At 42.2% G+C, this 72,089-nt stretch overlaps 1 protein-coding gene across 1 annotated transcript; it reads left to right on the plus strand.

The window, feature by feature from the left end:
- The first annotated feature begins 19,414 nt into the window (after positions 1 to 19,414).
- On the plus strand, positions 19,415 to 50,517 carry LOC120434242 (protein NLRC3-like). Its single transcript, XM_039601946.1, has 7 exons — positions 19,415 to 19,442; positions 19,495 to 19,564; positions 19,616 to 19,720; positions 46,364 to 46,505; positions 46,640 to 48,411; positions 50,262 to 50,414; positions 50,511 to 50,517. The coding sequence occupies exons 1-7, from the start codon at positions 19,415 to 19,417 to the stop codon at positions 50,515 to 50,517; spliced, it is 2,277 nt and encodes a 758-aa protein (XP_039457880.1).
- The last annotated feature ends 21,572 nt before the right edge of the window (positions 50,518 to 72,089 follow it).

Raw genomic sequence — 72,089 nt, forward strand, 5'->3', positions numbered from 1 at the left:
AGACGGTCGAGAGTTTACTCCAGTGTCCTGTTATAATTTAGACAGCAAGGAGCAGACGGCTGAGTTTATTGAACTCCACCGAGACAGCGGTGACGTTAATCTGAAGGCTAGACCGTCACAGCCGTTTACTTCTGGCCTACCCGACCTTCTGAGGACCCGGCCCACGTGGACCGCGAAGGCCGGGTCCTCAGGAGGATGCAGCCCATGAATTTGGACACAACTACAGTCAGTAGAGTGATGGAGTGAGTGGGTGGTGCTGTCAGCAGTATTGTACTAAACACAGTCAGCATGAAACAAAGATCCAGTGTTTCCTGTAAAGCTGCAGCTTCTCAGTGAAGCTGTGAGAGGAGAATGGTGACAGGCTTCAGGATTGGACACAAACACTTCCTGTTTCTCACCTTTATGGTCACCATGGTAACGGCTGACACGCTCTGATCAAACGCTGTCAACAGCCAATCAGCTCTCTGAACAAAGCAGCACGCAGACCAATGACTGCATTCATTTCCAAGTTTAAAGCAGTGAAGAACACAGTCTGTAGGTGAGGAAGACTTTAGTGAGAGCAGATGTTTGGATGGAACAGCTGGAACCGTCCATCTGGATTGTTGGGCTTGTTGTTGGGGTTCCTACAGAGCTCAGAGTGGACACACCAAGGTTCTTCTAATGAATGAAAGTCCAAACTCAAACTAGGAGGGAAAAACATTTTCATCAACTTCAATAAAAATCCAAAGATTAGAAAAAGTGAAGCAACAATGAGTCCTAGTACAGTCCCAGCACTGAAGTCCCTGCTGCTCTTTATACTGGATGTGCATCATCACTGACTGACAGCTGATGAAGAGTCTCTGGAAACACTCGTTTATCTCCTCTGCTCTTCCTCCTTCTCTCTGCAGGTGGGAACCATGGCATTAAACAGGACGGTGTGTGTGCTGAGAGAGGAGCAGCTGTGTCCTGATGATCCAGAGAGGTTGAAGCAGCAGCAGCTTGTGTGTAGAGATGCTCTGACTGGGCCATGTTACTGGGAGGTGGAGAGGAGAGCTTCATCCAGCAGTGACTGACAGAGGAATGAAGTGCAGATGACTGTCAGTGCTGCAGAGTGAACTGAACACATGCTCTCTGAATCATGTGATAACCCCTTGGCTTCCGTACTTGCGCTTCGCTGTTCCACTTGAACGATGTATTGTTGTTCTAGTTAGCAATAACCCTATAGCGTTCAGCATCGCCTCACTCCAAAAGATGCGATGGGTGCTTCGACTTATGAAAATGTTCTACTTACGAAAGACCCTCGGGAACGGATTAATTTTGTAAGTTGGGGTTTCACTGTATTATATTCAAACATGTGATCTTCTCTTTATTTCTGAATCTTTACCAAATAAAGAAAAACCAAACTGTTGGAGTCAAATTGTTAAATGTTGTCCTTGTGTTTCTTAAATTTGTAAAGTCTTAGTTCAAGCATTCAAGACATTCCTTTGTCTCTGACCACCAATTCACCAATCCAGCCAATTTGGTGCTGGGGGAAGGTGACAAGTTTTTATTGTAGATACATCCTATCTGAAAGATCTGTTTCTTGTGTTGTAAACTTCCTGCGTTTATGGTCCTTTTGGTGAGCAGGAGATCACACAAACATACACACACGTTCTTGCACATGCATACACATAGTGCCTTGTCTTTTAAAACCATTGGGGGGTTTACGAGGGGAGGTGCTTGTGTAAACTATTGTGTTGTGTTGTGTAAACTGTAACTGTCATGGGAATAAAAGGCAACGAGCGGAGGCCTAAGTCGGGGGCATTTGATGGTAGGATTCGAAGTGCGTTCCTGAGATACCGACGGGGTCTCCCTTCTGCAAGTAAAATCGATCGATCGCTGACTGTCTTGTTTTCTTCATGAGGAATAAGTTTCTGAACTAGCAGGGCTTGTGGAAACACAGACTCAACACAAACTAACAAACAGAACCTGTCGTGTCCTTTTTCTCCACATCTATGAATCTTTTCTGTGTTTTCCTCTTTTCCTCCTTCCTGCAGCTCCATCTTCATCATTCTGTGTCCAGTATATGTGAACATGTCCAAAGCATCTGAGCCTCATGTTACCTGTTTGTGTGAGTTACGCCTGTCGTTGTGTTGTGGTGTAGAAATCAGGGGCAGGAGACGGCGCTGGATCTCTGAGTTCTGTCAATTTCTGCAACATCTAGAAATGCAAACCTGTGAGCTGTGTGTGTCGTGCATCTGCTCGGCCACCTCTCCTCCGGCCGTGCTGGAAGCAGCTGCGTTTGACAGTTTTATCGGCTCTACAATAATCCAACAAATGAAATGTTCAAAAATATCAACTTAAGCACTTCAGTCAACAAAAAGCTTAAAACAATTAAATAATATTTCACTGAAAAAACAACAGCTCATGAGAACGATGCACAAAATAATACAGAAACAAACAAATACAACTTATTAACCAGGATCCATGTTTTTGTCACAAACACTGAATCAGCTGATTCACTCTTTATGTTTGTTTGTTTTGTGATCATAGTTCTGGTTTCTGTGTCTTCACTGTGTCCCACGTCTCCTTACTTTGGACTCTGTGTTATATTTCCTGTTTTACTTTGACAGTCCCGTGTTACTGTTTCCTGTCTGGTGTGTGTGATTGGTCCCGGCCGTGTTTCCCTCCTGTCTCCCGTTCCCTGATTACTAAACTGCGTCCACGCCTCCACAGCTGGATTCCAGGATTTCAGAGCATCCAGCTGTGGTGAGTGATGGAGACACTTTCTCTGCTCCCTCAGTAATCAGGACAGTTTATTGAAAATCAGAACATAAAGGACTGTTTTTCACCTGCCCGTTCTGAACCTGGACATTAAAGACTGCTCAGTTCAAGGACATTAAGCCCAGTGTCAGCCAGCCAATAACAGCCTGTGTTTTTCAGCTCTTTAGGAGTCAGAAATGAGAAAGACACAGACTGCTAACCTCTCCCTGCAGGAAATAAGCTCCGCCTCTTCCTTTCCTGGATATGAGTGATTTGATTCTGACACGAGACACAATGAGTTTTCTGTTTATTGTGACTTAAAGCGAGCAGGCAAAGACACTAAACTGTGTGTTTCCAGCTGAAGCTGCTTTTTGTGTTCCTCCCACAATACTGTCTAAAAGAGTCAGTGAGGAAAACTCAATTTATGCTTCCAAGCTCATTGTGAGAGGGCATATTGTGTTCCTGCAAGTGCTGATTTTGTCTGCATCCCTGAGTTTAGTGAGCTGCCTCCAAGGACTTGTGAAACCCAGTGTGTTAAGGCTGCATCTCCCAGATGTTTCCACCTTTCCAGCACAGACAATAAATGTTCCCACAAAGGCTCAGCCAAAGACTGTTTTATTTTCTGAGTGTTCGCCTCAAGAAATTGCTCAGTGAGCACCTGAGTGTTTGTTTCTGGGACATCGGACACTAACTGGAACTTCAAGTCTGGTTCTGAAGCTGCACATACAAAGACTGTTTCTGGTTGTGGAGACCTGGCTGTTCGAGGGATTGTAATCTCCCCAGGGCCTACCCAGAGGCTGAGCTGCTGACCTCAGCTGACTCTGGAGCCTTGAAGGTAACTAAGTTTGCACCACTCGGGTGAGTCAGCTGCAACAGCCTCCACAGAGAGCTCACGCAAGCTTACCCAGCCTGCTGAGGATTTTATGCTGCTGCTGCCCAAAAGGCATCCTGAGCTGGCTGACAGCCACCCAAAGCTTCAGCTGCCTCAGCCAGGGGTCTCCACACCTGCTGGCCCTGCATCTGCTCCAACTGCGGGCTCCGGAGAGCCGCGCCAGCCACCCATCTCTGCTGGGGCTCCTGTTTGAGAATGTAGGAGTGTAACCTTCAAATATCTGCTCGGCTTGTCAAGATATCACATGAGTCATTCCATGAAAATGGCACAATTTGAGTCCCTCTCACCTCTTATGGTGTATTTCATCTATTGGGTCACCAAACTTTCAATTTAAACAGCTTTACATATATTAAATATTACACTGTATTAAAGTACCCTTTAATACAGTGTAAAAAAAACCGAACTAATTTTTATCTTTTTATGGGAAATAATACAGTTTTTTCATCTGACACCACCTATTTTGTCATGTCCCTCATGACGTTGATGAAAGTTTACTTTGAAAATACCAAATAAAACTCTTTAAAAGGTCAATAAATTTTGATATCAACCTAAACATCTATTTGTGCTCTTTTGTGGTTAATCTTTCTTTTTTTTTCAAATGTTATTGTTAATTATTCATTAAAATCACAATTATTCCTGTACCTGACTAACCCTTCAACCCTGTTACATGAATGATCCCACCCCCATAAATACAATGGTGTGATCCAGAATTCCGTATACATCAGGAAGTGACATCACTGAAGTCTTTTGGACAACAAGACCACAGAGACAGGCAAGTTGCTCCATTCTTTTTTATTTTAGTCATTTATCTTGTGATATCGTCAACCTCAATGACTCAACACCGTAACATGAAAAAAAGAGAAAACTGTTACTTATGAAAAATTGTTTTGTTAGTTCATGAATATCTGGTGATTTTGAATTTCATACATGCCATGTGCTCTCTGTCTGGTATTCACTACATTGAGCTGTGGCCAGTTTGTGCAAAAATCTCAACCCTGAGAAAAACAGTCTTCATGTCTTTCTGTATCAAACCGTCTGCAGCTGTTTGAGTCCTTCATGATTGTGAGGAACAGAAAACAGTGAAGACATCGTCACACATCATTCACAGAGAGGCTGTAGTCACAAATCACAGCTGAGACAAAGGCCTGTCTGTAACTTAAGAAAAAGAAGGAGGAATTAAAGCGACTGTTTAAAAACTAAAGATTTCTTTTCTTTTCTCAGTTTCAGACTTTTAAAAATGTTTAAAAAGATCAAAGAGACAAACAGGTTTCATCAGGACAGAGATCACAGCTCAGTCTGAGATGTTTCAGCTCTGATTTATCAGCAGGATTTCTCTGATCGATGTTTTTTATTAGTTTGTATTTTCTGTGATGGTGAATTTGTCAGTTTGTGCTGATGAGTCGGGCGTTTCACCTCCACCAGCTTCTCTTTTAATGGTTTTTTATTATTTCTTCTTTTGCATCGGGTCTGATGACAAACCATTTTCTTGTTACTGGATCAGATATGGTGGATACAGGATTCTCCAGCTCAGCCTGAATGTGCATTTATTTGATCTCTACATGTCAGTAATGAGGCTGCTGTCTGTTCCTGCTGTGTCAGCAGCTTTGTGTCTCACACTGAAGCTCGTATCAGTCACCGGACAAACCGTCTCTCATCCTCCGTCTTCCTTTTCTCCCGGCCCCACAGACCAGGATGCTGGAGCACATTCCCAGTCTGATGAACGGCATCAAGATGATCCATGTGGTGTCCCAGTACTACAACACCTCAGAGAGGATGCTCACTGCTGCTCAAGGTCACCAACCAGATGATCAGCACCTGCAGGAGCTACCTGCTGCAGGGTGTGAGGCGTGTCTGGGAGCACAGCAGGTACCGCAGCACACCTGAAACTTACATTAGACTTAAACTTCTGTTCAGATCGTCATAGAGTTTAGACTCAGACTAACAAATGGACTCAGCAACGTGTGTGTGTGTGTGTGTGTGTGTGTGTGTGTGTGTGTGTGTGTGTGTGTGTGTGTGTGTGTCAGGCCGGTGCTGCTGCAGCGAATCTCTGACTGCTGTAATCTGAATGCGGCGTATCAGCGAAGCTTCCACAGCGTCAGAGACAAACTGAGAGGAAACCCTGAGAACAGACAGTTTGACTTCAGGTGATCAGTAACTGACTCTGAGTCAGAGCGTGTCAGCAGCGTCACGCTAACCTTTACAAACGTGTGTGCGTGTTTTCAGTGAGAACTACATCTTTGGGAAGTTTGACTCTTTCTGCCGCCGTCTGGAGAAGATGGCCGACATGGCGTCCACGCTGGAGAGCCTGGCTGCTCTGCAGAGCATGAAGGTGGATGATTGTCAGATTAGAAACAAGGGACTCCATCAAATATTCATCAATGCACAATAATAATTAGAATAAGACATTTATAATATAAAAATGGTCGAATTAAAGTAAATGCAAAGCTACAGTGATGAATGGACATTTGTAATGATTTTGTATAAATGTATTTGCTCCTTTTATTATTTATTAATTGTGTCAAAAGTCTATTTTCCAGTTCTTCCATTTCAGTGTGACAGAAATGAGACGGATTCAAACTGAGCTCAGGTGTGTTTCAGGTGGAGGGCGTGGAGAAGATCTGTGTTCGCTACCAGACCATCGTCTCCACAACTGAATCCAAGACCTGTGACGTCCTGGATCACCGCAAACTGGAGGTGATTTCAAGGGGAAACAATAGAATAAGATAAAGAGAATAACATACGATACAAAATAGAAAAATACTATATCTGTCATTTATGACAATAATCATTTAATTATACTTTGAATCTCAGTGTTTACGTGAATCCTAGTTTGGTCTTCACAGTATTGGCCAACAATGACAATGATTGATTGGATAATCATTACTCACATTTCTTTTTAAAATCAGCTGAGAAAAGATCTAATTTCAGTTTTTCATCAGAGGTGAAGGTCACCGACTGCCAGACAGTCACAGGACTTACAAAGATACAGGAGACTTGCTTTTCAGTCTCATGTGCATCCCTGTGCTCTGCTGCCAAAACTGAATCTTGATTGATTTGAAATGATTCTGATCATTCTCCACTTTTATCATCATGATCTGTGTTTTTGATTGAGCCTGAATTTCTTCCAGATATCCTTCCTGACAGAAATCTTCTTCTTTTCTTAATCCTGTGTTTGTGGAGCAGCTTTGTGCTTTCAGTGTCTGTAAAAGTGTGTTAAGAAAACAAAAAGGCTCTACAGTGTGTTTGTGCTTTGGTGTTTTAATGGTTTCTTCTTCTTTGTATTAATAGAAAAGCTGGTGCTCAGAGGAAGAGGGCGGCTTTACTTGGTGTCAGTGACAGAAATAAAAAGAAGCTGAAATGAGTGAGAAGGACGATGAAGGAAACATCTGTGCTGTGTCTGCTCTGTAAGTAGAATCTCTGTGTTTGTTTGAATTCTTGTACTTTGACTGTCTGCTCTCCTGATAACTGATGATGGAGGAGAAGACATGAAAAACAAAACAGCTGAATAGAAACTACTGACTCTGCAGGACCTGCTGTCCTCAGTCACCATGTTGACCTCAAAAGGTCTCAATCACATCATTCTTCTCCCCTGATGGAAAAACATGTGGTGTTACAGACGTCACCAATTACAAGCCAAATGTTGTGTATTACAAATGTGTTATTATCATGTAATTGTAAGTGTGTATGCTGTCTTATCATCACATCCTAAAATAAGAGCTCTTTAACACCTCAGCAGAGATCAGGTGCTGTTGTTCTTTTGAACACTTCAGCTTTTAAAACACTGAAAATGATAAGAAATGAGAGGCAGAGTGAAGAGACGGGGCTCGACACACATCCTTGGGGAGCCTATGTTCAGTGTTCTTGTGCTGGACGTGTTGCTGCCGACCTGTCTGCTGTCTTCCTCTCAGGACATCCAGCAGCCAGTTACACAGCGAGGTGCTGATGCCCAGCAGATCCAGTTTGTGAATGAGTCGCTCGGGAAAGATGGTGTTGAACACTGAAGTCTGTGAACATCATTCTAACGTATGAGTGTCCAGATGTGTGAGGGCTGAATAAGAGGCCAGTTGAAATGGCATCATCGGTCGAGCGGTTTGACCGGTATGTGACTGACATGGATCCAGGTTGGAGGGAAGTTTTGATTTGATGCATGACTAACTGTTCACAGCTCTTCATAATGATGGAGGTGAGTGGGAGCGGACAGTAGTCCTTCATGCAGGAGGGACACGACTACTTCAGTACAGGAATGATGGTGGAGAGTTTGAGGCTTGTGAGAACAACAGCCTGACTCAGTGAAGGATTAAAGATGTCTGGGAAGTATGATTGGACTACAACAACCAACATTCATCAGTCCTATAAATGAGATGGTGAGATTCACACAGGTCACTTTTTGATGGGCGGAGCAATGTAATCACGCACTGACTGATTTGCACGTTTAGAATTTACACGTTTGGTTTTTAAATGCTTTTCTTGTTTGTTTCACTACTAAAAAGCTACTTTTGGATTATTTCTGTATTTATTTATGTGAGATGTTCTTTTTTTATTTTGTATTTGTTATCTGGTGGAGTGTGTGAGACAGATAAAGACTGGAACGGCCTGTAAACACAGTTATAGTGGAAAAAAGAAGCCAGTTTCTCTGTTTGCCTCCCCACTGTGGTGTTTTTGTTCTACATTTGAATCAAATGTTTGGGTTTTTGTGAACACAGACTGCTGCCTGTGCACTTGTGCCTTCATTAAAAACAAATATTTGATGGAAGTTGAGTCTCTGAAGGCACACAGGTGTTTGTGCCAAGCAGCAGCTCTCTTTAAAACACTTGTTGGTAAAAATGAATCCATTCAGTGTGACTGGACCTTCATGTTCTCTACCTGATCTCCCCTGATGTTACACTACAGTGCTATTGATCCGTATCCATCCCTCCCTGCTCAGCATGACCTCCATGACTGTTAGTAATAAAGTGTGCGTTCCTGTGGGTCACTGTGGCTCGATAAACCTTTTGGAGAGTGTGCGCACGGGAGCATCATCATCATCACAGTGGAGCTTCATCACAGCTTAAGCTGTAGGAGTTGTGCGGGACTGTGGGTGTTCAGAGAAAGTGAAATGGCACTGCCTCTATAATCTGAGCTTTGTCTTGGACTAGAAGAGCTAATCTGCCTATGAGGCCTCTTAAAGCAACACAACAGTCTATTCATCCAAGGCTGCTGCTAAACCAGATGCACAGATGTGGCCACACATCATTCTCCACATGTGATCCTCTCGGGCACCTGCTTTAGGCACTTGTAGCATCAAATTAATCCCCCCTTTACGTAGTGTAAAGGCAAATAAGGGCACAAGAGAATGAGTGTAAACTATCAAAGGTGGACAGGAGGGCAAATGATGATGAATATCCACCGCGTCACCGCTTGGGAATCTAGTCAGTCGGCTTTCCACTTCTCCTTTCTTCTGTTGTGTGTGTGCGCGTGTGTGCGTGCAGTTGTGTACCAGAGAGAGAGAGAGAGAGACCTGCTCCACAAGAAGGAGGGAGAGAGGTGCGAGAGAGAGAGGAAGGCTGCGTGTAGTTACATGCAAACTGCATCTGCATCTCTCTGAGACTGAGCTCAGTGCTGCTGCTGTTAGAACACATGTTTTCAGAGCCATTGCAGGGGGGATATGAACTTACAAACAAAAACATGCTTGCACACTGCTAGCATCATGGACAGGTTTTTAAATCCCACACAGTTGCAAAGCAGAAGATGAAGCATTGCCAAATATGTTTCCAAACCAACTTCCTTCCAAGCCAAAGAAGAAAATATGATGTCAAGCAGCATCCCACAGCTGTTGATGTTTTTAAACCGATTTTGCACAGAGAAGCATTTTTTGAAAACTGTATTGATTAGGGCTGTTCGATATAACGATATGTATCGGATGATGATATAAAAACATCTATCGTTTCATTTTACGCTGTCGTTTGTTTCGTGGTGTCGCAAAATAAACTGTTTACGTCAATATTGTTCATGGTTTCATGGTTTTTCAAGCTTTTCCTGCCCGAGTGGGAACAGTTCTTGTTTTTCTTTCTTGGTGTTGGTCGGCGCTGGTTCTGATGAACGTTGCAGCTGTGAACGCCCATGTTTTCTAACAGACACCTTCTACAAGCTCCAGCAACTCAGCAAGAGCCTTTGACACAGATGGATGTTAAAAATGTTCAACTTTAGTAGACTTAAAAAAAAGGACCTTACCTTAAAATAAATAACCTAAAAAAAAGAGAATAAGTGCAAAGATAAAAAAAATGTTTTGGGTTTTTTTTGTTTTGTTTTTTTTTTTTTGAAAATGTGAAGAAATGTTTTTCTATAAAGATGCTCTATGAAAAAAAATATATATTTTTCATGGTTTGATGGTCACTGTAGTTATTATTAATGTCTTAAAGTTCTCTCTTTCTCTTATATTTAATATAACCACACAACAGACAACCTGTTTTTATGCGTTGTCGTTAGCAACAACGACAGTGAAACCATCGCGTGTCCGCTTGTTTATTTTCCACATAAACCTTTCACAGTAAAGCTCAAGATCCTGTTGAGACTTTTCAAAATAAACTGAATTACGTGAAATAGTCTGCAGAGTGTTTACGGATGAGAAGCAAAACATAAAGCTTAGACTGAAACGTTAGAACAGGCTCTTCCCCGCAGCACGCCGTGGAATAAATACTCACAAAGAAAACGGCAACAACTTCTGTCTAAAAATGTATCGTTTCAATGAAAACACTCGACTCCACGTCCACGACGCCCAGCTGGAAACACTTCACGCAAGTCGAGCTGCCCGAGATTCACAGAATTTACAGAAAATGTTACATTTTTGTGATTTATATCGTTATCGGGACCATAGATGTCTTATGATATGAGATTTTGGTCATATCGCACAGCCCTAGTATTGATAGTAGTGTTGAATAATCTTACAGAGTAAAAAAAGAACTACATGTAAAATAATTACAGCATAAAGATGGTTTGTTTTCCTGTTATTTCAAAGAGGTAGAAGTTTATTTTATTGCAACCTGTAATTTATTGGAGTTTACCTTTATTTGTTGAATTGTTTACAAAAGGTTTGAGGGTGAAATAAACTGCAATGGAGTCTGAAAACAAAATGTGTGTGTGTGTGGTTGGAGGAGGTGTTTGTGCTGGGAGGGTGGGGGCAAAGATTTTATTGTAAAAACAAAGGGGGGCTAGCAAAAGTTTGGGACCCACTGGCTTAAATCAACATTATTAACAAACTGACTCATGGACAAATAAATAGATCAATAAATGACTCTTCTAAAAGCCATCAGTGAAACGCTTTGCCTGTAGTTGTTGCTCGATACATTTGTCCAGTTGCCCAACTTTACTGTGAAGACATCTGTGAGTTCTGCAGCAAAGTCCCTTAGATGTTAATGGGGCCTGGGGCTCAGTGGGGATTGATCCTGGCAGAGGATCTCCACCCACTGTCTGGGGATAGTGTCACCACCCGGTCGGCAATCACATTCTCTCAGTAATGAGTCATGCCTCCTCACTGTGCCACACCTCAGATTGTGCATTATGAACAGCGCTCGTTATCCAGTGCTGCCCAAACTTTTCAGAATGAGTAGCAGCTCATCAAATATATGGCTCCTAAAGTACCAACCTTATTATACAGTAGCACAGGCCTATTTAACACCATGTACAGTTTACACCAGACAATTTGATTTCTCAGTTTTTATTACCACTAATCATTTTAAAGCTCAGTGTTTAAACCCTGATGATGTAACTCCAGCCCATGCAGCAGTATATGAATGACTAACCTGCTATTGTGGATGGATGATCTCAGTTGTTCTCCTGACTGACGTTTGGTCCGTTTACAGCATCCTGCCATGCGACTGCATTTGTCTGTTACCTTCAGGAATCCTTACGTAAACTTTTATCCAGTGGAAAAAAGTTAGCGTTCATCCTCCAGCTTCACTGTGTTTCTGTTACGCTAACATACGAAGCACATCATTATATACCAGCTAGTCCAACTTCAGTAACGCGACAAACGTCACTGCTGTTTAGTTTCCTGTCTGAAGTGATAGCAGAGCTGTACGTTTGAATCTTTCAGAAATCCCTCAGTCACAACATGCTATATTATTTCATCTTAAAACTTTGGAGACTTCCACATACCACTAGAGGGAGCTCACAAACCACCAGTAGTACGCGCACCACAGTTTGAGAAACACTGTTACATTTTACACAGAAAATAAAACTTCAAATGAACAGATGGTAAACATGTTACTAAAAGATGTTCACGTGTTATTAAATATGACAAAATAACAGGTGAAAAACTGATAAAGTTGAACGCAGCATTATGAATGACACACACTGTTAGAAAGTTCATGACAAACTTAAACTCTGTATATAAAGAGAACAGAGAGGCTCTGCTTTGTGCTGATATTCTCCTCCTGTGTGTTTGTGTGTGCAGAGTTTCTACCAGAGCCAAATGTCATCGACTCCTCACTGAAGTCGTCCACCAGTCCAACCACTGGTCCACACAGCAGCTCAGACCTGAGCACATTTACTGTAAACACACTGGTTTATATTCTGTTTGTTCTCCTCATGAAGGAAACCTCAGCAGATGTGAGATGTGAGCGTGTCTGCCCCTCACTGGTTGTTTCTGTCTGATGGAAACATGAGTTCTTGTGGCTAACAAACACACCTGTCTGAGATAACAAAGAACAAACATGAGTCGACTTCAGCCACAAACTAAAAGCTGCAGGAACCTTTGGTCAGTTTTTCTCTCAGGAGTCATAAAGAGAACATCTGTAACATCTGTCCTCATTCAGCCTGAGACATCCTGGAGACTCGGACGATCAATGTCAGAAAGGAAATCAGTCAAATAAGTCAATAACTGTGATGTCTGCAGTTCCAGCCACACAGTGGTAATATCCACTAAATTTGAGTGTAAAGGCTTACACAACACTAAACTCACATTTGTCTTTCTTTAAAGGTCCGACATCAGTGTTTCTCAAACGTTTGGAGCCACGGAAAGTTGAATGTTTCCACTTTGTGAATGTGCAGCAGCTGTTTCCTGTCTAATATGGAGGAAACTTCACGCTAACACATGTAAACTTTACAAAATGTCTTCTGTAAAGACTTTTTACAGGTTTGTTCACAGCTGCTGTTCACAGCTGCTCTCACATCACACAACAGTGACATCGCACAGGATCAGGACTGTTCAGCTCTTTACAATCAAAGCTCGTCACACATGTTTTTACTAATGCTGAACATCACATAATAGAAAAACAAATGTGTTCACAGTTTTTATTCAATTTCAGTAACATACACTCACTGGCCACTTTATTAGGTACACGTCAGAGCTGCTTTAATGTTTTACAGCAGATTGTTGTTCTTGTGACATTATCAATAAGTTTGATGTGTCACATGACCCTCTTCCTACTGAAAAAACAAAAGTTGTATCCAAGATGGCCGACTTCTAAATGGCCACCATGGTCACCGCCCATCTTGAGGAGTTTGCCCCCTCACATATACTAATGTGCCACAAACAGGACTTTAATATCACCAACCATTCCCATGTTATTATGCTGTATCCATATAAATGGCCCACCCTGTACATCCACCTTGAAATAACACATTTATCTCACTGAAACATGTCATTTAAATAAAAACATTTACTGAAATTAAAATAAATATACTGAATATAATATGGCTCAGATTTAATGGACTATAATTATCCTTTTGTGTTGCTGTTAAAGAAAGGGAGAATGTGTGATTACTGTTTTTAAACTATGGGCTACAAACTAAATCCTTTTATTATTTCTGTCCTCGGTTTGAACTCATTAATAATCATTAGGATGAAGCCCCCTAAAAACAACTTAAAGGTCATGAAAATGTAAACAATTTGGCATTTTGATGATGCATCATCCACATTAAAAGTATAGATCATATCAGCCCTGTATTTGTATCGGATACATAAAAAATCTTTCCGTATGGCACAGCAGTACAGAAAGCTCTTTTCTAGGGTTGTATTAAACATCTGTAACTACCGTAACTCCTGATCCATTTCCTCAATTAAAAGAAGTCCAATGATTCCTGAGAGCAGCAACTCTGCGCTTTTCCTTCATATTTGCATCATTACGGTAATCCCAGGTACATTGATGCAGCAGCCCCGTGAAGGCAAAGCTTGAGAGAATAGTGAGTGAGCGTGATGGAACGACTTCATCACACCTCCAAGCCTGTAGTCATCTTCATTATTAGTTAGGCCCCGCCCCCGTGTGTCGCTGTGTGTATAGGCACTGTTACCGCTAGCATGAACACATCATTCTTGCTGGCTTGAGCTAACTCTCATCCCAACGGTTTATATTTGGTTACAGGAGCTGGAGCGGCATTAATGCTCCACAGTTTACAAGCTGCTGCTAATCCATGCTGATCATTATTATTCATTCTTGGATTTATTGCATTTGTTCTGTTAAAGCCTTTACCCACATCAACACTGCAGGCAGAGGCCAACATCTGCAATACTATTAATAATTACACAGAACTGTAGCAAGAACAAAGAGAGGCTAGAAGAAGAAAGGCTTGAAACCCTTAGAAAAGACTGATCAGAGTTTTCAATGAACTCTGATCATGTTCATTCTGAGTTAAGCTCATGTGTGTTTAGAGACAGAAAGCCATCATGTCACCAGGATTCTCCAGAGAAACACAGAAATAAAGAGCAGAGCCTCCATCTTCATTTAGTGGACAGAGGAAGATGATCACAAATCAGTGTGGGACAAAATTTGGATCTTAAAACTAGGAGGGGGTAAATTTATACAAACATACTGTAATATTTGTATAATATACACTAGCAAACTTTCATGCTGTGTGTGATATTAAACATATTATATTGTGAGATATCACATTGTATTGTGATACAGCATTTTAATCTGACCTTTGATTTCTAAATGCTTCATTAAACTGTCAAATATACAAATATAGACAACTGTGGCATTTGTCTAAAGTATTTGCATATGCCATAGAAATGTTAGCACTCACAGTTTACTGGGCAAGGTTTATGCAAAGTTTCAACAAGACCACTCATGACAAACGCGATCATACGAGCATCAGAGTCCGATGCAGTCTCTGCATGATATGACTGTCTGTTCAGCTGCAACCTGACAGGGACAAAATCTAGGAGACAGAAACTGAAGATAGACACCATTTACTGATGGACCTGTTATATTAGGTGACAATTCCACGTGACAGTCCAAAGAAATGAATCCATACAGGGCAAGTCTTTTATGAGGCAAACATGATGTGCATCTCACACGAAAGCCATTTAGCTGATTTTCTGTGTGTAAAAAGATCCGTACTCTGAATTTCAGATACTATTGATCTGTTTGTTGTGTGTCTGAGGGTTTACGCAGGGACGTTGTGTGGAAGCACTGATTGCTACAGTAGCATCCAATCAATGCTTACAGTGCAAAGAAACTGGCCTACAATCTGACAGCTGCATTCATGTCTACACAATCTAAGAGTGTGAAAGATGGACACACAACAGAATCCTTTGTGTCCTAACATACTGATGAGAAAATAACTGAAGCACTCGTGTCAAGAACAACAACACAAAAAGGGAAACATGCCTAACTTGGATTTCAGTGATTGTGAAAACAAACAGATGCAAATGAATTTCCTCTGTGCGCTTTGCCTAATTCAGGAAATCACTATCAATCAAGTTGAGTGTGAGTCAGTGAGTATGTTGTGTTCACATAGACTGTTACCTCAGGGGCTAACTTACCAGATGAAATGAACCTTTATGGAACGCAAACCCAGAATTAGTTTCAAGTCACATTTGAGCTGAACCTGCATGGTGGAAAGTGCCTGTACCAGAGACATGATTGTTGTTGCTTAGCTTAAGAATATCTAGTATATGTCAATAATGTAACAGGAAGAAGAAGAAAATCTGTGCTGGTGTCAAAGTCCCACTAAATGCGTCTCTCGCTGTACATCTAAACTATATAACGATTAACCGCCAACTGTGAGTTCAGTTTCAATTTTCCTTTACAAATGTGTGTTTGTTTAGGAAGGAAAAACATGTGTGCACACAGTGTTGGGCAATATAGACTCAAAGGCAGCAGCAAGACTGGCACGAGACTATTTCCACTGCACTGAGGGTGGAACTCCAGGCCTCGGGGCCCCTGTCCTGCAGCTTTTAGATGTGTCCTTGATCCAACACAGCTGATTCAAATGGCTCATTTTGAACTTTGACATATACATCAAGGAATGTAGCAGCCACTGCACTGATGCTTACATCAGATCTTCACAAGTTCATTTCTCATCATGAAGCACCAACTTATGAGCAGACAAACCAAAGTCCACTCCAAGATTCAGCTGCTTATAGAAGCACCTTTAGCAGCAACAGCTCAAAGTCCTTGTTTCCTGTATGACTATCAGTCTGACACATCATTGGGGAGTCGTTTAGGCTCACTCTTCTTTATAATGTTGCTGCACTTCATTGAGCTTTGCACACATTTGTTTATGCAAAACTCACGACCACACGACTTCTATGAAGCTGAGGTTTAAACTTTCTAAAATAGAAAACCTGCAAGACACCGGTGTTGTGCCAAAAACTGATTGTTGGTATTTAAACTGCTATAAGTAACTTGTTGGGCTATAATATGTGAAACATATGTCAAATGCATCCCTCATGGATGACATAAAGTCATCTGGAGCCACAAACAACATTCGTGTAACAAGGTAGAAGCTGCGATCAGTTTTTGGCAGTGACTTTTATATAACCTTTATTTATGCAGTACAAAAAATCTCATTAACATTAAAAATGTCTTTTGTAAGAGTAAGTTGGCCAAGAGGACAGCAGCAAATATTACAATAGTTCAGTAAAAATATTTGAAGTGGGGATAAAGGAGCGGATTGGTTATAATGTCAGTACAATAACACACAGTTGTAAAGATACTTGAAAAACAGATAATTGTTTAATTCTATATAAAAGCTCTTTGTAAACCCTGTTCACCGAAGTCTATTTACCAACATACGTACAGATATTACACATAAAACATACACAGAAACATTGGAAATCAGTTTCTGGCACAACACCGTAACCTCTGTAGAGGTGGTATCAATATTAATATCTCTAAAGCCTCTAAATGTTTCTGTTAAAGTGTGACCAAAGGAAGGAGCTGCGAGAAGTGTGCCTCTCAACCGGTGGCTCGCTCAGTAACGTCTGGCTGCACAGCTGAAACCTTTTTGACCCACCAACAGTCACACAGAGGCCACAAAATCTCACATCCGGGTTTCACTCTTTCAGGCCGAGTCTCTCTAAGAAATTCTAGTTTTAACTTCACTTCAAACGCTTCATCTTCTGTGAATCGAGTCCAATTAGAACAAAACTAAATATAAAACAGCTTTAAACTCTCATCTGATCATTGTGAACATACACAGTGAGCACTCATGCAGCTTAATCAAGACTTTGGTTTTCTAAAAAAGGCATCTAAAGATTTGCATGAGGAAAAACTGAATAACACCTTTAAAATGTTCGTTTTTCCCTTTTTAGTTCGATTGTAACCTGATTAATACACAATATTGTAAATAAAACATTTTAAATAAAGAAAAACTTGCCTAGTTAATCATTTTACCCTGTGATTTCTTTATTTCACAATATTTTTTACTGATTAAACATGTTGTTTGTGTTATTGTTACGGCTGCTTTGATGATTTATGATTCAGTTTTTGCTGCATGTTCTCATTAAATACTGTTTCGCCTGGTTTGCAAGCAAAATAACGAGACAATGTGATTAGAGCTGAGTATCAATTTCAATTCCTACAACTGCTTCAATTCCCATTTGATCCCCGATTGGATTCAAGTTTGGAAGTCAGAAATATTCTAATTCTCCTCCTTTCTCAGGACATATCCAGAGAAGGAGCTGTGCAGTGATTGTATCGTGATGGAAGCAAAGCAGCAAAAGTAAGAGGGAAGTAATGACGATGTGTATCAAAGTAAAGCTTTGATCTTCTTTTGCTTTTACCCGGATGATGGAGAAGGAAACCGGCAGCTTCAGTCTGTGAAATGCCGGCTTTCATTCCAGACGCCGTGTCCTGTACCTGCCGTCGGGTCGACCGTCAGCGCTTTGTGTTTACATCTTTGTGCGTTTACATGCTCTGCTTTGGTCTTTTAGCTGTTTGGCGCTTGTTGAAATAGTTTTGTGAAATTTAAATGTAAAAAATGAATTTAGGATTGAATGAATCGATATCACATCATTCAAAGCAACATCCAATTGAATCGGGGAAATGTTTCAAAGCCAGCCCTAGTTGTGATATCAATGGGACTCATTTCTTCAAAAAGATGGTTTGAAACATCAAATGTGGAGGCAGAGCTGTGAGTTCTAGTGTTTCCATGCTGTTTCTATAGTGTTGCTGTGTCCTCAGGAGGCTGTCTGTGTGCGATCTTTGACTCACAATAAACTGACATTCACTGACAGCATCAGAGGGAGCCTGGCTGCCTCATCTTGGTCACCTGTGTTGTGACATTTGAGCTACGCAGCACTTATTTTAGAGCCACTTGGTGCCTTTTGGTCCACACATTTCCAGTGTCTGACATTCCCAATGTGAGACTGGGAAAGAGGAAACAGAAATGTTGCTGTGTGCTTTCAGTGCTTTATACTGAGATCATATAAATAATAAATGTTTAATGTTGTTTTCGTTGTAGCATAAAGGGAATGTAAACGGAGCTCCCGCCGGAGGCATTTGTTTTGTATTGTTTTGGTTTGTATGGTAATAAATGTTTTGCCCCTTTTTCCTTCGCCTCGTTTTTGCTAATGAAAGGCGTACAAGCGATTCAACGAAGAGCACGAGTCAGAAACTTTACGTCCTGCAGAAGCGGCAAAGAAGAACCGAAGGTTGCCGCTATAACGAGGGTGGGGGTCAAAACCCCCAAACATCAGTTTCACAGGGATCAGGTTAAATCTCACCTTCCCCATTCTCTGATTGGTTAAAGCAAGAGCCCCCCTCCTTTACTGATGGTCTGGGAGGAGTTGGAGATGGCTGCTACTCCATCGCCATATTTTCATCATCATTCTTCTTATTGATTATTGATTACTAACGAGTTATGAAATATCATAATTTTATGATGCCATTAACTTTTATTACTTCCTTTCTTACTTCCTAAGTCATAAATCATATAATGAGGGGCCATAAATCACTGGTTTGACATCAGGGCTGTAATATCCTCTCAGCACACAACAAACACTTTACCTTGGATTAACAAAAAACATCAAATATCTGTAATGATGCTGCTGAAAGTGACCTTAATGGGGGAAACGTCCTCTTCCTGACAGGCTCCTTCAGAATAAGAGTCAGTAAAACACAACCTGACTCTTTATCACCAGGACTCCAAACACTTCCTGGACAGGTGTCGTGCCGAGGCAGGTATCCCCGACAGAGTGTGTTTCACCTGCGTCAGGAGCGCGGGTCCAGTTGGCTCCGCCTCCTTTCCAACCAAATAGACGTGGAAGTAGTGAGGTTTACTTTAGTGAGACGGTGAAAGACGAGTGTGGGTACATGAGCCTTCAGTTTGTGGGTCACAGAGAACATGAGACACGTTCTGTTCTCTTGTGTTACAAACCGACGACGTTTCCCTGATGATTCTGTAACTTTACTGTATAAAGAGCTCACAGCTCCAAAGTTTCAGGAGGAGTTCTTCTTTAGAAGAAGAGTTTGTGAGCTAAACATCACGAATGACGGACGCTGTTTGTCCGGGATTTGGACAGCCCAGTGTGCGCTCCCGACAGGGGAAACCTATGTTGGCACGACACTGGAGAGGCTTCAAACGTCTCAGTGTATCATGACGGCTGGAGGCTTCAGAGCTTCAGGTGTGGAGGTTCTGCTCCAGATGTTCTCAAACTGACCTTTGACCTCTCCCAGGCGCCATCAGGGCCGCTCTGTCCACGCTCTCCCACGACTTCAGACGCACCGGGATCAAACGCGTGCTCGAGTGAGCTGCTTCGTCCTGATCACTTCTTCTTCCTCACGTCCTCTCTCTCAGCTCCGCTGAAATCAAGTTTAAACCCCGCCCTTACACAATGGGCGTGTCCACAGTGGGGGCACCGACCCCATTGGATGACAGCGTGAATAGGACCGGTGCTGGAATGTAACAGAGTACATTTACTCGAGTACTTTACTGATTGAAGTATTCTTATCAGGATGTGTCAGACGTGATTGGAGCTGTGAGGATTCAGGTGTGAACACATTTGAACACAGCCACAGGTAAAACACTGCTCAGGTAATCACCAGCAGGACCTTTAAACCTTGCTGGGTGGATCTCTGGAGCTCCAAGAAAGTCCACAGCTGAGGGAACTTGTTTTTTGGGGCCTGGGTCACAGCGAGGACGTCAGTGGAGTCCATGTTTAAGCCTCTTTGGGGAGAACGGGGAAGCTGAGCTGGTCTGTTACTGTCTGAAATAAGTAGCATGAATATGATTATTGTACAGAGCACAAAGCAGAAGGCCATGTTGCTTCCGTTCACGTCTTATTTGGTGTGTTTTCACTGAGGGTTCGGTGGCAGACACATCTGAGCTCAGTCTGCTGTCAGAAACACTGCAGCACTCCAGGAATTCACTCACACTCTTTCAGAAAGTCCCACAGGAGCCAAACAACAGCCATAAAGGCGCTTCCTGCTGGGACCCTCGGCCTCACACCACAAGCAATATGTTCACATGTCCACAAGAGGGCGCCAGTCAGCACAGCATCCACAGAAGCTTGTAAAGACTGCAGAGCTGACAGCAGATCACAGAGCTGCTCTTCACAGATATACGAGCACTTCCTGGCAGAGAATACAGAAGCTTCTATATACAGATAACACTCATGAAGGCACACATGAATATTTGGAGCCCAGCTAGAATGTGATTGGCTGCTTGGAGCCCCCGAGGTCAGAGGTCAGAGGAGGGAGATGTTGTATTTGTTCTTCTGTCCTTTCGTTGCCTTGTACCTGTGACATGTGCAGTGACAATAAAGTTGAATTCTATTCTATTCTATAATTCTATTTACTGGAGTCGGGGGCAGCAAAGATCCTGATATTTTTAGAGCAGCTAAAACAATCAAAGTTCTCCAAACTAAGATCAGAGTTCCTACTTCCTGTTTTAGTCACATCAACAGTGACTGTTTATCTGAACATGACCCACCTGGGCTCATCCCACGTGTTTAATAAGCATCATTAGTTACTGTGTTACACTCTTTATACAAACCCATCATTTCCTGTGTCTATTTCACATTAAAAGCCCTCCGTCTTATGCTTTTATTGTGAAATATTTGCAGGAAGTTGTGTAAATGAAAGTGTGAGGTGAAGAAAATCAGGAGATATTTTCCCTCAGCAGCAGAGGTGGGAAGTATTGAAGTACAAATACCTCGTTACTGTCTTTAAGTACAATTCAGAGTTGTCTGTACTGTATCTGAGTTGTTTTTTCTGAGTAGTTCTTATCTTTACTCCCTACATTGTTAAACAAATATCTGTACTTTCTACTTCTTGGGCTCTGCTACTTCTTGTTTGCGCTCAAACGTATATTGTAAATATTATTACATTTTCTTTGTTACCTTGCTAAGTGGCTTCCCTTTACTTTATATCTCATACTTTTACCACTGTTATTTATTACTATGCTGCTTCTTGTTTTATTGCTGCTGGCCTCTGTGAGCTACCAAACAATTCTCGTTGTATAACTACAATGACAATAAAGTTCTTCTTATCTTATTTTCTTACATTTTCAAAACAGACTTGTTACTTTTGCTTTAAGCATTTGAGGGGAGTTATTGTGTCATTTCACTGCGAGCCTCCAAACATCAAACCGATTTGCTAAAGTTGCAGCACAAACTGTCTGTGTGCAGTTTGTCTCACAGTGTGTTGCAGCGAAAGGTCCAGCTGCTTATTTCACAGGGAGAGTTTGAACTGTTTCAAACTGGAGGCTTTGTTGTGTGGAAGCACAAAAACATGATGACATGATAATAATGTGACTTTATGTGGTGTATACAGGGCTGGACTGGGACAAAAAATCGGCCCGGGCATTTTGACTAGAGACTGGCCCACCAGGATAGAGATTGAAAATGTGACGTCATTCAGGGGTAAAACCGCAAAGGATTATGGGAACTTGAGGCAAGAGGTACTAGCGCACGCAGGCTTTCAATTGAACTCAGTTACACAGCGATAAAAAGAAACCCAAAAAATGGCAAGAAGCTGTTGTATTATTAACTGCAATAGCCGGTCGCATGACAGCCACGGGAAGCCGACGGGCAAAGAGATCGTTTTTTTTATCGGATTACGTCGTTGAAGAGAAATTTTTTAAGCCATGTTTCCGAAGTAAAAGCCGACGGATGGTCTGGATATACCAAATATAACGTCTCAGAACACTCCAGCTCACATATTAGTGTGCTCCAAGCATTCCCACAAAGGTCAGTGTTTTGTAGTAGTTAATACGTCACTTTTCTTAACATAATTGGTGATATAGGTTACAAGCAAGTCTGGCACTGAACAGAAATTGTTGCTATGCTCCTTTATTTATTGTGCATAAATAGTGAATTGTCCTGACACAATATTGCGTTTCGCTTCTGTTATTACCACGGTACATTGACAAAAACATATACTTTTATTCACAGGATAAAACAGTTGTTTTGTATCACTAATTGTCCAGTGCGATTACAGCATACAATATTATTGTCACTGCTACATTTCTGTAATGCGTACCAGAAATTATTTCCACTACAAATTAATTACCGTTGAGCTCAAAGGTTATATTAATAAACGGTTAACGATTGTGTATTTATGACGACGATTTGTGAGACTGGTAAACTTACCTTTGTTTGTACGATGGTCTTTCGTTCTACACGGTGCATTTCAAGGTCCTGTACCCATCCGTCGGTAAACTGTACCTGGGCTTGTTGCAGTGACCTGAAGTTACTAAAAACTTCATGAGTGTATGCACTCACTCCAAGAACGTATAATTATAAATCTGAGCGTGGTGAAAGTTGGGCAGCAGGCTAACGTCTTTTGTCCACTCTGTGTGCTCGTAAGGGTCTGACCCTTTCACTCCTTTGATTTTTTCCTCGTATCTTTTCTTTGCCTTTTCGTCTGTCTTTGTACGGTCCGGCATTGTTCTCCTTAGTTTTGTACATTCCTTTTTTGTGCGGCAAAGAAAAACCAGGAAGGTATTGGAACCGGAGAATGAACGTTTTGCGGTGCTGCAAATGCTTGCATTTGATGCGGTACTTGGATTGTTTTGCCTCGAGTTCCCGGCATGCAATGCACGAAAGTCACGTGATCTGTCAATTGCTATAGGAAAAACCTTAAATTAAGACCAAGAACACTAGAGGTGAGACATGATCATTAATTAATATTAAAATTAATAAATGACAGATTTAGTGATATTTTCATAAACACCTCCTTTCCTTTTTTTGTTCTCCATTTTCTTTAGTTCGTCTATAAGATTGCTAAACAAGGGGAAGGGTGCATCCGGCCTCCTAGGCTGTAATTGGTCCAGCCCAGAGTCGATCATGACCAATTGGCCAATCCAACACCTTTCATTATATATATACCCTTCCAAAAAAAAAAAAAAGTCCATCGGCCCATAAAAACAAAAAATCGCCAGCGGCCCACCGGGCAAATGCCCGGTATGCCCGATGGCCAGTCCAGCAGTGGGTGTATATATGATACTGTAAATACGTTAGTTGTTATTATGCAGATTATATCAGTAAGGAAGCTGAATAGATCCTGTTTGATAAACTGTGGTGAAGGGCTGGGATTAAATCCGTGTGCACTTCCTCCCACTCGATATGTAACTGAATCAGAACACGTGAAGCCACACTGACATGTAGCTCTGATTGTGTATAGTAGTTATTTCTTTTCTTTGTTTACATGATCGAAATCACTTGAACATAAACAAAGAAACAAAGACGAAGACCGCACCGGAAGGTAAAAACTACAAGTCACAAGGTGAAAATTACAAGTCCCAGCTGTGTTTAGGGAGGAGCAGTGAAAGCGTTGATCCTCCGTTCAGAGCAGCAGGAGGAGGAAAGTGGAGCTGAGGCAGGTGAGTGTTAACATGAATATGTTCTTCTTATGACATAAAATAATTCCACGCTGTTCGTGTCTGTGGGTGAAACGTGAGGCCGGTCGGCTCCTCTGAGCGCTGGTTTCCTGTAAGTAAAGAGGAAGTGAAGAGGAAGTGCGCAGTTTAGCTGAGCCTCCATTTAGTCTGAGAGAGCAGTATGGGCAGAAATCTGTGCCATCAGAAACTGAATTTGAATAAGTTAAATTTGAATTTGAATTACTCGGATTGAATCTGAATTGTAACTTGAATGAAAGCTTTTGAAAACTGAATTTGAATTAGTCTAATTTGAAATTGAATTTATGGTTTGAAAATGAATTGATTTGCTTTGAAACTGCATTTTATCCTTTAAAAATTCAGCTCTCGAATAATTTCAGATTCACTTCTCACCATTCAGTTTCAGTTCTACAATTCAATTTCAGTTCCAAAATTCAGTTTTTGGGACTTACATCCGGTTCGGTTCAAGCGCAGATTAATAGAACTACAGACTGATAGCGTTACTGACGGAATCTACAGCGTCTTGAGCTGAATTAAGACTTCAGAAGTCATTCGTCACGTCGAATGACCAGCGGATAAACTCTCAGGTTGGTAATAAATGTATTACATGTATAAGAACAAGCGTCATGTTAACAATTGATAGCCGTACAGTAACCTTTATGCTTATTGTAGCTGCTAGCTAAAAACGCTAATTTAGCGTGGTTGCCCTGAATTCAGCTTTGACAAACAAATATGATCGACTGTTTCTAGTAGAATTCCAAAGTTGTCATCTTCTACCCTGTCAGAGCCCTGTATGCTTGCAGAGACCCCTACAGTAAGGAAACATGCAAAACGGTGTCCAAACCTTTGTATTTGAGCTTTATTTATGTCTTACACAGCATCCCAACTCTTTAGCTAACTTAATAACTTTAGCTAAAGTGAATAGTTCGTCTAATTCATTAGTGCAGCTTTACTGGATCACCTCTGTTTGAAGTAATATAATATGATATACAACTATCACTGTGTTTAACTACCATAATAATTCTTAGGGTACTGAGTGCATGCTTAATTAGATTTTTTTTTTTTTTTAAACATACTGCTCCATTGCTATGTTTGACAGGCTGAAGTTGTCGGGTCACCTCCTAAATTGACCATCTTTTACAGGTGTTTTGTGCCAGAAATGGAGTGTCCACTGAAGACTGAAGATACTGAATCTCTACGCCGTGCCATTGATCCCTCCTGTGCCTTCATCTAGACAAGAGACATTAACTTAACCACTCTCACATGCTCTGTACCTACATCACCTTCCCTGACAGTCGTAGCCTGGCTCATCTGAGGGTGAAATTATAAGAATGTGTTATTTTGCAAAGTGCTCTCTAGGGTTCCTAAATAAAATATGGCATTGAGGTCATTTCTTTTGAATTAATCCCTTCTTCTGAAATATAAGAACCTCTCCTGGTTTAAATGGCACTTTCTGTTCCTTACTTCCTGTTCCACTCCCAACCCCAAATAGATGCTGACAAGCTGACACAGTAATATGGAAGAGGAGAGAAGCTGGAAAGGACTACTACAAATAAACCCAATGCCTAACTTGAAAATGTAAAATAAGAACAATAATAATAATAAAGATAAAAGATGAAGTAACAAGTTTTTTGTTTATTCCAAATGATCATCCAGATGTCTGTGACATGTGATGACAAACACCATAATGGAAGGCCTTTGTCATCACATGCTTAAACTCATATTTTTGCATATGCTGAACAGGCAGTCAGACATGCTGTAACTGTGGGGTAGAAAACTGCATGAACACCATACAGCAGGGGTCTCAAACTCCAGTCCTCGAGGGCATGGAAAAGTTGCATGACACCGGCCTTTGAGGAATGGAGTTTGAGACCCCTGTCATATTCCATATGACAGGTGTGGTTGAACTTCATGAAGACTCTGAAGTTTCTCTTCTCTTCTGGCAGGACAGGAATGTCGCCTTGTCCTGTGAGCCACCGTAAGGATGTACTTAGAGTAGAACTGGAGTGTCACTGGCCTCAGGCTCTTCACCTTTTCAAAGACAAAGCAGTCATTTAGATAAAATATTAGCTATTGTTTACCTGTAAATGCACAAAGAGAATTTAGAAATGTAATTATTGTCAAGAGTGAAAAAGCACTGATAGTGTAATTTACAGCTGTGGCCAAACGTTTAGAGAATGAGAAGTGTTGTTTATTTACAAAGTTCGCTGTTTCAGTGATAGTTGTATATCATATTATATTACTTCAAACAGAGGTGATCCAGTAAAGCTGCACTAATGAATTAGACGAACTATTCACTTTAGCTAAAGTTATTAAGTTAGCTAAAGAGTTGGGATGCTGTGTAAGACATAAATAAAGCTCAAATACAAAGGTTTGGACACCGTTTTGCATGTTTCCTTACTGTAGGGGTCTCTGCAAGCATACAGGGCTCTGACAGGGTAGAAGATGACAACTTTGGAATTCTACTAGAAACAGTCGATCATATTTGTTTGTCAAAGCTGAATTCAGGGCAAACTACGCTAAATTAGCGTTTTTAGCTAGCAGCTACAATAAGCATAAAGGTTACTGTACGGCTATCAATTGTTAACATGACGCTTGTTCTTATACATGTAATACATTTATTACCAACCTGAGAGTTTATCCGCTGGTCATTCGACGTGACGAATGACTTCTGAAGTCTTAATTCAGCTCAAGACGCTGTAGATTCCGTCAGTAACGCTATCAGTCTGTAGTTCTATTAATCTGCGCTTGAACCGAACCGGATGTAAGTCCCAAAAACTGAATTTTGGAACTGAAATTGAATTGTAGAACTGAAACTGAATGGTGAGAAGTGAATCTGAAATTATTCGAGAGCTGAATTTTTAAAGGATAAAATGCAGTTTCAAAGCAAATCAATTCATTTTCAAACCATAAATTCAATTTCAAATTAGACTAATTCAAATTCAGTTTTCAAAAGCTTTCATTCAAGTTACAATTCAGATTCAATCCGAGTAATTCAAATTCAAATTTAACTTATTCAAATTCAGTTTCTGATGGCACAGATTTCTGCCCATAGAGCAGGAGGACAGTGAGAGCTGTGCTGAGGCAGGTGAGTGTTAACACCGCTCTGACATTACTGTGTCTCTGTGGCGGGAGCAACAGCCTCCGTCCGTGGAGGCAAAAATAATCAGACTTTGGTTTTTCAAAGGAAACTACTTTATGTCGGAAGAGGCCGCACGCTCATTGGATAACGGCTTGTCAATCTCAAGTTATCAGCCAATGAGCGCGTAGGTTCGCAGTAAGACCCGCCCTTATCACGGCATTTTTAAAAACTAAAATGGCGACAGAAACTCCGTCAGTGGAGTTCAGGCTGACTTTATGAAAGTGCGACGTTTGAGCCACTTCCTGTTCTCAGTCCTGGCGTCCTGATCACCGACGTTTCTGTTGCTCTGATATCTGATATTGATTATATCGGTAAACTATGGAGGACCACAAGAGCCACGCGCATCGAAATAAAAATTTCTGTGCTTTAATAATGAATTGTAGAATAAATTCTGCAATTGTAAATTCATTTTTGAATTCCAATTTAATAAACTGCATTTCAAAATCCTTTTTCCAATTGCATTTCAAAATCCTTTTTCCAATTGCACTTTAATAAACTGCATTTTAAAATCCTTTTTCAGTTGCACTTTAATAAACTGCAGTTCAAAATCCTTTTCCACTTGCAATTTAATAAACTGCAGTTCAAAATCCTTTTTCCACTTGCAATTTAATAAACTGCAGTTCAAAATCCTTTTTCCACTTGCAATTTAATAAACTGCAGTTCAAAATCCTTTTTCCACTTGCAATTTAATAAACTGCAGTTCAAAATCCTTTTTCCACCTGCAATTTAATAAACTGCAGTTCAAAATCCTTTTCCACTTGCAATTTAATAAACTGCAGTTCAAAATCCTTTTTCCACCTGCAATTTAATAAACTGCAGTTCAAAATCCTTTTTCCACTTGCAATTTAATAAACTGCAGTTCAAAATCCTTTTTCCACTTGCAATTTAATAAACTGCAGGTCAAAATCCATTTCCCTTTCCTGTTCGCTCCGGGATTAGCTGCTGGATTAGCTGCTGGATTAGCTCTTCGATTAACAACTTGCTGGAGGCTATTCAAATTAGCCACACCGTGGGATGTAAGGAGCTCTCTGATTGGTTGGTCGGACACAGGCTGTCTGCCAGCCTGGATTTTTCTAGCTCATAGCTTCTCCCTGCTACGAAGCGTGTGTGCTTGTACAAAAAGGCCGTTCAGCGTCCGGGATTTACACTCGGCTCGACACGGATATGTGAAGAATGAAGGACCCTGCAGCGAAACGGAGAGCCAACCTCTGACTGAGTGCCTGTCTACACATTCTGACCACCTGTTGAAGGTAAGGTGCTAACGTGGCTAACGCTAGCGTCACCGCACGTAGCCCGTTATTTTAAGATCATCTTAGCTAATGAAAGTTTTACGTCGCAGCTGTACGAGCTCGCTACGTGTTTTATAAGCTGCTGTGCTCTTCACAAATAAAGCTGGAAGCAGCTCAGACTGTTAGAACCAGCACTGAGCCCTGTTACATTTATACGGTGTTAGAGCAACGGCTGCAACCTACAGCCTTTAAAGTCATTAGTCATTAGATAACCTTTATTAGTCCCACACGTGGAAATTTGTTTTGTCACAGCAGGAAGTGGACAGTGCAAAAGTTATGAAGGAAAAATTAGAATAAGATAAAATAAGAATAATAAAAACTAGCGATTACAAATGCTGACAGTAAACTCGTCAGTCCAGATGTTACCACATTAGTCTATGGTACTTAGAGTTAAAACAACTGAGACAGGCTGATTAAAATAACAGCTGTCAGTTCTCTCATTCAACATATAAAGACTGGAGATCACACTACTGATTTCAGTTCATTTAATATGTGAGTGCACAGATTCATTCTCAGCTGGACATAAATGATGATCAAAGGTTGTATATATGATGAATTCATCAAATCCCAGCCTCTAACACAGTGCGCTGAATCTTAGCTTTGAATGTCCAGTATATTCTAATCAGTGCAGTGTAAGCATTCACCGAACCTATAGTATCTACACCTGTGTGGCAAATGTGTGGTAAAGATAGATAATGAAATTTAATTATTAATACAATATACATCATGAAAATGAAAGCTGAAATTGATTCAGTTTAGTACTTTTCTCTGTATGCTCTGTGATTATAAAGGCCTTAAATTCTGTGATATATACTGTAAATGATTTTCACAGAGGTCTTAAAGTACTTAAATCACTGCTGATAGTCTGGTTATTTATATTTTCACATGTTTTTGTGTCTGTAGGGCTGTTTGATGACGATTTGGACTCCTATGGGAGATGAGGACACACCCACATCTGTTCCATACTGCAGCCATTGATGGTGTTACAGCTCTGAGTCAGATTTGGGCCATCAGACGCACACACTGGAAAACCAGCACCTGGACTTCATGCAGGAGAGACGGCCTCAGTGATGGACTCTGCATCCTCTACTTTACCTCTAATCTCTTTCTTCTTTAACACTAGGGCTGCCACGATTAGTCGACTAGTCACGATTACGTCGACTATTAAAATCGTCGACGACTAATTTAATAGTCGACGCGTCGTTTGAAGCTTTGTAAGATCCCAAAAGACGCAGGAATAAGTAGTAGTATTTAAGAGTGTAATAACGGACTGAAACAGAAGATGGCAGCACTGCATGTACAAGGATGCCAGCTGCCGTTAAACCCGAAGAAGAAGAAACTGTGTTCCAGAATTCATAGCGCCCCCAGCGCAGTTGTCAACAATGGCGGCAGCTAGTTAGTTTTAATATTACAATTATTATTCTTTCTGGGTCACAAAATAAACGTTTAACATATTTTCAGGTGTACATTTTACGTCCAATGGATGCATGATCTTATTAGTCGACTAATCGCAAAAATAATCGGTGACTAGTCGACTATCAAAATAATCGTTTGTGGCAGCCCTATTTAACACACAATTAAAATCACTCCAAAAGAGTGTAAACTTACTGAGGAAGTCTCTAACTTGTACACATTTGTACTTTTACTTGTTTTATGAGTTATTTTTAAGAAGAGTAAAGTTATTCACATAAAGTTGTTATTCTTCTGTATTTATTCTTTTGTATCATGTACCACAGTCATACTGAACTTTACAGACCTGGTGAATTGGAGAAAACAAAGATCACACACACATACATACACACACACATATCATTCAGCTTCAGCAGTATTTCTATTCATCTTATGAATTTCCAGTCTAATGTCAATTCACTGAGTTCAGTTTTGGTCTTAAACTCCAGAGAATACCACCTGGTTCAACAATCTTTTTATCTGATTATTGGCAAAATGTTTTCTTCTGAAAGAAGAAAACATTTTGGGCTCAATTCAGCCTCAGGCAAAATTGAGCCCAAAGAAACAACAACAAAGTTTAGTTCCTCTGGATTTTCCATGGAAAATTGTTTTATCACTCATCCAGGTGACTTCTCCAGTGTCACGGATGAGTGATGAATGTATCTCCCACTGGAAACCATTGTGTCCAGTTAAAGTCAATCGACTTTTTTAAGGAGAGTTGTTAGATGCTGTGCTCATGAGGACAATGGGTTTTAACTTGCAGCACAACACAAAGCTGCCATACTGGATCAACGATCAAAACACTTAATTGAGCAGAATTAAGGCAAAATGTAATATCCTCATATGATGACACATCACACATGATCCAGCATTGTTCTAAGAATGCAAACTTTCTTAATGGAAGTTTCCACAGCTGCGAGAAAGGGACAGATTTCTGGCTGGTCTTAATGAGTGGTCGTTGCTCTCTCGTCGTTTCTCTGGAATTGCTGCACAGAGGATGTAACACCCATGATAAGCACTGAGGTTTGTGTCCTTGTCAGAAATCAGCAATACTCAGCTTCCAGGTAAGGAAAAGTGGAACCAGAAGATATTCAAATGCATCTCTCCACAGCTGCTGATGAATTCTACAAAAAACAAAGTTTGTTAAAAACATTTGCAGGTGAATCACCACTGATTTATCAGTGACATCCATTTACTCAAAAATACTGACAAGTGGATAACTAGGATATATAATATCTATATAGATATAATTTCAAAAATGTCCTGTACAAAATGGAACTGTATATGACAAATGTGGTGTGGTGCTTGTGGAATTTTAACAAGGACCCTACAAAACTTTACAGTACTCATGCTGCCAAACTTTTGACAGCTAGGTGTGCAGTAGGGCTGGGTATCGTCACTGATTTCTAGAATCGATTCATTTCCGATTCACAAGGTCCCGAATCGATTCGATCCACGATTCGATTCAATTCGATTTGAATCTGGGAAATTTTGACAGTCAGAAATATTATAATTCAGATTTCATTGACATATTTTTGTATCTATAAAAAGGAAGCTGACACACGCAAGACTTTATCAAAGGTGTGAGCGTCACAGCAGATGCCTTTGTGTCAAAGTAGCTGAAGATAAAACAGAAAAACATGAAGGTGGTTTTCCTGGCCTGGGATTTTATAAAAATATGTATCTGCAGTACATCAAAAACGAAAGAAAACCATTAATCAACATATGAACGTTACCTCTGACGTTACAGCGGTTTTATTAGAGACACGGCTAAGCGTTTTGCATAATTTTAAAAAGTTTAAATTTGTTCAGTATTGAACGGCAGAAATTAGGTTTTCTTTTCGGAAGTATGTAAAACAAAAAAAACAAAACAAAAAAAACAAAACAAAAAAACAGCGGCCGACAGCTCTGTAAACAACAGTAGAGTTGCGCGTAACAAGCACGCGAATAATGCAGAAAACAGTACAGAGAGAGAGAGAGCTGTGCATGAAGTGTGATTTTATCGTGGGTGAAGCAAAACAGTAAAAGTCAGAGGGAATTCATGACGATGTTTACGTGAAGCGTAGTTTGGATCTTCTTTGCTGTTGGTTCAGTCAATATTGTTTGGAGAGATAAAACTAACAGCTTTAGAATCAGCGCAAAAGGGCGTGAACACAAAGCGCGGACCATGAAACAGAATCAGCGAGCTGTCGGCTTTCAGCACCGACCGTGTCCGTGCAGTTGTTGTGCCAGAAAGTGATTGCCGTCTGCGGGAGCGCAGCAGACGCTTAAAGCTGCAGCGCCCGTCAGGTGAGAAAGGCGACATCTCACTGATTCTGATCCACGGGTCCGCGCTGTGTGTTTACGTCCTTGTGCAGAATCCGTGTACCTGCTCTCATTTACTGTCTTAGCTGTTTGGTGGTTGTTGAAATTTTGTGAGGTTTCACCTGAGATTCTGGCGTTTCGGGCAAAATAAATTTATATTAAAAAATCGATTCAGGATTTTAATGAATCGATTTCACGTTATCCAAGCCAGGCAATTTTAATCGATGAATCGATTATTAAAACCCACCCTAGTGTGCAGTTCCTGCTTTAAATGCATTCAAAATCTAAGTGATAAGAGGCCAGAAATGTTTGAACTCGCTTATGAACCTACATCACTGAGGCCGTCTCTCCTGCATGAAGTCCAGGTGCTGGTTTTCCAGTGTGTGCGTCTGATGGCCCAAATCTGACTCAGAGCTGTAACACCATCAATGGCTGCAGTATGGAACAGATGGGTGTGTCCTCATCTCCCATAGGAGTCCAAATCGTCATCAAACAGCCCTACAGACACAAAAACATGTGAAAATATAAATAACCAGACTATCAGCAGTGATTTAAGTACTTTAAGACCTCTGTGAAAATCATTTACAGTATATATCACAGAATTTAAGGCCTTTATAATCACAGAGCATACAGAGAAAAGTACTAAACTGAATCAATTTCAGCTTTCATTTTTCATGATGTATATTGTATTAATAATTAAATTTCATTATCTATCTTTACCACACATTTGCCACACAGGTGTAGATACTATAGGTTCGGTGAATGCTTACACTGCACTGATTAGAATATACTGGACATTCAAAGCTAAGATTCAGCGCACTGTGTTAGAGGCTGGGATTTGATGAATTCATCATATATACAACCTTTGATCATCATTTATGTCCAGCTGAGAATGAATCTGTGCACTCACATATTAAATGAACTGAAATCAGTAGTGTGATCTCCAGTCTTTATATGTTGAATGAGAGAACTGACAGCTGTTATTTTAATCAGCCTGTCTCAGTTGTTTTAACTCTAAGTACCATAGACTAATGTGGTAACATCTGGACTGACGAGTTTACTGTCAGCATTTGTAATCGCTAGTTTTTATTATTCTTATTTTATCTTATTCTAATTTTTCCTTCATAACTTTTGCACTGTCCACTTCCTGCTGTGACAAAACAAATTTCCCACGTGTGGGACTAATAAAGGTTATCTAATGACTAATGACTTTAAAGGCTGTAGGTTGCAGCCATTGCTCTAACACCGTATAAATGTAACAGGGCTCAGTGCTGGTTCTAACAGTCTGAGCTGCTTCCAGCTTTATTTGTGAAGAGCACAGCAGCTTATAAAACACGTAGCGAGCTCGTACAGCTGCGACGTAAAACTTTCATTAGCTAAGATGATCTTAAAATAACGGGGCTACGTGCGGTGACGCTAGCGTTAGCCACGTTAGCACCTTACCTTCAACAGGTGGTCAGAATGTGTAGACAGGCACTCAGTCAGAGGTTGGCTCTCCGTTTCGCTGCAGGGTCCCTTCATTCTTCACATATCCGTGTCGAGCCGAGTGTAAATCCCGACGCTGAACGGCCTTTGTACAAGCACACACGCCTGTAGCAGGGAGAAGCTATGAGCTAGAAAAATCCAGGCTGGCAGACAGCCTGTGTCCGACCAACCAATCAGAGAGCTCCTTACATCCCACGGTGTGGCTAATTTGAATAGCCTCCAGCAAGTTGTTAATCGAAGAGCTAATCCAGCAGCTAATCCAGCAGCTAATCCCGGAGCGAACAGGAAAGGGAAATGGATTTTGACCTGCAGTTTATTAAATTGCAAGTGGAAAAAGGATTTTGAACTGCAGTTTATTAAATTGCAGGTGGAAAAAGGATTTTGAACTGCAGTTTATTAAATTGCAGGTGGAAAAAGGATTTTGAACTGCAGTTTATTAAATTGCAAGTGGAAAAAGGATTTTGAACTGCAGTTTATTAAATTGCAAGTGGAAAAAGGATTTTGAACTGCAGTTTATTAAATTGCAGGTGGAAAAAATTTTTTGAACTGCAGTTTATTAAATTGCAAGTGGAAAAAGGATTTTGAACTGCAGTTTATTAAATTGCAAGTGGAAAAAGGATTTTGAACTGCAGTTTATTAAAGTGCAACTGAAAAAAGGATTTTAAAATGCAGTTTATTAAAGTGCAATTGGAAAAAGGATTTTGAAATGCAATTGGAAAAAGGATTTTGAAATGCAGTTTATTAAATTGGAATTCAAAAATGAATTTACAATTGCAGAATTTATTCTACAATTCATTATTAAAGCACAGAAATTTTTATTTCGATGCGCGTGGCTCTTGTGGTCCTCCATAGTAAACAGGCTGTAGCAGAAACATCAGGTCTGGGGCCCGTTCTTCGTACCTCGCTAAGTAAGTTAGCCGGATTTGAATGTTGACGATTTCGCGTGATCTTGGATCGTTCGGTTCTCCGAAGCTCATCTGGGACTTGCTGTCATAGCAACAGATCCGTAAGCGTAAACCTGCTCGGGAGCAGGTTTACTTTATGTAAACAGGATTAGATCGCGGCCACTCAGGTATGTCCGCTGCAGTTATATGAAAGCAAGAGCGATATTTCGCCACTGTTTTACCATAAATAAATATTATCAATGTAACTAAAGATAATGCAGCATTTGATTCTTTTATTGATTTCATATTGATACATACAGGTCATTTCCGAAAAAAAGGGAAATGTACTATTAATCATTCTATTACATGTAGTAGATCATGTCAGATGTAATTCATATTTTAGAGTAGTAATAGTAAATTACTACGTGCAATCAAGATGACAGACCACGGCTAAAAAAGCGAAGGTGGATTTGGGAAGTCTGTCGCAGCCATGTCCTGTCCGTTTGTACGCGAGCAAGGAAGGTGCAAGATTGATAAGGAGAGTTTACAGAATTTAGCGTATATTGCGGGATAGACAGGATCCTTTAGCTCAGCGCGACGGTGTGCTCATAGAGAGATATCGATTCTCCCGTGAGGGTATTATTTTCTTTCTTCCTCTCTCTCTCTCTCTCTCTCTACACATATATATATATATACAGTTAAGCCCATAATTATTCATACCCCTGCCGAATTTTGACTTAAAGTTACTTTTGTTCAACAAGTTCTTTTTTGAGCAGAAATGACACAGGTGTCTCCCCAAAGATAATAAGACGATGTACAAGAGGCATCATTGTGGAAAAAAATATTTCTCAGGTTTTATTTATATTTTAGCAAAAAGTATCATGTCCAGAATTATTCATACCCTTCTCAATAATCAATAGAAAAAAGCCTTTATTGGCTATTACAGCAATCAAACGCTTCCTATAATTGCAGACCAGCTTTTTGCATGTCTCCACAGGCATTTTTGCCCATTCATCTTTAGCAATGAGCTCCAAATCTTTCAGGTTGGAGGGTCTTCTTGCCATCACCCTGATCTTTATCTCCCTCCACAGATTCTCAATTGGATTCAAGTCAGGACTCTGGCTAGGCCACTGCAAAACGTTAATGTTGTTGTCTGCTAACCATTACTTCACCACGTTTGCTGTATGTTTTGGGTCATTGTCGTGCTAAAATGTCCACTGGTTCCCAAGGCCAAGTTTTTCTGCAGACTGCCTGATGTTGTTGTTGAGAATTTTCATGTATTGCTCTTTTTTCATGGTGCTGTTTACTGTGATTAGGTTCCATCGTCCATTGGCTAAAAAACACACCCAAAGCATTAGGTTCCCACCACCATGTTTGACAGTGGGGATGGTGTTCTTTGGGTTGAAAGCTTCTCCAGTTTTATGCCAAATGAAGGCAACATCATTATGACCAAATAATTCAATTTTTGTTTCATCTGACCATAACACTGAAGACCAGAAACCTTCTTCTTTGTCCAGATGAGCATTTGCAAAGGCCAAATGAGCTTTTGCATGCCTTAGAAGTGCCTGGAGAAGTGGCGTTTTCCTTGGTCTGCATCCGTGGAACCCAACAGTGTCCATTGGACTGTCTGCCTTGAGACATTGCCACCAGCAGAGCCCAGATTCACCAGAATGGCCTTGGTGGTGATCCTTGGATTCTTTTTCACCTCTCTCACTATTCTCCTGGCCAGCACAGGTGTCACTTTTGGCTTCCGACAACGTCCTCTGAGATTTTCCACTGTGCGGAACATCTTGTATTTTTTAATAATACTTTGCACTGTAGCCTCTGGAACTTGAAAACATTTGGATATGGCCTTGTAGCCCATTCCTCACTTGTGAGCAGCCACAATGCACAGCTGCAGGTCCTCACTGAGTTCCTTTGTCTTAGCCATGAATGTCCACAGACCACCTGCAGAGAGCTGCTGTTTTTCACCTGTTGAGTTGATCAAAACAGCTATTTCCAATTAATCAGAGTAATTAGGATGCTTTAGAACAGCTTTGACTATTTGGAATGGTATGGAACGTTGGATTTTCCCAGAGACTGTGACAGTTTGTAAAGGGTATGAATAATTCTGGACATGATACTTTTTGCTCAAATGTAAATAAAAGCTGAGAAATATTTTTTTCCACAATGATGCGTCTTGTACATCATCTTATTATCTTTTGTGAGACGCCTGTGTCATTTCCAGTCAAAAAATAACTTGTTAGTTGAATAAAAGTAACTTTAAGTCAAAATTTGCCAGGGGTATGAATAATTATGGGCTTAACTGTATATATATATATATATATATATATATACTTACTGTACTGTATATTAGGGCTGCACGATATTAGGAAAACCTGCGATGTGCGATAACTGTGATCAATATTGCGATAACGATATGACTTGCGATAAAATAAATAGCAAAACAACAAAAAACCGAATACATAATTTCCGTTTTACTGCAACAGTTTTATTTAAAGAAAGCTGCTGTATTAGCAGTGTAACAACAAAGTGCACTTTAACATTGAAACATTGCCCCCATAAAAAATTATCTGAGGCTTGAATTCTGAAAGACATCCTTCCATAAACATAACTTCCATCCTAAACATAACTTAAATTATACTGCAAATTATCTCAATGCAGTTGTTCATTATTTTACCACTCACCAAGTAGTTATGATGTAAGTCAAAACTGGAGAGGAAACTTTACTGTAGTGCTTGTGTAGTTTTCAGCTTGGCTCAGTTCAAACATGACGGTCTTGCGGCATGTTTCGTACATTTGTGGAATGGCGACATGGGAAAAGTAGTTTCGTGAGGGGATGTGGTATCTCCGGTCCACTTTATGTATCAGACTGGTGAAGCCCTCTCTGCTAACTGTATTTATAGGCATCATGTCTTTAGCCAAAAAATGTGTAATAGCCTCTGTTATTTCTTTGTACCGCTTCGACGTTTTCTCATAAGGAGTTCCACTTGAAAAACTCTGATACAGAGACGGCTGTTGGACTGCTGCGCTCTTTGTCTTAACATTAGCAACCTTTGTTTGGCTAGCGCTAACTTTCTGGAACTCTTCAAACAGTTCTCTGTGGTTGTATTGAAGATGATGGTGGAGATTAGTCATGTTTCCTCTGGTGGTTGCCACGAGTGTTCGGCAAGTTTTGCAGAGTACCTGTGTTTGGAGAACGTCGTCTTTATCAAATCCAAAGTACCCCCAAATAATCGAGGTACTATCTTTTTTCTTTTTTTTTTTTAACCACGAGTTCATAGTAGCTCGTTGCTGCAGCATTGTTCGCTCATCCCCCCCTACGTATGAGGCGGGCCACTAATCCATTTGATTGGTTAATGCTGTGAAGGGCTCTATTCGACTGGTCAAATGTGTCAAGGGGTTTCTTTGATTGGTAAAGTCTTTAAAGCACGTGTGTAAACATTTTAAGGTACCCAATTATCGCAGTTTATGCCGTGTTTTGCGATGGGCCCATCGCACAGGCTGATATCGCGATGACAATAAATTTTCGATTTATTGTGCAGGCCTACTGTATATACTTACTCCCGACTTACTGTGCATGCTTCAGTCACCCCTTGCATGGGAACAGGTAAAAGTGATGGAGTGTTATGTCAAACTACACACAAAAAACCCCACAATGTCAATAAATGTCACAGTACAAAAAGGGGTGTGATGAGGGGGTGCAGGACCACCACCCGTCTTTATTTGCTCTGCCCTTTTCTTGGTTGCTGTTATAAACAAACAAACAGATTATTCCAGGGTCTCTTGTCATAGACTAAAAGCAATATAAGTGATAAATATTACCATTCTGTAGAATATTCTTATATTTCACTTTTACTTTTTCCCATGTTCTAGTGGGTCCTGTTGTGGCTCTAATGTGAAAGAGGATATGATGTAATATAATGTGGTATAATATAATATCACATGATATAATGTAATATCATGGATCACTTACGAGTTTAATTTGTCAGCAACTTTCTGCCAGCCCTCTCTCCTTGCTTTTGCAGCCTTTGCAGTGTTCCCCTGCGTTTTAATTAAACTCTGAAACTCCTGATATCCTCAATCAAGAGTTCTTGGTCTGCTGCCGAAAAATACTGAGCGCCGCTCCTTCGACATCTTCGCCGACCAATCACAGGGTTGCCGATCAATGTTTCTACTATCGATGCGTAGCCCCTTTTAAGCCACCCAGTGATCTCACATTACTTCATCCAGCTATACTAATCGTCAACAACAGGTGTGTTCGGAGAACCGGATTAGCGAGCTCAAAGTTAGCGCGATGATTTGATCTTGGATGTGTCATTTGATCTTGGATGTAGTAAGCGAGGTACGAAGAACGGGCCCCCGATCTGAAAATCCTTCAGAAACAAACTTCAAGAGTTTTATGTCCGTATGAGGCCGCACGCTGATTGGATAACCACCTGTCAGTCTCAAGTTATCAGCCAATGAGCGCACAGATTCACAGTAAGACCTTATCACAGCGTTTTTTAAACTAAAATGGCGACAGTAAAACTGTAACGTGTCCTGTAATCTATAAACACTCTGTGATGAATAATCTGAAGTCATTTTGAGCCTGACAGTAGTTTCCTGTCACAGAGCAGAAGCTGCAGGCAGTTTTTGGCACCTTTATATTTAATTTATTCCAAAATAAATCAATAAAGGTAGAAAAGAATTCTCAGTGACATTAAAATCTATTTTTAAAGACAGATGTGACAAAGTGCAACAAATGTAAGATGACATGTTTACAGATATTTGAAGTATTGATCATATGTAGAACACAGAGCAGGTCCAATAACACAGAGTCATCCTGCTCTCAAACAGCAGTTTGGTTTCATGAGCTCACTTCCTGCAGGGATCCTCAGCTTCTCTCCAAAGGAGCCGTAACATGTGGGCTCCTCAGCATGATGATGATCCCAAACACACTGAGTTCCTTCATCCACCTGATCATGTACTTATTAAATAATGTGATGGTTTTGGTGTTTTTCTAAAGACTTTGAGCCTCTAAAATAACTGGTTTGGACTTTAGGGCCAAAGCTCCAACATTAGAAACCCGTCAGTGTGATGCTTCCAGTACAACAGCACCTCTGAGTGTGTGTGTTTACCTCTCAGACTAACTCCACCCTGACATCAAGAAGATGGAGGAAGAGGACGGAGCAGCATCTGCAGCATCCAGCTGTGTGTCTGTGAGGAGTGATGGGGTCACACAAACACCTCCACATTACAGTCATGGACCTGCAGCAACAAAGTTCTTCAATCATGGAGCTCAGCTGACCATGTAAGATTCTAATGATTTCTTCTCTGCAGCCGTCTGTACTCTAATCTGAGACAACTATTACTGACAGAAACCATCACATTATCCAGTTTGTGTGTTTGCAGCTGCTTCATAGATTATAAACAGAGATTAATCAGTAATTCATGTGATATGAATGTGATGTGTTTGTGTTTGCAGAGGTCAGAGGTCACAGTCTCCAGTATCCAGCTGTGTGTCTGTGAGGAGTGACTGGTCCAAAGACATACTTCCTCCAGTCTTCAGTAATGAACCTGCAGCAACAATGTTCTTCATTCAGCTGACCATGTAAGAGAGCTGCTGACTCAGAGGTCAAAGGTTGTTTATATAAATGTGTTCTACCAGTGACATCATAACTTAACCTAACACTGGTCTGTGTATGAAGTGTAATTTAGTGGCAGTAGTTAAAGTTGTATAATGGTGATGCTGGTTTGGGGCGTATTTTCCTGCTGATGCAAATGCATCTACTTTGCTCTTCATCTGTCGCTTTGGACAAAGACGTCCAATGAAAGTCAGAACAACACAGTTTGCACCACCAGCAGGAGAGGAAGTGGCTGACATCCAGAAATCCTACCAGTGGCTGAACAAAGCTGGACTGAAAGACAGCACAGAGGCAGTAATCATGGCAGCACAGGAACAAGCTCTGAGCACCAGACCCACAGAGCCCGGGGTCTACATGGCTCTTTTTGGGGGGGTTGTGTTGTATTAATAGTGACTTTGTTTCTTTGGACCAAAATATTTTATTTTTCAGTTCAGTTGCAACATTGACCAACACTAATGCAGGGGTCGGCAGCCCGCGGCTCCGCGTGGTTTGGGAAAATAAATTAGAAGTATTTAGCTGAAGTGTATTTTATTTATGTTAGTTCTTTTTTAACTTGTAGTTCTAAATTGGAAGATTATTGTGATATTGAACTATAAAAATAAAATTATATTTTATTATTTTTTCATCGCTCAAAATAAGAGTCACACTCGCAGAAGCCGGTGTACCCGCGGAAACGCCGTGCATATATCGAGACTTTCAACCCCAGGTAGGCCAATTATGGATCTTTGGATCCACATTATGTCAGCAGCTCCTCCGTGAACTATGTTAAAAACAAACACTGCTCACGCCTCACAGATGACAGCTTACAGTCCTGTAAAGATGAAAGTGACTTCGTACAGCCCTGATTTGCAGACGCTGTGCGCCGAGGTTCAGGAGCAGAAGTCCCATTGTAAACATATCACGGCAGACCCAACGATGTTTGCATGAACACGCTTTTCAGCATCTCTTTATTGACCACTTTTCACACGGTTGCTGTACGCAAAGTATTTGCAGCTCCCAGAGTTTTCTTTTGTGTGGAAACTGGGTCCAAATGGCTCTTTGGGTCCTAAAGGTCGCTGACCCCTGACCTAATGGTATATTTTTTTTTAGCTGGATCATTTTATAAAAACATGAATCAAATCTGAGAAAAGTTTCTACCTGACCTATTGAATGTTATTGAAGCCAGAAGTTTGCCTTCATACTGTGTTTCTTGCATGCCTTTTGTGGTATACTAATCGATGTGAAATGAATGCAATGTGGTTGTAATTGCAGGGGTCAGAGGTCACAGTCTCCACTATCCAGCTGTGTGTCTGTGAGGAGTGACTGGTCCAAAGGCATACTTCCTCCAGCCTTCAGTAATGAACCTGCACCAACAGTGAACTTCATTCTTGGAGCTCAGCTGACCATGTAAGAGAGCTGCTAAGTCAGAGTTCAAAGGTTGTTTCTATAAATGTGTTCTGCCAGTGACATCATAAATGATTCCTAATGGTGGTCCGGGTACGATAATGCTAGTATTAATTAGAGATGGACTGATCCGATATTACGTATCAGTATCGGTCTGATACTGACCTAAATTACTGGATTGGATATTGGTGAGAAATAAAAAATGTAATCCGATCCATTAAATATCAAAAAAGCACCTCACAAAACTTGCTACACGCGTAACTCGGCTCATTTTTTTTATTTTTTGTCCTGTCCTGTCCCGTTTGGCTCTTTTGCCATCACAATTATTGTCTAAAGGCGAAGAAAGATGCCCAACGGATTTACTTTACCAAATGGACCATCCCAGCCTTGCCGTAATGGTCTATTTGATTCACCTTTTATTGTTTATTTTATTTTCACTTGCTAAATACGGGACAGACTTGACTGGCGGAAAGAAAAGGGAGAAAGAAAGAGGGAAAGAAAAACAGCGGGGAAGAGGAACAGGGATAAAGGGCAAAAAACAACAAAATAAGCAGACAAAAAATACATATATCGATCACCTGGATCACCTGTTGAAAAAGAAAAAAGAAAACAAGCAGAAGAAAACGAGAGCAACAGAATAAACAACATCACAATGATCTATGGGAATATGACAGTAAATATTAAATATTAAACATTATTGTGCAGCATGTAGGATCGACAGCGCACAGTGTGCTTTGAGGTAGGAGCCAAAAAGGGTGTAGTTTGTGTGTGTGGGCACCTGTGAGCATGGACGCGCTTGTTTTTAAAAGGTTCCTTCATGTAATGATCTGCTAGAGCAGGGGTGTCAAACTCCAGGCCTCGAGGGCCAGTATCCTGCAGGTTTTAGATCTCACCCTGTGTCAACACACCTGAATCAAATGATTAGTTCATTACCAGCCTCTGGAGAACTTCAAGACATGTTGAAGAGGTAATTTAGACATTTAAATCAGCTGTGTTGGTTCAAGGACACATCTAAAACCTGCAGGGACACCGGCCCTCGAGGCCTGGATTTCGACACCCCTGTGCTAGAGGGTGTGGGGGGGCACTGCCCCGTCCTACAGGGCATGAAGCAGGTATGGAGGAGATCCAGGCTCCAGACATCCAGAGGCCCTCAGAGCACAAGAGACCAAGGAAGACCAACAGAGGGGCAGCCGCGCCACTATCCCAGAAAGAGCTGTTGAGAGCCCCAGATGAGGGGTCACTCAACAGCTGTGGAGCAGAAGCCAGGGGGGGTTGCAGTGATGTGCCTGTGAGCTCCACCGGCAGCCAGCTGTGCCAGAGTGACCTAGCCCCAAAGTGGCCCGAGCGAGCCCCAGGGTCCAGGCCCCGATAAGCAGCCACCAAGGAGTGAGCCGGTGTGTACCTGGACGCCCATCCCCGGACACAAAGAACCACCAACTCACCGATGTCTGAGGGCGTCTGCCACCGGCAGGGGAAGTGGTGGGGGGAGATAGGCCTCCAAACCTTGGAGGGCCTGAGATGTCCCCAGAGAGGTGGCGTCTGATACCCGACCTGACATATAGACACAAACATCCATTCCCACCCTCATGCTCTCATATGCAATTACTCAGCACACCGCCCCGACTCCGCAGCAGCAGGGAGGCTCCACATTCCAGACCCCAGTCGGATGGCCAACTCCTCCTCCTAGCCCCCCCGCTCCAGCAGGCCGCAGAGAACGGGGGTGTAGGAAGACTCCAAACCTCCCTCCACCCGCTCATATGTAGTGTTGATGCATGTGTGTTCTAAGGTGCATTTAAAACCCAGGAGGGCATGGAGCTACTTGCCAGAGAGCAGCAGGTAAGCGCATAGCCCCTCCTGCTAGCCCTCAATGTCTAAGTATATTTAAAATTGAGATGTGGGCAACGACGCCAGGGGTGAGGTGTACACCCTGATGGTAATTTGGACTCCGTGTTGCGTTCCCACCCCCAAGATCCTATATGTATGTGTTATGACAGTGTGAGTAATGTGAATGTCTAAGTTGTGGGATAAAATTGAGGCACAGGCAGCCAGAAGGGGACAGAGGGGGGGGGGGATGCCTCCCCTGCACCCTGGTGACACACCTTTACCCCAAGGCCCTACATGTCTGGGTGATTGTGGTGGAGCGGGAAGAGGGAGGCAGCTGGAGATGGGGAGGGAAGGAAGGGAGGGGCAAGTGACCCCTCCCTGGGGCCAGCTCTCCCGCTGACCCTAGTAGGCACCCCCATACTCTGCAACCCGCCAGGGAAAGGGGGCCCAGGCCCATCCGGACCGGGGCCCAGTGCAGCAGCGCCGCCCGGCATCCACGTAACTCAGCTCATAACCGTAACACTCGGAGCAGTGTGCGTCACGTTGGAGCAGCTGTGTGTATTTGTAGCCTCGCTAGCAAACCAGCCTTTCATCTCTGAGGAAGTTCTCCCAGAGAGAAGTAAAGCAAGTGTGTAAGTTCATCTCTGAATGTTTGTAAAGCGTTCCCACGTTAAACTTAACAACCGATATATGGAGCGACTGCCTCTCTCTCCCTCTCTCCTGCTGCTACTTCAATCATGAAACTGATCAATGATCAGCTGATCAGCTTTTCTGTCGCGAGTCCGTCTCTCTTCTTTGTATTTGGCCCACTTTGCACCAGAAAGAGGAAACCAGCGGCTGAACAACAGCAGCACGTTTAACCTTGATAAGCTGTTGTTAGAATTTATTTAATATTACTTTCTACACCAGGATCCTTTTCTACGTAGCTGACGGCTGGTAACTGTGCAGGGGTGGATCTAGCAAAGTTTGGCCAGGGGGGCCGATAGGGCATGAACAGGGAAAAGGGGGCACAAAGACATACTTTTCTTTCTTATTCTCATTTAAAATGTCTAGCTTTTAATAAATAATTATCTGAATCTTACACCCAAAGTTTTAATCTGATATAAAATGTATAGAAGCCCATTACTGTATATAGTAACTGTTAAGTCTAATATACCCTAGTAAGCTATAGTACTTTTTTCTTTGGGAAGATACCATCTGTGCAGTCTGCAATTCTGTTGAAGAAAGATGTTGAATCTATTTAATTATTCTTGAAAAATAATTTATTTCTGTGCATTTTTTTCACACTGCATCAAATTAAAGTTGATTACGTCGATTAAGCATCATGAGATGGAGGGTGGGGGGTGGTTCCCTATTTTTTTTTTTTGCTGGGAGTTTGCAACCCTATTAGTTAGGTTGCTTAATATTTCTGCTAAGTACTCTTTAAAATACCAGAATAGGGAGGATGGAGCAGGTTTAAGTTTATTAGATTGATCAGTGTTGCTGAACTATGAAATATTTTGGGTGCAGTGTATTTTTTACATACAGGTATAACACAATAGCTTTAGTGTTGTTGTTTATTTAAACTTGAGTATGAACTTATACAAAATGCAGCAAGATATTAAAAAAACAGTTTTATTGATTAAAAAACACACAATATCAGATTCATATCGGTATCGGCAGATATCCAAATTTATGATATCGGTATCGGACATAAAAAAGTGGTATCGTGCCATCTCTAGTTTTAATCCTAGTAGTAATGCAATCCAAGGTAATGATTTCTTCTGTGTTGCTGTGAACGTCTCTGCAGCCATCTGTACTCTAATCTGAGACAACTATTACTGATAGAAACCATCACATTATCCAGTTTGTGTGTTTGCAGCTGCTTAAAAGATTTAAAACAGAGATTAATCAGTAATTCATGTGATATGAATGTGATGTGGTTGTATTTGCAGAGGTCAGAGGTCACAGTCTCCAGTATCCAGCTGTGTGTCTGTGAGGAGTGACTGGTCCAAAGACATACTTCCTCCAGCCTTCAGTCATGAACCTGCAGCAACAATGTTCTTCATTCAGCTGACCATGTAAGAGAGCTGCTGACTCATTTATGGGTGTTTGAAATTCTGTGACCACTTTACAATTTCAGTTTATATTTTAAAAGTGTTTTTATTTGTAGTTGCCTGTATTTTTATTACACTGTGTGTAACATGGTGGTTTATGCTGTTTGGGACTGTTTTGGTGTATTTGTGCCAGAACATCAGATAAATGATTTCATCACATTTTAAAAGAAAGTATCAGGATAATAATCTGAACTGAGTCATCAGAAAGATGGTCTCAACAGGCCACTGAGCTGATCTCCAAAGAAATGTAGAAGATTGAAGAGTCCGAGGCTGTTTATTTGTCACAGGCATCGTCAAACACGTACAACACAGTGAAATGTGCTGAGCTGCTCCTGTGACTGGACAAAACATTAGAAACAATCATTAAATGAAATAATGAAACATTGTGCAGATGTAATGTTAACCTGCTTTGTGCCACATTAGCACAGCATGTACTGACAGAGCAGTGCAAGCAGAACAAAGCAAATGAGCAAAGTGATGTAAACAGAGTAAGTGAACAGAGTGAGCAGAGTAATATCAGCAGTAATGAAGCAGCAGGATCAGTGTAGCAGCGTGTGAAGTCATAATGAATCAGATATGATCTGACATACGACAGTGAGACAAGAACATGATGTAAGGTCCTGTTTTAAATCCTGATGGTGATGCTATGAGGGGAGCACGTTCTGATTTAGGACTTGGATGGTCTGAGGATAGAAGCTCCTCTCTGTTTGTGTCCTGATGGTGCAGAACCTTCTGTCTGATTGTAGAAGGAGCTGAAGCAGCATCATCCCAGAGGTGAAGCTCCACTGTGTGCAGACCTGAGGTCAGATTCCTCCAGGCTGATGTTCAGGATCTACAGAAACGTGTGGTTGTAGTTACTGCTGCACTGTGTGCTGACAGCAGATACTCAGAACAAAGCATTGCAGAGTTGTTCTTTATAAAGATCAGTACATATACAATATGGATTATGGCAGTGAATGAACACGTTTCTGTCATTTGTTTCATTGGCTTCTTTTTTCTGCCTGTGTTCATGTGAACTCAAACAGAAGTTTCTTTGACTTTTCTCTGTGACCATCAGAGCTTCTGCACAGTGTCAGCAAATCTGGATGTTTGTCACTTTGTCACTAACAGTAAATAATTTTAGTGATAAAGAAATGTGTTCACAGAGGGAGGAAGAGGAAGAGGAGTGGTGTTTGTGAGGAGGAGCAGCTGTCCTGCTGTGCTTTGTGTCAGGACGTCCTGAAGGATCCAGTCTCTACCGGCTGTGGACACTGGTTCTGCAGACAGTGCATCTCCTCATACTGGGACCAGTCTGCTTCATCAGGAGACTCCTCCTGTCCCCAGTGTGGAAAAAGATCCAGAACCAGAGCTGGACTGCAGACGGCCAGTAAGACTGAACATCTGTCTGCTGATGGACTCATTTCTGAAAACTGGACTTCTTGTTGTTGTTCAGACATTGAAGAGTTTTCTTTCTCTTTAGTCTCATTGTTTTTCTTTCTTTCAGCAGATGTTGGTCTGCAGAAGGTTTTAGATGAACATAAGATCAGTCTGAGGAGGAGATGTGAAAGTGTGACTGAAGGAAGTGATGAAACAGGAAGTAGAACCCTCCTCAACAGGATCTACACTGAGCTCTACATCACAGAGGGACAGAGTGAAGAGGTTCATACCCAGCATGAGGTGAGGCAGCTGGAGACAGCTTCCAAGATGGACGCCCTCCATGACGCTCCAATCAGGTGCCAGGACATCTTTAAAGCCTTCCCTGACCAACAGAGACCCATCAGAGTGGTTCTGACCAACGGCGTCGCTGGTGTTGGAAAAACCTTCTCAGTGCAGAAGTTCACTCTGGACTGGGCAGAGGGCTTGGAGAACCAACACATCAGTGCGGTGGTTCTGCTTTCATTCAGGGAGCTGAACCTGGTCAGAGATGAGCAGTACAGTCTCCTGGAGCTGATCCATGTTTTCCATCCAACATTACAGAGCGTCACAGCAGAGCAGCTCACTGTGTGTAATCTTTTGTTCATCTTTGATGGCCTGGATGAAAGCAGACTTTTGTTGGATTTCACCAACAGGAAGCTTGTGTCTGATGTCACACAGAAGTCATCAGTCAGCGAGCTGCTGACAAACCTCATCGAGGGGAATCTGCTTCCCTCGGCTCTCGTCTGGATAACTTCCCGACCTGCAGCAGCCAGTCAGATCCCTCCTACATGTGTTGACAGGCTAACAGAAGTGCGAGGCTTCACTGATGCCCAGAAGGAGGAGTACTTCAGGAGGAGATTCAGAGATGAAGAGCTGTCCAGCACAATCATCTCCCACATGAAGACATCCAGGAGCCTCCACATCATGTGTAGTATCCCAGTCTTCTGCTGGATCACTGCTACAGTTCTGGAGCACATGTTGACTACAGAGGAGAGAGCAGAGCTGCCCAAGACCCTGACTGACATGTACTCACACTTCCTGCTGGTTCAGACAAAGAGGAAGAAGAACAAGTACCATGAGGGACATGAGACGAGTCCACAGGAGCTGATGGAGGCTGACAGGAAAGTTCTTCTGAAGCTGGGGAGGCTGGCGTTTGAACATCTGGAGAAAGGGAACATCATGTTCTACCAAGAAGACTTGGAGCAGTGTGGTCTGGATGTCACAGAGGCCTTGGTGCACTCAGGAGTTTGTACAGAGATCTTCAAAAGAGAGTCTGTGATCTTCCAGAAACCAGTTTACTGCTTTGTTCATCTGAGCATTCAGGAGTTTCTGGCTGCAGTCTACATGTTCCACTGTTACACCAACAGGAAGTCAGAGGTGCTGAAGGACTTCCTGGGAAAAACATGCAAGAAGTCATCTCTGGATGATTTTCTCAAGCTAATCATAAAGAAATCCATCCAGAGTAAAAATGGCCTCCTGGACCTGTTTGTTCGCTTCCTTCATGGCCTCTGTCTGGAGTCCAACCAGAGACTCTTAGGAAGTCTGCTGGGTCAGACAGAGAACAGTCCAGAAACCATCCAGACAGTCATCAACAACCTGAAGAAGATGAACAGTGGTAAAATCTCTCCTGACAGAAGCATCAACATCTTCCACTGTCTGATGGAGATGAACGACCTCTCAGTACATCAGGAGATCCAAGAGTTCCTGAAGTCAGAGAACAGATCAGAGAAACTCTCTGAGATCCAGTGCTCAGCTCTGGCCTTCATGCTGCAGATGTCAGAGGAGGTTCTGGATGAGTTTGACCTGCAGAAGTACAACACATCAGCAGAGGGACGACGTCGACTGACTGCAGCTGTGAGGAACTGCAGAAAGGCTCGGTGAGTCCAGATGTGATCATCAACATCATTAATTAGTGTAGATTAGTAGTTTAGTTCTTCAGATATACACAGTATTAAACGACTCTCATTATTTTGAGATTCTCACATAAAATGATATTTTCTGTTGATCAGGAAGTGTGTGTGATCCTGCATTGGTAGTCGTACGCTGTGTGTTGTAGACTCACAACAGGGGCGATCGTGGCTCAGTTCGTCTTGTAATCGGAAGGTTGCCGGTTTGAGCCCCGGCTCCGACAGTCTTGGTCATTGTGTCCTTGGGCAAGACACTTCACCCGTTGCCTACTGGTGGTGGTCAGAGGGCCGGTGGCGCCAGTGTCCGGCAGCCTCGCCTCTGTCAGTGCACCCCAGAGCGGCTGTGGCTACAATGTAGCTGCCATCACCAGTGTGTGAATGGGTGGATGACTGAACGTGTAAAGCGCTATACAAATACAGGCCATTTACTCACATCTACATGTAGTACCTGTGTTGTGTCATTAGGGGGCAGTATTTTAAATCTGCTGCTGCTGTTGTTGGTCATTCAGACGCTCCTGTTAGAGAGAAGACAGAAATAAGAATCTATGAAGAGCTTCTTTGTAGTGAAGTGAACTCTAATGTTAAAAACAGTGACAAATATCCAGAGCAGTCACCGTCTGAGCTTCTCCTCTGACTACAGACCAAACTACAGACCGAGTTTAGTGGCATAAACATGGCGAGTGAGGATGAAGGTGCTGAGGAAGACTCTGGTTTAGTGTGATGTACTGACGTCCCTGAGTGACAGTGCTGTGGTTCAGTGAGGGCTCAGAGGTGAACCAGCTGTGCTCTCTTACTGCCAACAGTGGGACAAACTGAGTGAGAAGACACTGCTGACATCTGGACTAAACATGTGTCAAATCTGTGAGCTAACGCTGATGTCACAGCAGCACATGGATTCACTCTCATTCCTGCTGCTGCTCCTAATGACAAATGTCTGACTTCATGTCCTCATTAATCACAGAGCTGATTGTTCAATGTTTAGTTGTTGCTGCTGAAATGTCGTCCCTGTTTTCTGCTGATGGAATTCACTGCTGTGTTTTTTGCCAAAGACAAACTGATCCATGTCAGTTTATAACAATATTCAAAGTGAACGCAGGTTGCTGCTGGACACAGACAGGTAACATCATTTTGACTTGCTGTCACCTGGATCTGGAGTCATAAACACTGAAGCCCAGAACAGGAAAACAAATCTTTTTCTGCCAACTAGTGATAAACCTGCAGACTAATGGCTCAGAAAGCTAAAATGAGCCAATCATTTCTTTGTTTAGTTGAAATCAGATCTGATATCAGCAGCTCCGAGTTCATTCATCATTATTGTCCAGTGGTGAGATTTCTGCTGCGTTTGGTAACAGTCAGCAGATTTTTCCTGCGTGTGGACGTGAACAGTCGTACCTGACAGCAGCAGGTAGCAAACAGAGATCATCTTTCCAGCTGGAACTCTTCACTGAGCTGAACTCATTCAAAATGTTCTGGATTCAAAACAGGAAACAGTCCGAATGTGTTTCTTCGCTCTGACTCTAGATCAGATCTCACTGACAGACTGTGGATATTATGGAAGCCTAAATGTGACGCCATCTTCCTCCCTCATCTGCCGATTAAAGCCAAACAAAGATTCTCATTAAAAGTCTGAAGGTCTGAGAGAGACTGAATCATTGTGTCATGTTGAACACAGTAAGAGGAGCTGAAGCACAGATGTGAAGAGCAGATGTTCATCAGATTATGACCTCACTCTGTTTTGTCTTCATGTACATTCAGTCTGTGTTTATAATGCAGATTTTCTTCTTTTATAATAACACATTTTATATTTTCCATAATCACAGATTGTATAAGTGTGGACTCTCAGAGACTCACTGTGAAGTTGTGGCCTCAGCCCTGAAGTCCAACCCCTCCCATCTGACAGAGCTGGACATGAGTAAGAACGACCTGCAGGATTCAGCAGTGAAGCTTCTGTGTGCTGGACTGGAGAGTCCAAACTGTCGACTGGAGACTCTGAGGTGAGTTCACTGACTGCAGCTGTTGTTGTTTTTCTATATTTCAGATCTTTGATTGATCTTTGAAACTTTCTTTAGTTCCTAATTGTTCAAGATGTGTCTGAAGACAAATGTGAAGAAGTTTAAGTGCTTTCAGAAATGTTGTGTCTTTCCAAACGACTAAACAACAGTTTTTCCTCTTGGCTCCAAATAGAAGTGACAGACTTGAGCAGGGTTCGTTTAAAGGCTGACAGAAGTGGAGTGGTGATGGGGAGATGTTTGACAGGACAGTTTTTAGCCTCCACAGGTTCATATTGTGCTTCATCAGTCAGTGAAGATGAAGTCAGTACTGAATAGGCTGTAGAGTGTGTGAGAAATGTGAATGAGGCTGTTGAAGATCTGATGATAGCAAATAAAAACAGGCTGCAGAGACTTTGAGCTTGTTTAGAAACAGAGAGAGAGAAAAGAAAGACATGAATGTCAAAGCTAATAAATAGGGATGTACCGATACTGGTATCAGTTATCAGGGCCAATACTGTAAAATGTGTGTGTACTCATAATTGTAAAAGTTAACCGATACCAACTTATTTCATGAGTCAGAGGGTGGCTTGTCATTTCAGTTGTAATTTTTTAGATTGGCCGCTGGGGGCAGATGTCACGCTGAACAAGAACAGGGTTAGGCAAGTGAGACTGGCGGCTCCAGATAAAAAACAAACAAACTGGAGGCTGCTGTAGCTACGCTAAGCAAAATGTCGGCAGTGTGGACTTACTTCATAATATGTGAAGATGACAGAAGCAAGGCCGAGTGCAAATTGTGTACTGGTAAGGTTTTAGATTAGATTAGATAAAACTTTATTAATCCCTCAGGTGGGTTCCTCTGGGAAATTCGGTTTCCAATAGCACAGCACTGATAGAAGTTACAGAATGTGAGCGGAAATATACCAAATATACACATATATAAATACAGAGACATATATAAATACAGAGACATATATAAATACAGAGACATATATAAATACAGAGTATACAAAGGGATAAATAGAATAAATAGGAATAAGAATACAAGGGAATTACACATTTCAAGTATTGAAGTCTATTGCACTGTTGGATATTAACAAAAAGTATTGCACAGTGAAGTGAAGAGGCACTACAGCTCAGTTGTTCCCCCCTCTGTCCTCCTGTTTCCCCTCCCTCTCCCCTCCAGAGAGGAGTTAAACAGTCTGATGGCGTGTGGGACAAAGGAGTTTTTAAGTCTGTTGGTTCTTGTCTTTGGGAGAAGCAACCTGTCACTGAACAGACTCCTCTGGTTGTTTATGGCCGTGTGCAGAGGATGCCAGCATTGTCCATAATGTCCAGCAGTTTTTTTTTTAGTGTCCTTTTCTCTGCCACTGAAACCAGAGTGTCCAGCTTCATGCCGACCACAGAGCCAGCCTTCCTGATCAGTTTCTCCAGCCTGGATGAGTCCTTCTTTGCTGTGCTGCTCCCCCAGCACACCACAGCATAGAAAAGTACTCCAGCAACCACTGACTGGTAAAACATCCTCAGGAGCTTCCTGCAGATGTTAAAAGTCCTCAGCCTCCTGAGGAAGTACAGTCGGCTTTGGGCTTTTTTTTATACAGGTGCTGTGTGTTGCATGACCAGTCCAGCTTGTTGTCCACCCACAGCCCGAGGTACTTGTATGTGGTGACCACCGCCACCTCCTCTCCCTCTATCTGAACTGGCAGTGGACCTGGTCTGGACCTCCCGAAGTCCACAACCAGTTCCTTGGTCTTTGAGGTGTTGAGTTGCAGGTGGTTTGTGTGACTCCATGTGACAAAGTTCCTCACCAGACTTCTGTACTCCTCTTCCTGACCATCCCAGATACACCCCATGATGGCTGTGCCATCTGCAAACTTCTGAATATGGCATAATTCAGAGTTATAGCAGAACTCAGAGGTGTACAGGGTGAAGAGAAGAGGGGACAGCACAGTTCCCTGTGGGGCTCCTGTGCTGCTGACCACAGTGTCCGACGTGATGTCATTCAGCCTGACGTACTGTGGTCTGTCAGTGAGGTAGTCGGAGATCCAAGCGACCAGTCAGGGGTCCACCTGCATCCTGTTCAGTTTTTCCTGAAGCAGACAGGGCCGGATGATATTAAAGGCACTTGAAAAGTCGAGAAACAGGATCCTGACTGTGCCTTTTCCCTTGTCCAGGTGTGAGTGGGCTCTATGTAGGAGATACAGGATGGCATCCTCCACTCCGACATCCGCCCTCTATGCAAACTGTACAGTTTGCATACTGGGTGGATGTCGGAGTGGATGACCATCCTGTACAGTTTATACTGGGCGGATGTCGGAGTGGAGGATGCCATCCTGTACAGGGGACAGGTAGATAGGAGAGTACATCGTTCAATACAAGCGATTTAATAAAACATCTGAGAACACATCATGTGCTGGAATACACCAAGTTTACTAAGGCTAACGCAAAACCAGAGCAGCCAACTTTAACTCAGGTTTTGGAAAAGTGACGAAAAATGTCAAGAGAAAATCCACGAGCAGTTAAAATAACAGAGGCTCTGACTCATTTTATCGCTCTGGATGACCAGCCCCTGTCGGTCGTGGAAAACGTAGGATTTCGCAGTCTTCTCAGCATACTCGAGCCGCGATATGAGATTCCCAGCCGCCCATACATCACGGACATAATGATGCCAAAACCTTTTGAAGAGTAAAAAAAACATGCATAACCACATGCAGGAAGTTTCAGGCTTAAGTTTCAGTACAGACATTTGGACAAGCAATGTGTCCCTGATGTCACTCCTCAGTTTAACGGCGCAGTGGATTGATGAGGAGTTTGTTCGTCATCAAGTCACACTACATGCAAAGTCGTTCAGGGGCTCGCACACAAGCCAAACCATCGCAGCTGCTTTCGATAGCATGCTTCAGACCTGGGATATACTGAAGATGTCGTGCTCCGGACAGCGCAAGAAATATGATTAATGCCATGAGTGATGCTGAGCTGCCCAGCCTACCTTGTACTGCTCACACTCTCCAGCTGGTTGTTCATGAGGTCCCGTCTCGAGTACATATCAACCAATCTGCGAAGCGGCACCAGCAAGACTTTCAGACCCGCTGTAATGGCACTGGATAGTCATTGATTGGGCAGAAACGGACTCTGGAAATATTCGTGTCTGAATATGGACTCCCTGATATGCTCATGGCTCACCAGTGGACACTACTGAAGAAGGTGATATCTGTTCTGGGTCCATTCAAGGACTTAATTCGAAAAGTCAGCTCTTCAGATGCCATGGCTGCAGACGTCATTCCACCAGTCGCTGTGCTCCACAGATTTCTAACAAGGGAGACTGATGAGGACCATGGGATCAAAGCAATGTAGGGAACCTTGGCTGCAGCTGTCAGGATGCGGTTCACTGATGTGGAATAGGCGGTTCATTAATGTTATGTGGATCTGAAAGCTGGAGACAGTGCCAAATAGTTCACTTTTATTTTGTTTGGATATAATATGGATATTCTGCAATAATTTAACAGAATTCAATTCAATTTTATTTATACAGTGTTAAATCACAACAACAGTCGCCTCAAGGCACTTTATAGGGAGACCCTATAATAATAGATACAGAGGAAAAACCCAACAGTCATATGACCCCCTATGAGCAAGCACTTTGGCGACAGTGGGAAGGAAAAACTCCCTTTTAACAGGCAGAAACCTCCGGCAGAACCAGGCTCAGGGAGGGGCGGGGCCATCTGCTGCGACCGGTTGGGGTGAGAGAACGAAAACAGGATAAAGACATGCTGTGGAAGAGAGACAGAGATTAATAACAGATATGATTCGATGCAGAGAGGTCTGTTAACACATAGTGAGTGAGAAAGGTGACTGGAAAGGAAAAACTCAATGCATCATGGGAATCCCCGGCAGCCTACGTCTATTGCAGCATAACTAAGGGAGGATTCAGGGTCACCTGGTCCAGCCCTAACTATATGCTTTAGCAAAAAGGAAAGTTTGAAGCCTAATCTTGAAAGTAGAGATAGTGTCTGTCTCCCGAATCCAAACTGGAAGCTGGTTCCACAGAAGAGGGGCCTGAAAACTGAAGGCTCTCCCTCCCATTCTACTTTTAAATACTCTAGGAACAACAAGTAGGCCTGCAGAGCGAGAGCGAAGTGCTCTAATAGGGTGATATGGCACTACAAGGTCATTAAGATAAGATGGGGCCTGATTATTTAAGACCTTGTATGTGAGGAGCAGGACCAAACAACTACCCAAGCAAACATAACTTAAGGTTATGTATATAACCCCGGTTCTCTGAGTAGCATGAGTGAGTGTCTCACTATGGGAACGCCTCCTGCGTGACCTCATCAGAAGCTCAAATACCATTACGCCAGCCCTTACATGCTGGCTAAGTGACGCCCATGTCAGGAGGGGCTAGCACCCCCCTATATAATAGGCTGACATAGCGTCAGATGTCATTCAAAACAAGCCCACCTCTTCCTTGCTTCCATAGCAAGGAGGGCGGTCTGGTGAGACAGTCACTCATGCTACTCAGAGAACCGGGGTTATATACATAACCTTAAGTTCTCTTTCATAGCATTCGTTTCGTGTCTCACTATGGGAGAAATACTGACTCCCAGATTGCCAGACATGCCTGTTAAGAAGACAACTGTCCCCAACAGCACTTCACAGGGGAGAAGCTCCCACCTGGGAAGAACCTGCACTGAGGACTGAATGCGCCAGGTTAGGTGCTGTTACATCTAACCTGTAAAACCTAGCAAATGTGTGAGGTGAGGCCCAGCATGCAGCTGCACACACCTCCTGAATAGAAACTCCCCTAAAAAGAGCCCATGAGGTTGCCAGACCTCTAGTGGAATGCGCACGCAAGCCAGCAGGATGCTGAAGGCCCCTGCTAGTATAGGCCAGGGCAATTGCTCCTACTATCCAATGGGAGAGGCGCTGTTTAGACACAGGCTTTCCCATGTGTGGTTTAGCCCAGGACACGAACAGCTGGTCACTTTGTCTGACACTCTGGGTTCTGTCCATATAAATGCGCAGAGCACGGACTGGACACAAGGTATGCAGCCGCTGTTGCTCCTCTGAGGAGAAAGGCGGTGGGCAAAAGGCCGGCAGTTCTATAGGGGAACACGTGCCAACAACCTTTGGGATAAAGGCAGGGTTGAGCCGCATACTGACCCTCGTATTATCTGAGGAGAACTGAATGCATGACTGATGCACTGAGAGAGCGTGGATCTCTCCTACACGCTTAGCTGAAGCTAAAGCAATTAATAGAGCCGTCTTCAAGGACAGAAATTTTAACTCAACCTGTTCCAGGGGTTCAAATGGGCAACAGGAGAGCGCAGCTAATACTGTGGGAAGGTCCCATGATGGAGCCAGTGGCCTAGATGTAGGCAATTTACGTCGTGCACCCTTCATGAAACGGCATATTAAGGGATGCTGACCAACAGTCTTTCCCTCAAAACCAATATGGCAGGCTGAAATTGCTGCCAAATACACCTTGATGGTGGAGAAGGCTTTACCTTCATCAATCAGGGCCTGAAGAAATGACAAAATCACAGCCACAGAGCACTGAAAAGGGATGGCCTGTGATTCTAAGCACCAGCTTTCAAACACACGCCACTTGTGCTCATATAGCGTCCTAGTAGACGATGCTCTAGAACTCTGAATAGTGTCGATAACACTATGAGGGAGCCCCACTGTGTTCAGGTTAAACCACTCACGGGCCAAGCCCGTAGAGCTAGCCTCTCTGGGTGGGGGTGGAATATTTCCCCCTGTGCCTGAGACAGGAGGTCTCTGCGTAGTGGTAATGGCCAAGGTGGGCCGCGCAGCAACTGAAAAATCTCCGCCAGCCAGTGCTTCCCTGGCCAGTGCGGGGCTATCAGGATCATATAGTGACCTCTCTCTCTCTCTGGCCAGAGTTGGAGAAATGAGGGCCACTGGGGAAAAGCATAGAGGAGGGTTCTTGGCCACTCGTGAGCTAGAGCATCCACCCCGAGTGGAGCTCTCTGATCGTGCAGCGAGTAAAACAGGGGACACTGAGCATTCTCCCTGGATGCATAAATGTCTACGGTCGCCTGACCGAATCGCAGCCAGATCTGCTTCACCACCTCTGGGTGAAGCTTCCAGTCTCCGTACAGTGGGTTGCCCCTGGAGAAGATCTGCTCCAAAGTTCAAGATTCCCGGCACGTGAGTTGCTCTCAGTGACAGCAGGTGGACACTGCTCCAGACTATCAGTCTGTGTGCCAGTGTGTGTAACTTGGGGACCCCAGACCCCCTGTCTGTTGATGTAGGCCACAACAGTGGAATTGTCCGACCTCACTAAAACATGATGACCTCTCAGCCAAGGGAGAAAATGTTTTAGCGACAGGTGAACTGCCAGCAGTTCCAGACAGTTTATGTGGGTGGAGCGCATGTGAGGGCCCCATTCCCCATTCACTGTTCTGCCTTCGTGGGTGGCCCCCCAGCCCGAAAGAGAGGCATCTGTGGAGACCACCTTCCTGGCTGAAACTGCCCCCATGGCAACGCCCTGAGACAAGAAACCTGGCTTCTTCCACTCGCGGAGAGCGAGTGAACAGTCTGCCGAGACTCTCATGCGACGGTGGCCGTCTCGGTGAGGGTCTAGTCCCCGCGAGCCCACCCAGCGCTGAAAGCCTCTCATGTGCAGGCGTCCCAGTGTTATCGCCACTAGAGAAGAAGCCATCAGACCTAGCAGCCTCTGGCACTGTTTGAGGGTCACTGTGTTGCCTCTGCGAAACAGTGCTAGGGATGTATGGTCGCTGTTCTCTCTGGGGACAGAAAAGCTCTCACCCGGAGGGAGTCTAGGCTGAGCCCTATGAAAGTAATGCACTGAGTTGGCTTCAATGTGCTCTTTTCCATGTTTATCTGGAAACCCAAACTCTCTAGGTGGTGTATGAGAGCATTTGTGTGACAAGCCGCTTCCTGGCGGGTTGGGGCTGCCACTAGCCAGTCGTTGAACTTGTATGTCCTTAAATGCCGGTTCAGGGCACGGAGATCCAGAATGGCTCTCATCCCCCTCCCCCCTTTCTTTGGCACAAGGAAATACCTTGAATAAAATCCGCTGTGCATTTCCTCGGGAGGGACAACTCTTATAGCTCCTTTGTCTCTCAAGGTGGAAATCTCCTCCAGGAGAAAGCCGGCAGACTCGCCCAGAGCATGAGAGTAAATGATTTCTTTGAAATGTGGTGGAGCGACATTGAATTGCAGCCTGTAGCCCTTTTCCAATGTCCTCAACACCCATGCTGACTGAGTGCAGGTAGCCCAGCACTTTATGTGGAGAGACAGAGGGCTCACTGGCCACTCCACCGAAGATAGCGTTTTGGCACCCCCTTGTGGTTGTAGCGCGAAACATACGCCATTTCGGTGTCCCATCACCTCTGTCGCAGGCGAGGGAGGTGACGGGCTCATCTGCACTATCACAGCCGTGGAAACGCGAGTCTCTACGGGCTGCGTTATGGCAGACGTTGCTCTGTTTTTCAGCATGTTTGATTTTTTCATGTGTTTTACAACACTCAACAGCGCCCTCGGTAAACTGCCTGGATGCGCGTGTCGGGGCTTTCTTAATACAGAATGCATGAGAGAAGTGCTTGTGAAACAACACTGCGAACTTTGGCTCTCTTTCCCTCTGGCGGGTCCAGTGACAGGAACGCCGGCCCGAGTTATGCACTCTGTGTGGAGCATGTCCCGTTGAACTTGCTCTGGAATGGAGTTGGTTGGCGGCAGAGCGGCCCATGAAGGGGGGAAACTGGGTTCGCTCTCGCCTTGAGGAGAGGCTGTCAGGCCGGCCGCTTCTTCCTCCTCACGGTCGCGGCAGCGGGGGGGAGGAGGAGGCCGCCGCCGAGGTCTGGCCTGGGAGACTGTTTCCGAGTCCAAGGATTCTTAGGAGCCCCAGCAGCCTGGGGGGGCTGCCTGCGTCTTAGGCACTTTGGGGATCCTGAAAGCGGGGACCGGGTGAGACGCTGCCTGCGCGAATGACTGGCGCGGTGCCGCTGGGGTGGCGTGCTGGGCCCTCCTCGGCAGGCAGAGTTTCAGAGCCTCATCATCTCTCTTTTCTCCTCACATCTCTTCTGCATGGATGTAACAGCCGCACCGAAGAGACCTTGAGGGGACGACAGGGGTGTCGAGGAGTTCCTCTTTTCCTTAGTCGTCAGGTTGGTGAGCCCGAGCCAGCGTGCTCGCTCCTGAAGAACCATGAGGCCCATGGCTCTCCCAGTAGCCTGTACTGGCTACCTTGTGGAGGCGGAGGACGTGGTCAGTTATAACGCAGATTTCTTCCCACACTGTGGTATCTGGTTTAGCTGCCATGTCCTCTTCTAGCTCAGCTTGGTAAGCCATTAGCATAGAGGAGGCGTTGTGGGCTCTTACCGACAGAGCCGCTGCCTTGTAGCACTTATCTGTAAGGCTAGACTGGAAGCGGTCTGTCTTGGAGGGAGAGATGGAGCCGATGAGGACAGAGACGCTTCGGGTGAAGATGGCTCGCTACCAACGGCTCCACTTGTGGCATCTGGCGGAGGCCGATAGACTCCATCCCCTCACAATCCAGCAGAGAGCTCCCCGCGATGGGGTGTTTCTCGCTGTAAGGTTTTGCTTTCCACGTCACCGCTATCTCATCGAGTAGCTCCGGGAAAACAGGCAACACATGCTTCCCTGTCTTTTTTGCCTTCGGCAATTTCTTACCGTCAAAACGAGATTTTACAACCTCTGTTTGTATGGCGGGCCACGGGATGTTGAGCCTAGCAGCTGTGCGCTTGCACATGTCCTGCATGTCGAGATCCAGGGGAGACGGCGGTGTCGGTTTTTCAACCTCGCCGGTAGCCGAGTGCTTTGCAGCCCAGCTGATGCTAGCCAAGGAGGTGGAATTTTCCTCCTCCTCGTCAGACAGCAGGAGCTCCGAGTCAGCCGACTCATCTCCGTCCTCGTTAGCATCTCCTCCCCGGGTGACTCCAGCATGGGGGAAAAACTCACAATCTCCGTGTGCCTCCAGCGACGGGAAAGCGGTCGCGATGGGCTGAGGGTCTACCTCTGCCCAGCTCGGCCCTGGCGTTGCGGCCAAATCATCGGGCATCTCAATTTCTCCTTGCACCGCAGCAGCCTCACACAGCAAAGGGTCGCCACCCGACAGGTTAGCCTGGCGAGCTAGCCTGCGGCGGAGTAGTTTGCGTGGGAAAGCCGCGCAGTGGATACAGTCGTGTGCGGGTGTCAAGGCAGCCTGAGCGTGAGATAAACCCAGGCATGTCGCACACACGAGGTGTGGGGTGAAAAGTAGTGCTACTTTTCTACAGGTATTGCTACCTAATGTGTAAAAACCGCTAGCGCCGAAGGGTATTGCTACCTGATGGTGAAGCTAGTGGTACCTTTATTAGCAAAGTGTTGCTACTTCGCTTTGGGAAAATATTGCTACTTCCCTGGGTGAAAGTATTGCTACTTGACACCAGCACTAGCTACAGAACAGTATTGCTACTGCTTGTATGCTAGTGGACAACTGAAATGCGGGGAACAAAGCGCCCGCGAATCGACCGAGTTGTTCACTCGAATCTGTGGACAGTTTAGCTTAGCACCCAATAGCACAGTTGTCTACAGGCTTCTGTGAGAAGCGAGAAGAGGTTTTTGAATGACATCTGACGCTATGTCAGCCTATTATATAGGGGGGTGCTAGCCCCTCCTGACATGGGCGTCACTTAGCCAGCCTGTAAGGGCTGGCGTAATGGTATTTGAGCTTCTGATGAGGTCACGCAGGAGGCGTTCCCATAGTGAGACACGAAACGAATGCTATGAAAGAGAACTCATCTAAACAGGAAATGACCAAAGTTTTACTGAGCAGAAGATGATCATCAGTGACGCTGTCTTTAAAATACTCTTGTTTGAAATGTACGACTTTAATGTGAAACATTCAGAGTTTTTTCTCTTGTTGTGTTTGTTTGAAGCTGCTTCCTGTTGGCTTCAGCTGTTTGGAGTTTCCATTTTCTAAACTTCTACATTCTGAACCTTCTTCAGCTCTGAACAGATGATGAAACACTGAATGATTTTAAGCTCACACTTTGTCTAATAAACTTACATCTTTCATTCTTTATACAGATTGGTGAACTGTGGTTTGTCAGAAATCAACTGTAATTATCTGGCAGCAGCACTGAAGTCCAACCCCTCCCATCTGAGAGAGCTGGACCTGAGTAGTGAATACTCCCGGTTGGCAACTAACAACAACAACCTGCTGGATTCAGGAGTGAAGCATCTGTGTGGTTTTCTGGAGAGTCCAGGATGTGGACTTGAAACTCTGAGGTCAGTCAGCATGTTTTAGTTGTGCTGAGATGAATATGATGTGAAAGTTGTGCTGACACTAAACTGCAGACATCAGGCTGATATTATACTGATCCACACTGAGGATCTTCATGGTAAAGTCTGTTTTCTTCTTCTCTGGTTTAGTCCATTGACTGTAACAGAACAATGTTCACATTTCAAACAGTGATACTCAACGTATGGCCCGCGGCCAACACGTGGCCTGCCCACCTTTCCTAATTCAGAGAGAGTGGACCCTGATTAACTGTGTAGCGTCCTTCATCACAGTTCTAAGTATCACACACAACAATGAATAATCCACAGCTGACTGTCTTTAGCAGGTCAAAGGTCACGGCACACAGCAATCTGTGAAAAAGTTTGGAGCAGGAATTATTGCACATTTACAAACTGACACTGCTGCACGGCATGCTGGGTAATGCTAGCTGGTCAGGTATGGGTGTGCTAACGGCTGTGAGGCTCCGTGGCTGCAGAACACTGAAGAAGAGAAAAGAGGCGGAGATGAAGCAGAAGTTTAGCTCCAGAGAGGAGCTGTCACTGTGTGGGTGGAGCTGAGTCCCGCCCACACAGTGACAGTGAAGCAGGTGAAGAGTAATAAATAAAGACTTTAACAGCAGACAGGATTTGATAAGCTGATGTAGAAACATGTAGAATGATGGTGGCAGCTACAGAAACAGGTCCATACAGACTAGAGCGTGTCTACTTTCCATCTTCCATATTTGATACTGATAGTTTCCAGAAGAGCAAACATCAAACATGCCTCCAAACATGTGATGAGTCAGACTGACATCATTTCTGCAGAGAACAGTGTGAGCTCTCAGCAGGTCACTTCAATAAGAAGGACAAACAGTGCAGCAGGAATGATGAAACCCACTAACAGTCTGATATCCTGTGTTCCTGTTGTTCTACAGCATCATCGTTAATGCTGCTCCACCACCATCACTGCAGCAGACCAATCAGCTTCTGTCACGTCATGTGACACTCTGTGACTCAGACTGGAGAAATGCTAAATGGCTAACCTGAAGCTAACCTGAGAAACAGTCAAAGTACTGATGATTCCTACAAAGTGTGTGTGTTCAGTATGAGATGAGTTTGGTTGTACTGTGTGTGCACAGGTGGACTCCACAGGAGATCTCCTTTATGAAGAAACTGTGAAAGTTTGTCCAACAGTGGGAAACATTTCACAGAATATCTGTGAAGCAGAAGCTAAACATAATAATAGAAGAAAAGGAAAATAATGATCCAAATCCTGCTCTGAGTTTAAACATCACTATCAGACAGTAAAGGCTTCCAAAGACTGCTCACCTCTCACACTTAGTTAAAGATGCTCGTGCTATCCATAGATCAGCTGACCTGGTGGGTCTCCATGATCAGCTTTGTTTATTGGAGACAAAGACTGAGCCCTTTAGAGCTTCCATTTATTTCTACTGAGCAGAAGATGATCATCAGTGACGCTGTCTTTAAAATACTCTTGTTTGAAATGTACGACTTTAATGTGAAACATTCAGAGTTTTTTTCCTCTTGTTGTGTTTGTTTGAAGCTGCTTCCTGTTGGCTTCAGCTGTTTGGAGTTTCCATTTTCTAAACTTCTACATTCTGAACCTTCTTCAGCTCTGAACAGATGATGAAACACTGAATGATTTCAAGCTCACACTTTGTCTAATAAACTTACATCTTTCATTCTTTATACAGATTGAAGGACTGTGGTTTGTCAGAGATCAGCTGTGATTATCTGGCAGCAGCGCTGAAGTCCAACCCCTCCCATCTGAGAGAGCTAGACCTGAGTAGTGAATCCTCCATGCTTTCGACTAACAACAACCTGCAGGATTCAGGAGTGAAGCATCTGTGTGGTTTCCTGGAGAGTCCAGGATGTGGACTTGAAACTCTGAGGTGAGTCAGCATGTTTTAGTTGTGCTGAGATGAATATGATGTGAAAGTTGTGCTGACACTAAACTGCAGACATCAGGCTGATATTATACTGATCCACACTGAGGATCTTCATGGTAAAGTCTGTTTTCTTCTTCTCTGGTTTAGTCCATTGACTGTAGCAGAACAATGTTCACATTTCAAACAGTGATACTCAACGTATGGCCCATGCGCCCACACGCCGCCTGCCCACCTTTCCTAATTCAGAGAGAGGGACCCTGATTAACTGTGTAGCTTCTTCCTCATGGTTCTAAGTATCAGACACAACAATGAATAATCCACAGCTGACTCTCTTTAGCAGGTCAAAGGTCACGGCACGCAGCAGACAGTCAGAAATATTATAATTCTGATTATTTATCAGTTGTGACACTGTGAGACTTGATCAGAGGTGTGATCATCACAGCAGAGGCCTTTGTGTCAAAGTCACTGAGGATCAAACAGAAACACATGAAGCAGATTTTGCTGTTCTGGCTTTTTATAGCAGATAACCTTCAAAATATTCTGCAGTCGATCAAAAACTGAAGAAAACCATGAATCAACATGTGAATATGAGCTGATGCTGCTGAAGTGAAGCAAAGTTACAGAGGTTTGATTTAGGGATGGACCGATCAGATATACAGTATCGGTCTGATCCTGACCTAAATTACTGGATCGGATATCAGGGAGAAATAAAAACTGTAATCTGATCCATTAAATATCAGCAAAGCACCTCACAAACCTGCGACATGGTGTAACCAGGGTAGTAACCTCAGCACGTGTCACATGATAGAGCGGCTGTGGTGTGCCAGATGTTGGCAGTGTGGAGTCACTTCACACTGAAAGCATCTGGAGCCTCGCTACATGCTGCCAAAGTGGCCTCTCCGAGCAAGCTATCCCAGAGAAGTAAAGCTAGTGTGTAAGTTCATCTGTGAATCTTGGTAAAGCATTCCTACGTTAAGCTTAACAGCCGATATATGGAGCTCAGACGTCTGTGTGCTGTCATTGCTAAGTCTGACCGAACGATGGACAGACTCAAGTTTGACTTTGAAACAAACTGTGTTGTTAAACAGTTTCATGGTTCAAAGCAAAACAATGAAAAACACTTACGTTTTGTATAGAAATGAAACAAATTGATTCTGAGGCTAAATGTGATAGAAACAGCTCACACTGACATCCATCCTGTTTAAACATGAGTGTCATGAAGCCTGTTTGCATTTATTTGCACTGCTTTCCACTCTGGATGTTCTTTCTGTTCAGCTGTGAGTATAAAACGCTCCATTCTACAACCTGTTTGTTTTAGTTGTTCAATAGAAACATTATTTTGTGCTGATGTTGCACTTCTTTTTTTTCACAACCAAAGAGTTTTTGAAAGGTGGATAAAACTGCATTTAAATGACTTTTTGAATATTACTTTAAATACAAAGTTCAGTAAAGTCTAATGTTTTGGGGCAGTGTGTTTTTGCAAACGGGTATAACAGAACAGCTTTAGTGTTTAGATTTTTAAAACTTGAGTATGAACTTACACAAAATGCAGCAAGATATTAAAAAAAAGTTTGATTATAAAATCGAGTATATGAGATTCATATCGATGTCGGACATAAAAAGTGGCATTGTTCCATCTCTACTTTTATTACAGACACAGCTCAGTGTTTTCCAATTTGGTATCATTTTAAAAAGTTCACATTTCTTCAGTGTTGAACAGCAGACATTAGATTTTCCTGTCAGAGGTCATTTTTGAAAAAATGAGGTGCGTAATATTCAAGAGAATAATGCAGAAAACAGAGATTTGAGATGTGAACCTATTCTTGGAGTACACTGAGAGCGAGCGAGCTGTGCAGGCAGTAACAGCCAAAGTCAGAGAGAACTAGAAAAATTTGCATTTCCTGCGAAAATGCTGTGTGGATGCTTTAAAGCTGAAGCTGTCTGCTGAAACTAGCTGAAAAAGCTAGCAAAAGAACTTAGCAAAAATGTAATTACTTAGCAGAACTGCAATAATGTAAAGAAAACATAATACTTGGCAGAAATACAATAACATAGCAGAACTTAGCAGCAGAAATTAGAATAAATATTGCAACTTAGCAGAAACAAGATAACTTTTCAGAAATACAGGATTTTAGCAAACATGGTACAAGATTACAGAGATACTTTATTTAAACAAAAATACCTAAACATTGCAGAAATACTGTGATTTAGGACAAATACTACAACATAGCAGAAATGCTGTAATTCAGCAAATGTACTATGCTATGGCACAAATAGAAAGAATATGCTCAAATACTATGATTTTGCTCAAATAATATGATTAAGCAATAATACTAAGTGTTAAGGGAAAATTTCCCAAATAGAAGGCTGCCAAGTAAAACAGAGACACAGTGAGACAATATAATCGATCACATGTACATGGGTGAACGTCGAGAGACAGTCACACAGTACTCTTCTTTATTGCAGGTTATATAGGCATGTAGGTTACACAGCAGACGGAGGCAGTCTCCGCCTGTTCTCAGAATATAGATTGCTTAACTGACAAATGCATATCTTGCTAAACATTCTGTCCGTACTATACTAAACGTCTGCTTAAGTGGCATTTTCCGTTGCTCTTTGCACAGGAACTTGTCTTCACAGGCTTTTGATAAGCATAGGCAAGGCTTCATGTTTATCAGGGTGAATCGTCATTCAGAGTTTACACAATCACAAGCAAAGCATATTTGAATAATAAACAAAATCTTTTCACACTAAGATTTAGCAGAAATACTGTAATTTAGCATAATATTAATAACTTGCACAATTACAAATATGGACATATATGGAAACACACATGCACAGAGACACACACACAGGATCCAATTCAATCAACCAGTGTAAATATATTGATTTTAAATCATACAATAAGATACACCCATAAAAAGGCTCTCTCTGTCATACACACACACACACACACACACCAGCAGAAGCAAGTGAACAAACAGGGGCTGTACATACAGTGTTTCCTGTATGTTTCTAGGTAGGTCAAAAAGCCTGGAGCTGCTAAATTTGAATCCACCAATCAGAAAGGCTATGTACTTTTTCCCGCCAAAACAGGTGCACCTGTTTTTACACACACGCAGCACAGAGACAGGATTTGTGCGGTCTATTTTTCATAGTGAGGATTCCCCTCAAACAAATGGCTATAATTTCCTAACCGTAGGGTCTAGAACGGTCATTCTTACACCATTTTGTTCAGAAGAGATGGGGGGATTGTCAAGCATTGTGTGTTTAAAGTAAAAATATGAATTTGTAGAGATACATGACATGGATGAGTGGTTGGTTTACAAGCCATGAAAGCCCCAATATGCAAATTTGAATGTCTCAGCCCTCAGATATGATTGGCTGGTTGGGAAGTCGTGCATGACTTGATATGTCAATTTGAAAATTACAGTCCTCACAGAGGATTGGCTCCCTGAGGAACTGGCAGAAATACATAGAAATACTATGATTACCCAGAAATACTACGTTTAGTAGAAATATTATGTTTTAGCACAAATACTATAAAATGGCAGAAATAGTATGATTTAGCACAAATGCTGTATTTAGCACAAATCTTATAAAATAGCAGAAATAGTATGATTTAGCAGAAATGCTATATTTAGCACAAATACTGAAAAGCAGCAGAAATGCTATGACTTACCACAATAGTAATAACTTAAATAGAAAAATTGGAAAAGCAAAGTGGACAGCTGAAAAAATCCTGAACATGCTAAGGGTCCCTCAAATGTAATTGTTAAATGAAAACAAATCAGCAAAAAAAAGTATAACCGTCACACAATCACAAATATGTACACATATGGAAACACACATGCACAGAGAGACACACACAGGACCAAATTCAGTCAACCAGTCTAAATATATTGAATTTAAATCATACAATAAGATGCTCACACACACACACACACACACACACACACACACACACACACACACACACACACACACACCAGCAGCAGCAGCAAGTGAACAGGGGCTGTTAACAGCATGTTTCTAGGTCAGTCAAACAGCTGTGAGCTTCTCAATTTCAATCCACCAATCAGAGAGGCCGTGTGCTTTTTCCCGCCAAAACTGGTGCACTTTTACACATGCAGCACAGAGAGAGACAGGATTTTTGCAGTCTATTTCCCGTAGTGAGGACTCCCCTCAAACAAAATACAGCCATAAATTCCTAACCGTAGGGGCTAAAACGGTCATTCTTAGACCGTTTTGTTCAGACGACATGGGGGAATCTTGAAATGTTGACCATTTAAAATAAAAATATGAAATATTATAGATATATGACATAGATGATTGGCTGGCTGGGAAGCCATGAAGGCCCCAATATGCAAATTTGAATGTGCCAGCCCTCAGATATGATTGGCTGGCTGGGAAGCCATGAAGGCAACAATATGCAAATTTGAATGTGCCAGGCCTCAGATATGATTGGTTGTCTTAGAAGCCATATAAAAAGCAGTGAAACTGTACTATGATTTGGTAGAAAAACTATAATTCAACAAAAATACTATATTTGGCAGAAATACTATTTTTTTTTTTTTTTTAGCCGAAACACTATATTTAGCACAAATCTTATGAAATAGCAGAAATAGTATGATTTAGCAGAAATGCTGTATTAAGCACAAATACCATAAAATAGCAGAAATAGTATGATTTAGCAGAAATGCTGTATTTAGCACAAATACTGAAAAGCAGCAGAAATGCTATGACCTAGCACAATAGTAATAACTTAAATAGAAAAATTGGAAAAGCAAAATGGACAGCTGGAAAAAATGCTGAACATGCTAAGGGTCCCTCAAATTTAATTGTTAAATGAAAACAAATCAGCAAAAAAAAGTATAACAGTCACACAATCACAAATATGTACACATATGGAAGCACACATGTACAGAGAGACACACACAGGATCAAATTCAGTCAACCAGTCTAAATATATTGAATTTAAATCATACAATAAGGCTACGTTCACACTGCAGGCGAAAGCGCATCAAATCCGATTTTTTCGCCCCTATGCGACCCGTATCCGATCTTGGTATGACAGTGTGAACGGCACAAATCCGATATTTTCAAATCCGATCTGGGTCACTTTCGTATGTGGTACTGAATCCGATACGTATCCGATGTTTTAGAAAGCAACTGCTGTGTGAACGGTCAAGTCGCATTAAATCCGTCTTTTACGTCACTGACACAAGACAGACGCCAATTATCAGTGCCGGAGAAGCGCCCGATAGGACATCGCGAACTATTTCCTACCATCCGGTGAAACTGTTGGGAAGACAACGTTGGAGAAATGTGAACATTTTATTTTTACTGTATTTTCTGCAGATTCTGACAGAAATCTGCAACTATCCTTTGAAGCACCGCTCCTCTAAAACAGCAAAAAGGATCATTATTAGGTCATCTACATTATTATGTAAATAACAAAATAACTTAAAGCAAAAATCTGGAAACATAAAGTCCGAAGTCTTTATATTAAGGGCAATCAGTCAAACAATATTGTTTGCTCTGGGTCTAAACAGAGCGAGTTGTGTGTGACATCTTCTTTTGCGCATGCGGGCCGCTTTGAGCGTACACACTGGAGAGCGTTTGATGTCGCATTTTATGTGTAGTGTGAACAAGCAGACAAAAAAATCGGATTTGATCAAAAAATCGGAATTGAGCATTAAGACCTGCAGTGTGAACGTAGCCTAAGATGCTCCCATAAAAACTCTCTCTCGCCCTCTCTTTCTCTCTCTCTCTCTCTGTCTCACACACACACACACACACACACGGAGAGAAAAGTAAGTTTCTAGGTCAGTCAAGCAGCCTGGGAGCTGCTAAATTTGAATCCACCAATCAGAGAGGCTGTGTACTTTTTCCCGCCAAAACAGGTGCGCCTGTTTTTACACACACGCAGCACAGAGAGAGACAGGATTTGTGCTGTCTATTTTTCATAGTGAGGATTCCCCTGAAACAAATGGCTATAATTTCCTAACCGTAGGGGCTAGAACAGTCATTCTTACACCGTTTTGTTCAGAAGAGATGGGGGAATCTTAAAGTGTTGACAATTTATCATTAAAATATGAATTATTGAAGATATTTGACTTGTAATGCACCATAACTGAGTAGAGGCAAAGCGAAAACTGCCTTGACTTGCCCTCAAACAACGCTTTCTAACTCTAAATCTATTTGGAGTATCGATATCATTCTTTCACCGTAAGAGACTGCAGGCTTTGGTGAACAGTCATGGAAATTTTCAGGTCTGTGTGGAAATCCATCAAAAGATATGACGAGAGAAAAAAAGTGCCTCATTTCCAGAGTTTGAAATCTGAAGAAATCTGAGCGAGGACAAATTTCCTACCCTCAAACAAACCCAATTCATGGCCAAATGGTAATAGGTGAGAAAGAAATTCTTGAATTGTGAGCGTCAGGAGTGTCTGAAGATATATTGGCACAAGCCTCATGTCTTAACTTCGCTTCGTTAAGGACATATGACGATTTGAAAATGCCTCTCATTAGAGAAATCCAGCGGTGATTTTGAACAAGCTCTCCATTGACTTTCTATGGAGAGTTTCCAGACTTTGTGTTGGTCTGAGGAGATTTGCCAAAATTCTGTAACTCCCACAACAATGATAGTGACATTTTCTGAAAGCCAGCAAAAATACCTACGTTTTGATGTATAATTTGTGGGGGTTGAGTGGAAATTGAGCGAGTTGTAAGAAGTTGTTCAGACATGAAGAGAAAATTCAGAACAGACCAGCCCTCACTCTGAGTTAATTGCATAGCAACCATAACAACGCATGTATTTTCTGAAAAAAATCACAATTTTGCAACTGAAAACTTAGAGGTATAAAATTAAAACGGTAGAAGATCTGAAAAAGCTGAATCATACAGGAATAGCCCAATAATCTGAGAACATTTTAAAGTTTAAATGGAGTTTCTAGGTGAAAGTATGAGGAAGTAGTTAAGTTTCAAAAACAAGCAAGTTTTAGCAGAATTGCAGAAGTTTTCCATTCATTTCAATGGGACAAAAAAAAGGAAAAAAGTGTAATATTTTAAAAAGTATAATAGTAATAAACACCAAAAGTTATAGCACCCATAAGCAGAAAGAGCAGAACAGTTTAGAGTTTGAACGGTGAAAATCGGCTGAAAACTGGGGGAGTAGTTAAAGTCCAAAAAACGTACGGAAGCAACTTGAAAAAGAAAAATAAAGAACTAGAAAAATTTGCATTTCCTGCGAAAATGCAGTGTGGATGCTGTAACGCTGAAGCTGTCTGCTGAAAATAGCTGAAAAAGCTGAAAAGTAGCAAAAAATTCTAATAAATTTGCAGAAGCAAAAGAACTTAGCAAAAATGTAATTACTTATCAGAACTGCAATAATATAAAGAAAACCTAATACTTGGCAGAAATACAATAACCTAGCAGAACTTAGCAGCAGAAATTAGAAGAAATATTTTAACTTAGCAGAAACATGATAACTTCTCAGAAATACAGGAATTTAGCAAATATTGTACAAGATTAGAGATATTTTTTTTTAAACAAAAATACCTAAACATTGCAGAAATACTGTGATTTAGGACAAATACTACAACATAGCAGAAATGCTGTGATTCAGCAAATGTACTATGCTATGGCACAAATAGAAAGAATATGCTCAAATACTATGATTTTGCAATAATACTAAGATTTGGCATAAATACTATGCTTTGGCACAAATACTATAATTAATTACAAGTACAATAACATAGCAGAACTATCAAGATTTGGCAGAAATACGATGTTTTGGTAGAAATAGTATGATTTAGCAGAAATGCTGTATTTAGCACAAATACCGAAAAGTAGCAGAAATACTATAATTTAGCATAATAGTAATAACTTACACAATTACAAATATGGACACATATGGAAACACACATGCACAGAGACACACACACAGGATCCAATCCAGTCAACCAGTCTAAATATATTGAATTTGAATCTTACAATGAGATGCTCCCATAAAAAGGCTTTCTCTCTCTCTGTCTCACACACACACACACACACACACACACACACACACACACACAGGGAGAGAGAAGCATGTTTCTAGATCAGTCAAACAGCTTTGGTGGATTCGAATTGAGCAGCTCCAATCAGAGCTGCTGCTTCTGTTTGCTTCATCAGGCTGTGTAGTTGTTGCTGTCAATACAGCTGTATCCCTTGCTCACACAGAGAGAGACACAGGCACTCTGCAAAGTATTTCTGACATGAAGCATCAACATGTGACTTAAAAGAAAGGTAATAAATTAGCAGAAATACTACAACATAGCAGAAATACTATGATTAAGCCGAATTACTATATGTAACACAAATCCTATAAAATAGCAGAAATACTATGTTTTAGCAGAAATACTGTAATTAAGCAGACCTACTACATTTAGTAGAAATGCTATGTTTTAACAGAAATACTGTATTCATCACAAATACCAAAAAGAAGCAGAAATACTATGATTTAGCAGAATTAGATAAGATAAGATAAGATAAGACTTCATTAATCCCTCGGGTGGGTTCCTCTGGGAAATTCGGTTTCCAAAAGCACAACACCGACAGAAGTTACACAGCGTGAGCAGAATGTTATATATACACACATATATAAATACATATATATATATATATAAATACATATATATATATATATATATATATATATATATATATATATATATATATGAAAGGGATAAATAGAATAAATAGGAATAAGATTACAAGTGAATTGCACATTTCAAATATTGAAGTCTATTGCACCGTTGACTACTAACAGAAAGTATTGCACAAAAAGTATTGCACAGTGAAAAGGCACTACAGCTTAGTTGTCCCCCCCCCCCTCCTCCTTTGTCCTCCTGTTTCCCCTCCCTCTCCCCTCCAGAGAGGAGTTAAACAGTCTGATGGCGTGTGGGACAAAGGAGTTTTTAAGTCTGTTGGTTCTTATTCTTGGGAGAATCAACCTGTCACTGAACAGACTCTTCTGGCTAATTACTATGATTTAGCAGAATTACTATATTTAGCACAAATCCTATAAAATAGCAGAAATTCTATGTTTTAGCAGAAATACTGTATTTATCACAAATACCAAAAAGTAGCAGAAATACTATGATTTAGCAGGAACACTATGATTTGGTAGAAATCCTATAATTCAGCAGAAATACTATTATTAACCAGAAATACTATATTTAGCATAAATCTTATAAAATAGCAGAAATAGCATGATTTAACAGAATAGTAATAACTTAAATAGAAAAATTGGAAAAGCAAAATGGACAGCTGAAAAAATGCTGAACATGGTAAGGGTCGCTCAAATGTGCTTGTTGAAAGGTAAAAAATTGACAAAAAAAGAAAAGAAAGAAATAACAGCCAGCAGATACACACAATTACAATTATGGACACAAATGGAAACACAAATGCACAGAGAGACACACACACACAGGAT

The sequence above is a fragment of the Oreochromis aureus genome, linkage group 3 (genome assembly GCF_013358895.1).
Source record: "Oreochromis aureus strain Israel breed Guangdong linkage group 3, ZZ_aureus, whole genome shotgun sequence".
NCBI lineage: Eukaryota > Metazoa > Chordata > Actinopteri > Cichliformes > Cichlidae > Oreochromis > Oreochromis aureus.

Bases quoted from the DNA above. Each gene is read 5' to 3' on its own strand.
- LOC120434242 (XM_039601946.1), top strand. From the start codon at position 19,415: ATGACGGCTGGAGGCTTCAGAGCTTCAG. The intron at 19,565-19,615 runs GTGAGCTGCTTC...CCTCTCTCTCAG, and splicing joins GGGATCAAACGCGTGCTCGA to CTCCGCTGAAATCAAGTTTA. The intron at 46,506-46,639 runs GTAAGACTGAAC...GTTGGTCTGCAG, and splicing joins AGCTGGACTGCAGACGGCCA to AAGGTTTTAGATGAACATAA.